We start from the raw sequence: 72,089 nt of genomic DNA, 5'->3' as shown, positions 1-72,089 counted from the left end.
AATAAGATAAAACCTATTAAACTTACAGTGTCCAACATTAAGTATATAAATCCACTCATACAGCAACGTTTATCCCCGGGCACTTGATACCCAATGAATATTTGTCCCCAAACACTGGGAATACAAGGGCTAAAAAAGATGCAAATCATTTCTTCATTTGTGAGAATTATACTCTACTTTCTGCTAGAATACAGAATTTATTCTAAATCTATGATTTATAATTATAAAATTGTGGGGGTTGTTACCTATATTATGTATAACATAAACTATATAGAAAACAAAAATTGCTGAGAAAGTAAAACAAGAGGGTTGAGTGGTCATGAAAGGGGTAGAAAACTTACTAGAAGGTTGAGTGGCCATGAAAGGGGTAGAAAAAGAAGCAGCCAGAGGAAGAAGAATGTGCAAAGACCCTGAGGCAGGAAACAGTGACAGGTTTGAGGGCTGAGAGCCTGGAGAACCAGAGGTGAAGAGACACAAGATGAGAGTGGAGAGATGGATCTTCTGGGCTGCCAGGCTCAATGTTCTCACCATCTCCGGCCCCCAAGGTTGTGTTTTAAACACCAGGCAGCTATTTCTTTACAAAAGTCTACTTCATCTCCAGCCTAGGTGTTAGTCTTGTGACTACTAACCCAGTTATTTATAAAATAAATAGAGGGAAGGGAAAAAGGGACTGTGTGGTATACCTAACATTCTTTATTTATTTCCTTCTCTTCCAATGTCGGCTGTCCAATGGGGACTGCCTCGGGGCCTTTGCCCATACTTCTTCCTCTGGCTGCTTCTTTATCTATCCCTTTCATGACCACTCAGCCTCTAGTAAGTCCCTCTTGTTTTACTATCTCAGCAATTTTTGTTTTCTATATAATGTGTGTTATATGTTCTCTGTGCCTTCCTGGAGATGTCCTTTAGTCCTGTGGCTTGACATGGCATTTATAAGCCAATGACTACAAGTTTATATCTCCAGCTCTGACTTTCCTGAATTCCAGATGCATATTTAACAGCATACTCTACCTGACCACCTTGGTGTCTAATAGGCATCTTGAATTTAACGTGACCAAAAGAGAGCCCTTCCTTTTTGTCCTGTTCTTCCCCTAGTCTTCCCTGTCTCTACATCTTTTGTTCAAATAAAAATGGTAAATATAATCCTTGATTCCTCCCTTTCTCCTTTCCTCCTGCATCTAATAAATCAAGTATTGCCCGTCAGCCAGGCACAGTGGTTCACGCCTATAATCCTAGCACTTTGAGAGGCTAAGGCAGGTGGACTGCTTGAGCTCAGGAGTTCAAGATCAGCCTGAGCAAGAGTGAGACACCATCTCTATGAAAAATAGAAAAGCTAGCTGGGCATTGTAGCAGGTATCTGTAATATCAGCAACTTGGGAGGCTGAGGCAAGAGGATCTCTTGAGCCCATGAGTTTGAGGTTGCTGTAAGCTATGACACCAGGGTATTCTACCCAGAGTAACAGAGTGAAACTCTGTCTCAACAACAACAAAAAAGTCTTGCTAGTCATACATCTAAAATATGTCCTGTACCTGCTATTTCTCTGCCTAAAGTCGTCTCCTAAGTGATCTACATATTTTCCCCAAAAAGAAATTGTTTATGGATTGTTATCTCCAATAATCTACTCACACACTAGACTTACTGAGGTCTTGAGAACATGAACATAAATCACATGATGTTACTACTCCCTTGCTTAAAAGCTCCACTGGCTTCCCACTGTCCACAGAACTTAACTCAAGTCCCTTACTCTGGACCATGAGACCCTATGCCCCCTGCCCCTTAGCTTCCCTCTGCCATCTCACTGCTGTTCCTCTTCTGCTATATGATATGGCTCAGCTCCAGCCACACTGTCTTCAAACCCTGTGAAAATTTCCACCTCACATCTTCATGTATCTTGTCCCCTTTGCTGAGCACATCTGGCTTTTTCTTATCCTTTAGGTCTTGCCTCCAACACTTCCCCCTCAGAGAAACTTTATCTAATTTCTTATTTTAAAGAAATTCCTCATTCCCCTAGTCATTCTCTGCCATAGCTCTGCCCAATAGAACTTCTCATGATGATGGAAATGTTCTCTCTAATTAGTACTTTTCCACACACATCTGACTATTGACCTCTTCGAAATGAGGCTGCTGTGACTGAAAAAGTAGATTTCTAATTTTATTTAATTTTAATTCATTTTAATTTAAATAGTCTCCTGTATTGGAGACTATTGGACATACAGCTCTATAGTATCGCCATATTTTATTCTATTTAGAATATTAATAACTATCTGAAATTATCATGTTTATTTCTTTCAAAAGTTTCATGAAGACAAGGGCCTAGTCTATCTAGAAAAAGTGGTAGACCCACAATAGTTATGCTATAGGTTATCTAATTCTGCATAACAAATTACTACAAATTTAGCAGCTTAAAATACCACTCATTCATTATCTCACAGTTTCGGTGGGTCAAGAATCTCAGCAGGGTGCTCTGCCTCAGTGTCTCCCTGGTCTGCAGTTGAGGTATTATCCAGGGCTGGGGTTTCATCTGAAAGCTCAGCTGGGGAAGGATCTGCTTCCAAGCTGATGTGGTTGTTGGAAGACATCAGTTCTTCAAGGGCTGTCAGAATAAATCCTCAGTTCCTAGCTGGCTGTTGGCTAGAAGCTGTCTTTAGTCCCTCACCACCCCAACATGGCATCTCATTTTACAGCAACTTGCATTATCAAGTGATGCAAACTAGGAAAACAATGGTAAGAGAATTCACGAGCAGGAGAGAAGTTATAACCCTGCACAAAGCAATCATGGAAGTACTATCTCATCATCTTTGTTGCATTCTATTGGTTAGAAACAAGTCACTAGGTCAGTTCATGCTCAGGGGAAGAAGATTACTCAAGGGCATGAATACCAGAAGGCAGAGATCATTAGGGCTGTTTTAGGTGGCTGGCTGCCACAGGTGGTAATTAAATATTTGCTGAGCGGATGAATGAGTAAATGGACAAAACACCCTACTCTACCCTGGCTGAGTAATCATGCCACTACAGCACCTTCACTCCTCCCTGTGGAAGGTAAAGTTTATTGTGTGAGAAATTATCGAAGAAAAAATAGAGCATCTTTCCTCAATGAAATCTGAAAAATTAAAAGGCCAGTGAATAAAATAAGTTCCTTAGTAAAGTTAGCAGAGCCTTACATGATACCTGTTAGGAGCACAGGTCTTGGAGCCAAAAATGCTGAAGTTCAAAACCCAATTCTGCATTTTTAGCAATTGTGTACTTACCTTCTCTGTGCCTCAGTTTGCTCATAAAACCGTTGTTAGGCTTTTAAAAGTTAATAATGTGGCAAAGATTTATTATCTGTGTACATACACAGCACAGAGGGAACACTCAAGAAGTGTTAGCTATTATTGTTACTATTAGCACAATGACAACTGAATTCTGTCTCAAAAATAAATTTTCTGCTTCTACTGCTGTTAATGTAATTCTTACAAGCTAATGATTATATCACCCTGGGTTCTCAGTTTTAGGCAAGAAAAACCAACTCCAGCTAATTTTAGCAAAAAATGGGAATCTTATGAAAAACATAGTGGGTGGCTCCCAGAGTCACCAGAAAACTAACAGGGTGCTGATACCAGCACCCAAAATCACAAGGCAGAACACCCATCTTCTTAGTTCCCACTGCCACCATCACCTCGGAACCTCAGAAGCTGTGGCCTGTTCTGCCAAAACCCTTAGTCCCAGAAGCTGCACACGGCCAACTCTCGCAAGGAACTAAATCTTCCACAGAATGCAATTTTCAATCTGTACATCACCAGCTCTTGGCAGTTCTCAGCTGAGTACAGCAGACGGATGAAGGCTAAGGCCCAGAGAGCTGCTAGATCAGCAAATATTTATTTGGCCTTTTCTTCTTCTATGGTTACAGACAAGCCTGCCTCTTTTCCAAGAGTCATTAGAAGGGGAATTTCCAAAACACAAGATGAGTGTTCCAAAACCAGGCAACCAAAATAATTTTAAAGGCAAATGTCCATCAGCATGGCCATTAACGATTTCTCCTTCATAAGCATGATTTTTTTAATCTGTGTATTAAAGATGCAGTAAGTTCCTGCAGAGAAGTTCTCTTGAAGACTTACATCTTTCTTGATATTCTTTTCTGGGTCCAAAAGGTAGTTTTGTAACCAGAATAAAATAATAGTCAAAATTCTAATGGCTTGACCAATTTATTTAGTATTATTCTTTTGCGGATGGATTTTCCTTCACCAGTAAACCATTAATTGCATAGTATATTTTTCCATTAAGCTGTCAGAAGCCTCTTTAAAAATTAAGTTCTCTCTATTCATGACCTCCGTAGAAGAGGCTGAAAAATCTTATAGCTTGTGGTATTTTATTTTTTCTAGGAGATAGTCATGAGAAGTTCTCACATACAGACACCAAACTGGGTGGCTCTGGGCCTTTGGATTGGCCAAGTTGAGGCTCCTCCACTCACTGGAGAAGAAGCTCCTGATACCAGGGTCAAGGGTAAAGTTCTTGAAAAGAATTGTGCTGTTTTACAAGCCTACCAACAGCTATGATGTAAAAGCAGGAGACTCAGGAAGTTTCTGCTTCGGGTAATATTCCACTGCCAGTATGTCAAGAATTTGGAATTTCTCCCCAAAGTCTTTTTTCCTTAAGACCATAATTTCCCCTCTTATTTTTCCCTGATGCTACACATCTGTAGAGGGTTGTTCAATAAGCATACATTTGACAAGTCAATTGCATTGGTTTGAAAAATACTTCACAATGTGACAGATAAAACTTTGAGATACAACCCTTGTGCCAGTAGGTGAACTTGAAGCATATGATCTTGTTGACTTAATTCAATTTGATTCATCTTAAACAATGGTTCTCAACCAGGGTGACTTTGCCCCTTGGGGGACATTTGGGAATGTCTGGAGATATTTCTGGCCAACACAACTGGGGATGAGGAGAGATAAGGACGAGGCACCTAATGTGTATGTAAGGCTAGGGCTGTTGCTCAACACCCTATAATGATAAATGTTCCAGAATGGCTTTCCATAAAAAGTTTTCCCACCCAAAATGTCAGTAATGCTGAGGATGAGAAACCCCAGTGGGAACATAGGCCATTTTCAGTTTTCCTTCCTCCTTCCAAAACTCTTTCCCTTCCTGACCTAATGACATTTTTTTTTTTTTTTTTTTTTTTGCGACAGAGACTCATTTTGTCATCCTTAGTAGAGTGTCATGGTGTCATAACTCACAGCAACCTCCAATTCTTGGGCTCGAGTGATTCTCTTGCCTCAGCCTCCCGAGTAGCTGGGACTACAGGTGCCCCCCACAACACCCAGCTATTTTTAGGGATAGGTTCTTACTCTTGCTCAGGCTGGTCTTGAATTCCTGAGCTCAAGCAATCCACCTGCCTCAGCCTCCCAGAGTACTAGGATTACAGGTGTGACCCACCACACCTGGCCTCGAGCTGCCAGGTCTTTAAAGCAGGATTCTTCTTGATTTCATCCTCAAAACTGTACTGTGGAAAATGAAGCCATGCCCTGACCTACTCTTTTAAAAATTCTGAAATAGGCTCTGCGTCTGTAGTGCAGTGGTTATGGCGCCAGCCATGTACACCAAAGTTGTCAGATTTGAACCCGGTCCCGGCCAGCTAACCAACAATGACAACTGCAACAAAAAAATAGCTGGACGTTGTGACAGGCACCTGTAGTCCCAGCTACTTGGGAGGCTGAGGCAAGAGAATTGCTTGAGCCCAAGAGTTTGAGGTTGCTGTGAGCTGTGACACCATGGCACTCTACTGAGGGCACTCTACTGAGGGCTCTGTCTGAAAAAATAAATTCTGAGATAATTTTACTCAACTGTGTGCATTGGAACCTGGAACTTTAACAAATTCAACTCCTATTCTCACCACACCATGCATGTTTGCCCCCAGCTTTTCTAAAAACTAGAGCTTTAAAGCCACAGTGGACACTCACCTCCTCTACCTAACATGTATGTGGCCTTGTAAAGTCATAGAATTTCTCCCTGCTTCATTTGCATATCTGCAAAATGACCTGGCCTCGGAACCAACTTCATAGGGTGGTTTGATGTGTGTCTGAAATAATGTAAAAGCATTGACAACCTATAAAATATTAAAGTGTTTGTTTTCACCATTATTCTTTTCCTCCCTACCTCCCATCTACACCCTCCTCCCCTGTGGCTAATATGCCTACACCTCCACGACAAAGATGTTACACAGCATGCCAGTCACAGTTCACTTTTAACTATAAATCAGCATATCTATAACACACATATTTATTACCCTTGCTCCTACTCACATAGTCAACGAATTCTCATAGTCACATATTTCAATGGCTAATGAAGGGGATATACTGCCATCGAACTCTCCCCAAATTTATCTGGGAAAAAAAATGGTTCAGAATTTTTACTATATATAGTGCCTAGGAATAAAAAAAAATGAATCATAAAATATATTTTCTCATAAGAACAACCTTTTGGTTTGTAGTTAAACAAACATTTGACATGGAATAGATCAAAGAAAAAAACAAACAAAAATGACAAACTTCTATCTATAACCTTTAAAATAGGAAGTATTACAAGGCATACATAATCAATATAAATTGTTGTACCAATTGATATTTTTGTTAGTTTTTTTTTTTTTAATTAATATGGGTCCACAATAGCTGTCTATCTTTGTAGGGTAGATAAGATGTTTTGATACAGGCATATGAGGTGAGTTAAATCTGGGTAATCCTTGTATCGATCACCTCAAGTATTTATCATTTCTTTGTGTTAGGAACATTTTGATTCTGTTCTTTTATTTTAAAGTATATCTTCACTTATTGTTGATTATAATCTTTTTGTTGTGCTATCAAATATTGTTCATTCTATATAGCAATCTATGTTGTTGTACCCATTAACCATCCCCATGTTTCTCCTCCACCCCAGCCTCTGGTAACCATCATTCTGCTTTCCATCACTTGTTTTATTATTTAGCTCCCACACATCAGTGAGAACATGTAAGATTTGTCTTTCTGTTTCTGGCTTATTTTATTTAACATAATGTTCTCCGGACCAGGCTCATGCCCGTAATCCTAGCACTCTAGGAAGCTGAGGCAGGCAGATCCCTCGAGATCAGGAGTTGAGACCAATCTGAGCAAGAGGGAGACCCCATCTCTACTAAAAATAAAAAAATTATCCAGGTGGTGTGGCAGGAGCCTGTAGTCCCAGCTGGTAAGTTTACTACCAACTATATGAACTTGGAAGGCCAAAGCAGGAGGATCACTTGAGCGCAGAAGTTTGAGGTCACCATAAACTAGGCTGATTCCACATGACTCTAGCCCAGGCAACGGAGTGACACTCTGTCTTAAAAACAAACAAACAAACAAAAAAAAAAAACCCATAGTATTCTCCAGTTTCAGCCACATTGCTGCAAATGGCAGGATTTTATTCCTTTGTGGCTATGTAATATACCATTTGTACGTATACCACAATTTCTTTATTCATTTATCCATTGATGGACACATAGGGCTATTCCAAATCTTGGCTATTGTGAACATTCCTGCAATAAACCTGAGAGTGCGAATATCTTTCTGATGCCCTGATTTCCCCTCCTTTAGAGTCATACGCAGTAGTGGTAGTGCTGAGTCATATGGTAGTTCTATTTTCAGTTTTTTGAGGAACCACTACACTGTTCTGCTTAGCAGTTGCACTAATTTACGTGCCCATCAACAGTGTAGGAAGGGTCCTATTTTCTCCACATCCTTGCCAGCATTCACTATTGCCTATCTTTTTGACAGAAGCCATTTTAACTGGGGTGAAATAATATCTCATTGTAGTTTTGATTTTCATTTCTCTCATGACTAATGATGATGAGCAGTTTGAGAAATGTCTGTTAAGATCCTATGCCCATCTAAAATCAGATTATTTGATTTTTTTCATAGTGAGTTGTTATACTTCCTTATATATCCTAATTATTAGTCCCTTGTCAGATGAGAAGTTTGCAAATATTTACTCCCATTCTGTAGGTTGTCACTTCCTTTGCTGATTATTTCCTTTGCTATGCTGAAGCTTTTTAGCTTGATATGAACCCATTTGTCCAGTTTTGCTTTGTTTGCATGTGCTTTGGGGATATTACTCAAGAAGTTATTACCCAGACCAATGTCCTGAAGTATTTCCCTCATTTTTTTTTTCAGTAGTTTCATAGTTTCAGGTCTTCGATTTAAGTCTTTACTCCATTTTGGTTTGAATTTGGTATATGTTTAGGGTTCTAATAGATTTTTGTGAAGTCTTTGGGCTTCTCTACATATAAGATCATATCATCTGCAAATAAGGATGATTTTACTTCTTCCTTTTCAATTTGGATGCCTTTTATTTTTTTCTCTCATCTGATTGCTCTAGTTAGAACTTCTAGTACTATGTTGAATAACAGCAGTGAAAATGCACACCCTTGACTTGTTCCAGATCTTAGAGGAAAAAGGCTTTCGATTTTTTCCCCATTGGGGATTATATTCACTGTAGATCTATCATATATGGCTTTTATCAAGTTAAGTTCTTTCCATACACAGTTTTTTGAGAGTTTTTATCATGAAGGGATATTGAATTTTATCAAATTGCTTTTCAATATCAACTGAAATAATTGTATGGTTTTTGTCCTTCATTCTGTTGATACGATGTATCACATTCATTGATTTGCATATGTTGAACCAACTTTGCATTCCTGAAATGAATCCCACTTGCTCATGATGAATAATCTCTTTAATGTGTAGTTGAATTCAGTTTGGTAGTTATTTTCTTGGGGATTTTTGCATCTATGTTCATCACAGATATTGGCCTATATTTTTCTTTTTTTGTTATGGTTTTGGTTTTGGCATCAGGGTGATACAGACCTTGTAGAATGACCTTGGGAGTATTCACTCCTCCTCAATTTTTTTGAATAGTTGAAGTAGGATTAGTATTAATTCTTCTTGATAGAATTCAGCAGTGAAGGCACAGGGTCCCAGGCTTTTCTTGATGGGACACCTTTTATTACTGCTTCTATCTTATTATATTTTTTCATTTATTGGCATAGAGTTGCTCATAGTATTCTCTAATGATACTTTGGATTTCTGCAGTATCAATTATATTGCCTCCTTTTTGATCAAGTGGGTTTTACCCCAGTGATACAAGTTTGGTTCAATACACATAAATTCACAAATGCAATAAATAAAAGCAAAAACAAAGATCACATGGTTCTCTCAATTGATGCAGAAAAGCATTTGACAAAATTCAACATCCTTTTATGACAATAACACTTAAGAAAATAGTCATAGGTGGGACATTTCTTAAACTGATAGGTGCCATTTACAGCAAACCCACAGACAATATCATATTGAATAAAGTAAAACTGAAAGAATTTCCACTTAGAACTGGAACCAGACAAGGATTCCAACTATCTCCAGTGCTATTCAACCAAGTCCTAGCCAATGCAATGAGGCAAGAGGATATCAAACTCACATTTTGTTGATGACATGATCTTAAACCTGGAAAACCTCAGAGACTCAACTGCAAAGCTCTTAGAAGTGATTGAGAAATATAGTAAGTCTCAGGATACAAAATCAATGTCCACAAATCAGTAGCCTTCTTATGTGCCAATAACAGTTAAACTGAGAATCAAATTTAAGACACAATACCCTTCACAGTAGCTCCAAAGAAAATGAAACACCTGGAACTATATCTAACAAAGTATGAGAAGGATCTCTATAAAGAGAACCTGAGAAAAGAAATATCAGAAGACATTAGTAAATGGACAAACATGCCATCCTCATGGCTGGAAAGAATCAACATCTCTGACTTTATGTTGAAGGGGGCAGTAGTCTCTCTTTCCTTCTTCTTTAGCCTGACTAAAGGGTGTGTCAATTTCATTTATTTCCAAAAATTGACTTGTTTTGTTTTTGTTTCATATTTTGACAGTGTCAGTTTCATTTATTTCTGCTCTGATCTTTATTCTTTCTTCTAGTAATTTTGGGTTTGATTTTCTCTGTTTTTTTAGTTCTTTAAGATGCATCATCAGATCTTTATTTGAATCTTTCCTATTTTTATGATGTAGGCACTTCTTGCTATAAACTTTCTTCTTATTACTGATTTTTCCATATCCCATAGGTTTTCACATGTTGTGTTTTCATTTTCATTTGCTTTGAGAAATTTTTTGATTTCCTTCTTAATCTCTCCATTCACCCACCGGTCATTCTGGAGCACATTGTTTCACTTCCATGTGTTTGTATGGCTTCCAATACTCCTCTTGCAATTGATTTCTATTTTTAGTCCATTGTGGTCAGAGAAAATACTTGGTATGATTTCCATTTTTTTTTAATTTTTAAGATGTGTTTTGTGGCTTAACATATGGCCTATCATGATCCACGAGCTGAGGAGAAGAATGTGTATTCTGTAGCCACTGTTCTGTCCACAGCGCATGTTAAGTCCAATGTTTCTTTGTTGATTTTCTGTCTGGATAATCTGTCCAATGCTGAAAGCAGTGTTAAGGTCCCCAGTGATTATTATATTGGAGTCTACATCTTTCTTTAGCTCTGATAATATTTGCTTTATGTATCTTGGTGCTCCAGTGTTGGGTGCATATATATTTAGAGTTGTTATATCTTTTTATTGAAATGACCCTTTCATCATTATGTAAGGACCTTTGTTTGTTTTTATAGTTTTTATCTTGAAATCTATTTTATCTGATAGAAATACAGCTAGTCCTGCTGCTATTTGGTTTTCATTTGTGTGGAATATATTGTCCTATTTTGTTATTTTCAGTCTATGTGTGTCTGTATAGGCAAAGTATGTCTTTTGCACACAACATATGCAAAAGTCACGCTCAACATGGCTCTTTTTTATTAATCCATTAAGTCACTCTATGCTTTTTGATTGGAGAGTTTAGTCCATTCACATTTGATGGTAATACTGATAAGGACTTACGACTGCCATGTTATTATTTGATTTCTGGTTATTTTGTGACCCTCTCTTTCTTACTTGCTTCTTGTCTTCCTTTGTTAAAAATTATTTTTTCTGGTAGCATTTGAATTTCTTGCTTTTTATTCTTTGTATATCTGTGACAGGTTTTTGGAAAATATTTTATAAGCAATTATTGTAAGGCCATGACAACTCCACTTATAAATAAATGAGCAAGGAGAAATCCAGCAGAAATTCTACCCTTTAACTCCCTTTTCCCCTTCCTTCTCCCCCTGATTTTTAACTTTTTTTGTTTTGTTTTTTTAACTTTTTTTTTATTTCTATTCATATCTTTTTATAAATAATCTTTCAAAAAGTTGTTATAGTTGTTTTTGATGCATTTGTCTTTCAGGTTTTCTACTCAAGATTTAAGTGTTTTGTGCACTGAAGTTACGCAATAGAGGATCTGTATTTGTACACTTACTGTTACAGTCAGCTGTATTCCCTCAGATGATTTCTTATTGTCCATGAACATTCTCTGCTTTCAGATTGAAGAACTTCTTTTTGCATTTCTTATAAGAAAACTCTGCTGTTGGTGAAATACCTTAGCTTTTGTTTGTCTGGAAGTTTTTATTTCTCCTTCATGTTTGGAGTATATCTGTGCAAGATATAATACTCCAGGGTTAAGGTTTTTTTCTCTTCAGCACTTTGAATATATCATGTCACTCTCTTCTAACCTATAAGGTTTCCACTGCCAGACAGATCAGAGCTCCATTACATGTCATTGTTTTCTTTTTTCTTGCTTTCCTTGGGACCTTTCCTTTATCTATGACCTCAAGGAGCTTGATTATTAAATCCTTTGAGGGAGTCTTATTGGATTAAATCTGCTTGGTGTTCCATGACCTTCTTGTACCTGAATATTGACATCTTTCTCTATGTTTGAAAAGTTTTTTGTTGTTATTTTTTTGAACAAATTTTCTACCCTAACCTCTTTCTCTACCTCCTCTTTAAGGCTAGTAATTCTTAGATTTGCTTTCTGAGACTACTTTCTAGATATTGTATGCATTCTTCATTCTTTTTTATTCTTTTTTCTCTTCTGACTATGTATTTTCAACTAGCCTATCTTCAAGCTCACTAATTCTTTCTTCTACTTGGTCAATTCTTCTGTCGATAGATTCTGATGTATCTCAGTTTGTTAATTTAATTCTTAAACTCTGGAATTTCTGAATTTTTTACTATTATTTTAATCTCTTCATTACATTTCTTTGATGGGCTTCTAAATTCCTTCTCTGTGTAGCCTTCACATTCATTGGCTTCTACAGGACAGCTATTGTGTTTTATTTGCAGTTTTGGCTGGGGCCGGATTTGAACTTGCCACCCCCAGTATGTGGGGCTGGTGCCCTACTCCTTGAGCCACAGGCACCACCCAAGGGGCAACTATTTTAAATTCTTTTTCTGAATGGTCACTTACCTACATCAACCCAAGAATGGTCACTGGAATCTTAGTTTGCCTGATGAGGTCAAGCTTTTCTGGGTATTCTTGCTCCTTATGGATGTTCACTGATGTCTGGGCATTAAAAAGTTAGATATTATGGGGGCAAGACATGATTGCAAGAGGGACTTTACCTAACAATTGCAATCAGTGTAACTTGGCTTATTGTACCCTCAATGAACCCCCAACAATAAACAAAAAAAAAGAATTTTAAAGCCAAAAAAAAAAAAAGTTAGATATTTATTTTAATCTTCGCAGTCTGGGTTTAGGAGATCCTGTCCTTCTTGAGAAAGCTTTCCAAGTATTCAAAGGGAATTGAGTGTTGTGACCTAAATCTTTGGTCACTGTGACCGTACCAGTATGTACCAGCATAGTAATGACTCTGGCAGACTCCTGGTGGCACCAGCTTAATGGACTTGGATAAGATATGGTAGAATTCTCTGGATTACCAACTAGTGGTGACTCACTCTCTGTGCTGGACTGCTGGAATTGGGGGAGGCATGACATAGACACTCTCTTGTGGCCAAAGAGTAAGTTCACACCTGAAGCCAGCCCAGTCTCACCCAAAGCTCATGGTAACTGATGCCTGGCTGCTGCTGATGTTTATTCAAAGACCAAGATCTCTTTAGTCAGAAAGTAGCAAATCCTGTCTGGACTGGTTCATTCCCTTCAGAGCAGCATGTTTCCTTTTGACCCAGAGTGGGTCCATAAAAGCCTCCCAGTAACTAAGCCTGGACTCAAGGGCCTCAGGAGTCTGCTTGGCACTTCACCGTACTGTGGCTGAGCTGGTACTCAAGTTGCAAAACAAAGTCCTCTGAACTTGTCCTTTTCCTTTCCCTAAGTGTTAGAGGACTCCCTGAGCCACACTGCCCACAGTTAGGAGTGGGGTTCACATAGACCTGGATTGGCTGCCACTGCCAGTATGCACTCGAAGTCCACTGGCTCTGAGGGAGCACACCTGCAGGAATTGTCCAAGGTCTGCAGCTTTCGTGGCCTGGCTGCCTTATGAATTTAGTCCAGGCCCCATACACCTTTCTGTCGGCTGGTCGTGGGGTTTTCTCTTCTTTTTCCCTAGATACATTTCTCTAAAACCAGCAAAAATATTCTATTTCTTTCCATCTACCTTAGAGGACCCTGCAACATTGAGACCCTTATTCATAGAGTACACTACAAGGTTTAAATATCTGAACCTTTCCCAGAGAACTCTAGCTCCCCATTGCTTTTATCCTCCAGGGTCCATTTCAGCAATTTCTGTCACCTATGGCAGCCTGAAACTTACCTTTGCTATTGTCTTTTTAGGAATGTAAAGCAACATATCAGAAACTAGTCATGTCTAGGATGCACCCTTTGGTAACGTCAAAAGTTAGCAGTAGTGGCTAACACCAGAATCCACATTGGTTGGCTAATAAAAGGCAAAATAGTATACTTTCCCTAGTTGATTGTATTTTGTCTGTAATAATATGTTTGTTTCTATAAACCAAAACAATAATAATAAATTATTCTCTAGTAAGAAATGATAAGTGTTCTAGGAGATAGCCTAAATATTTGATCATTATGCATGGTATGCATGTATCAAAATATCACATGCACCCCATAAATACATACAAATATTATGCATTAATTTAAAAATAATTTAAAGGACCATCAAAGTAAAATATAATTTAGAGAAAAGAAAAAAATGCAAATATCTCATGTCATGGGCATTCACAAATAAACTTCTGCAGTAAGTAAGTGTCTCCCCTCATCTCTGAACTAAACTGTTGGGTCAGAATTACTTATTATCTTCCTCAAATGGCTCATCTTCTTTCAGCTCAGCCTGTGACTCTGCTGCTGCCACCATGACCCAATCCTTGGTAGGGAGTTTCCGAGGGATTAGCAAATGTAAAAAAGTATACGGAAGAAAGTAAGAAATAAACCATAATCCCACAATTTGGAGAATACCATGATTAATATTTGATTCATTCTTGTATTTTCCTAAGTATACATGTATACAAATATACACTATACGTTTACATTTTTATGTTTTTCCTACCTCCAATTAAGAGTATATACCATAGGGCGGCGCCTGTGGCTCAGTCGGTAAGGTGCCGGCCCCATATACCGAGGGTGGCGGGTTCAAACCCAGCCCCGGCCAAACTGCAACCAAAAAATAGCCGGGCGTTGTGGCGGGCTCCTGTAGTCCCAGCTACTGGGGAGGCTGAGGCAAGAGAATCACTTAAGCCCAGGAGTTTGGAGGTTGCTGTGAGCTGTGTGATGCCACGGCACTCTACCAAGGGCCATAAAGTGAGACTCTGTCTCTACAAAAAAAAAAAAAGAGTATATACCATAGTTCACCAATTCTGCAGCGCACTTCCAGTGGTTGTTAATGGGAAGGTTTAAGTGGGGTTGTGTAAGGAAGAGATTAGGGATAGCAGTAAAGGGTATTTTCACTTTTTATGCTATAAACAATGATTGTTTTTTAATTTTTGAAAAGCAAGCATGCATTCACTTATTACTTTTGTAATATGGAAATAAAAAAAATGCAATCCCAGTTAAAACTGTCATGGTCATCTTTAGGTTTATTCTTTTTGTTGGCATTTTTAAGAAGAACTCAAAAGTATTTCATTTTGAAGGATATGAAGATCCTCTTTGCGTAGGGTAGACCCATGCAAAGGTGAGGAGACTGTTTCTTCAGGCATGACACTTGGTTAATTAAGGTTCCTAATTATGCTAACAGAATTCACCCAGAATAACTGCAACGAATAATCCCACAGGAAAAGAAAAAGAATAGAATATAGAGAGCAGTCATTGGTCTGTGGAACTTCTTGAATCTTGCTAGGCAAACATCGCAAGGATCCTCTCCACTAGAGTGGGGGATGTTCTTGGATCAGACCCCAATTTTGATCCATGGTGCCCCACCCCCCAGTGCATTGTTTTCTAGAATTCTTAGGTCCACCATGTAGAGGGGTTTTTCTTTTCCCCATTCCCTCCATCCTTAAGTGACTATTAGAGAAAATGTGTGCTTGCAGTTTGAGCAGCTTTCTCATATGACATCCAGCCAATATAAGGTTGAGGTCCCAAGGTCACTTCAAATCTATCTACAGTTTCCTTGAGCCCTAACTGATAAGTACCTCTCTGAAAAATTTAGTCAATTTTTGTATTTGATTCAAGTCAATTCTGTGTCATAGTCACAGCCACAATACTTTATGAGACACAACTTTCTGTTTTATTTCTTGCAGGTATCTTGACCCTATAAAGCTTTGTCCTGGGAAGGCCTGTTGCTCTCTAACTGAAAGCATTCACTCAGTGCCACTCGAATCTATGTAGAAATTTTAGTCATTGGTGTGACAGTCATACCTTTCATTTGATCTTTGCAGGTTTTCTTGTTCATCTTGGTTTTGTTTTTTAATGAATAAACATGAGAATCACTTGTATCTTCCAATTGTGCAACTCTTCAAATTTCTGGCTCCCTATAATCACTGTCATTCCCAAAGGCAGACTGGAAAATTATTTTCTGAGCTTATCTTTTCCTCTAGTATTTTATGTACCCAATAGTTATCAACACATGCCACCAGATTTCCATTTCTCCGTCTCTTCCACTAGAGCTACAAGTTTATAGACTACATTAACTGCTGTCCATGTTTCACCATACTACCACAGGACTTTTGCCAAATATTTCACTCCTTTGAGTGTGAATCACCATCCCTATGGCTTCTCACATCACTTCCTTTGTTGTGTACTACCTGGGCCCTCAGCCAATGCTATTTATTTAAAGTTTTTGTTCTAGTAACACCCCCATTCTGGCAATAAATATCTGTAATTAGTCAAGATTCGTTCAGTGTTTCTCCAGTAGTAAAAAGAAAAATCTCAGTGGCTTCAAACAATGAAAGTTTAATTCTTATTCATGCTACATATCCTTTACGAAATGGTGGGGAGCCTTGGTCATTATAGTCACTCGGGGACCCAATCTAGTCATGTAGCCACTATCTTGAATGTTGCTGGTTGCTATAGTAGAAGGAAAAAAGAGTTCTGAAGGGTCTTGCATTGGCAAGCCTGGAAGTGACTCATATTACTTCTGTTCATAACTAATAGGCCAAAATTAGTTACATGACATTACTAAACTACAAGGAAGCCAGGAAAGCAATTCTCTCCTGTGCCCAGAATGGCAGACAAAAGGAATTACTTGTTTAAATAACACCATAAATACATACCAAAAAAGATAGATAAATTTAAAGGATAATTAAAATATTTGTGATAAGTTCTATGAAGGGGAGGACTATGCTGTGTAATAGAAATAATTGAGGGACCTATTTAGCGTGGGTGGTCTGAAAGGCCTCTGTGAAGAGCTAACAGTATACTGAGACCTCAAAGGTTAGAAGAATATTTCAGATAGTAAATAACCAGTATAAAGGCCCTATAGTATGAAGAGCTTAGTTTTCCTGAAGCTTACAGAAGATAAGACATTTTGGAATCAAAGAAGCAATGTGGGTGGGAGTGTCATGACAGAGGAGATACAATCAAGGCTCAGATCACAGTCAGCCCTGAAGGCCATAGCAAACAATTAGGGAATCATTGAAAGGTCTTGGAACAAGAAGTACGTGTTGGATTTATGATTTAAAAAGTAACTCTAGGTGGGGAATTACCTGGAAATGAATAGGAGTCAAAATGGGAAGCCATCTCGGAAGTAGAAGGGCTCAGTGGTAAACATAACAAGAAGTAAACAAATTTAAGATATATTTTGAAGAACTTACTAACAGAATAAGAGAGAAAAGTTTGGAATGATTCCCATGCTTTTTGTTTTAGTGACAGTGTAGTTAGTGTTGTGATTTATAGAGACCAGGAATATAGGGGATACCTAGGTTTAGAATCTATAGAAGACCAGATCCCATTTTGGACATGTTAAGTTTGAGACATTGAAATGGGCAAGAAATTAAATATAAAAATGGATCCCACAGGAAAAGTCTGGGTTAAAGGCAAATCAAGAGCTCTCAGCATGATGTTATTAGATCATACAGGCAGGAGACTGGGTTGGAGAATAGATGGAGATACCAGGATTTGCCTCCCTGATATTTGTTCCTAGAAATATGTCATTGTTTACTACATAGATATTTGTAGTTCTGATTATCAGGAAGCAAACATAACGAATAAAATTCTAGGTAGCTGTTAACATGTAGAAGTTTTCTTTTGATTTAAAATCAATTTATTATTTCTAAATGAACACAAAAATATATATTTATATTTTTAGTGGTGCAGAAACAATCTAATCCCACCAGAATTACGCCAACTCTGCCAGCACTCGCCCTTTGCCCTAAGGGTTCTCTCCTGGATCCTCTGTCCTCTGTCTCAGCCCTGCCCACTCACCCCGGCTCCTCCCCTTCATCCCCACCCCAGCCGGCCTAGCCACTGCGCCTGCGCACCTGTGGCGCTCCAGCCTCGGACCGTAAGGGCGGGGTCCAAAGAGGGGAAGAGGAAGAGGAAGTTGGGGGAGGGTCCTAGCGGGGAGTGAACCGGAAGTGCAAACGGTCCTGCTTCTCGGCCAGGCGGAACCTTCTCTGTTGGGCCCAGTAGCCGCGAAAGAACTTTCTTTCTCCCGCCCGAACGGTTGCTGCGGCCAACTGCCTCGCCCGCCTGGCAGCCTAACCCGCCTTCTCTTCTCTCCGGCCCTGTGTCCTTCTCGCCCGGCGGTATCCGCTTGCTGCTCCCACCGCCTCCTCGTCTTCTACCCGGCCAACCGCCCTGCCCCGCAGTAGGGATGTGCGACAAGGAGTTCATGTGGGCCCTAAAAAACGGAGACTTGGATGAGGTGAAAGACTATGTGGCCAAGGTAAGCCGGGAAGAGTGGAGTAGGCGAGAGCACGGAGGTGGGATGGAGATAGGCTGAGAAAGCTGACCGGAGCTGGACGGGCGGGGGCGGGGTGGGCGGGAGGAGATATAGCCTGAATGGAAGTGGTATCCGGGGGAAAAGGGGTGTCTGGACTGAAAGAAGGGTCCAGGTAGCTTGATAGCGTTCTGTGTCAGGTAACTGCTCTGTTGATGCAGTCAGCTCTTCTTGCCTTCTTAACCCCCTGGGGGAGGGGAGAAGTCGTGTCTGGTTCTTTGAGAGTCTCCTCTGAACGCTAATCATGTTTTGACCCTCTTCTGCACAAGTTACTTAAATCTTTTCTCGAATGAGGTAATTCTCCATCTTGGGCTTCCCTGTTAATGAATGAAGTTACTAAGTAAATTAGGATCAGAGGAATGTTTGTTTTGACTTTGGGCCTGGTATGAATTTAAAGAATTCATTGACTGTGCAAGAGTACCAAAAATAGCAATAGTTAAAATCTGAAACTTGGTATCACTTCACTTAGCTTTGGGTGTGGCCTTTTTCCTCTTCTCTGCCACAACATACATATTTGTTTTAAGTGGTAAGGTTGTCAGCTGGCATCTGGGAGTGCTTAAGATGTCTGACTAGTTTTTAAACACGCATGTTAACTTTTGTTACGCCATCCTTCTCTTTGATTCCATCTGAAATGCTTACATGTGTAATAAATAGTAATGCAGTTTAGTCACAGTATATTTGGGGGTAAAGTTATAATGAAGAAAGCCAAACTCAAACCTAAGCACCCAAACTAAAACTGAACACACTTTGTGGCAAGTGAAAAACAACATTCTAAGTTAGCCTGCTTTTGGATCCTGAAACTGTGCCTTTTGTAATTATGAAATAACTTACATATGATTTTAATGTGGTGATAATGTAAAAAGATGTCTTCTAAAACAAAATTTAATTTTATAACATAACCACAGAGAGTATCTTGCCCACATTCTAAAACACTCATGGGTTTAGATTTTAATTTTTCAAAGGATATGACCACTGGTATGCTGCTGTGTTTTTGTTTCCGAGATCTGTGTTAGGAAGCAAGTAAGGAGAAGAAGAGTTTCTTAAAACTGAAAGATTGTGCAAGGCAAGCTGCTGGTTTTTATGGTTTTTACTCTATGTAATGGCATTATAATTTAGACTTGTTGGATGCAGCTTATCTGCTTCGTTTTTTTTTTTTTGCAGTGGATTTTTAGGAAAGGCTATCTTCTAGTCACTGCTTTCTGAGCTGGTAGCAAACTGAAACTCTGACTTTTACTGACTGTTTCAGTGTATTATTACAAGTAAAAAAATTGTAATACTCTATAGAGGTGAGTGGTCTTTTTGTGTTCTGGTTGAGGTGGAACCTAGGTTATTTGATAAATTTGGAATACAAAAAGTTGATAAATACTAACTAAATTTACAGATACAAATGTAACACAACTTATATAGTGTTTTCCTGATACATTATTTTATTTCATCTTCGTGAGTCTTGTGACGTAGGGTCTAATATTAGCCCATTTTACAAATTACTGAGACTCAGGGTACTTAAGAATCCAAAGTTAGAGAAAGATTAAATGGTGAAGCAAGAATTAAATTGAATTCAAACTGAAACCTTTTAATTGCTCCATGCAATCTCTCTAAATCTAAGATCTGATTGTGAAAGCATATAATTACCAAGATTTCTAGTAGGACAGTCCCAAGGTCCACATCCAGGCAGATAACTTGTGCACAAAGAATGCTCAATTACACAAAAATATTTATGTAGAAATATGTGCCAATAAAGTTGGATTGATTTATTTTCACATAGTTTTAAAATTAGGTGATTATGTTCCGTTTAATTTTTTTCCCCCTTGTTGCTACCATTCTGCCTATTCTTTGTAAACATAAAAAGCGTGCACAGAGGGAGGGTAGACATTCAAAGAAAGACAAAGGGAAATATTGAGAAGTGGTCTATCCAAACAAATTTGACTGTAATGTAATGTTACATACTATAGAGAAGTGAGCTTTTTCCTCTCTTAGTTTTTATTGAGTGAGGTGTGTTTCTTAAACTGTCTTTTACTTTGTTAATAAGAAATAGTAAAAATACAAACAAGAAAACTAGCACAGTAGTTTTTACTGACTGCGCGCCCTTATTGTACCTGTTCAGGCACTGAGGTTATTACATAGTTTCTTCCACTCAGCATGTATCCTGCTTATTCATTGACTCACTTTTTATCCACCAATTTATGAACACTTATTATTGCCTGAGTTTATGCAATGTGCATTTGTCTGAGTAGGTATATACAAAGAAAGTACTAAAGAAACATTTGGACTAGTTTGCATTCTCAGAGGTGAGAATCTTTTAAAAATATTTTTCTCAGTATTCACATGTACATTTCTCATATTGTTAATGTAAGACTGTACCTATAGGAGAAGCATTTTAGTATTTTTCCCTTTTTGAAGTTAATATTTTTAAAAATTAATAATTTTCCTACCTGCTTTTGAATTCTCTGTTGAAATTTAAAGTGTGTAGACAGCCATAAATTGTTGGTTTTAGGTGAGTTCTTAAACTCTTAAAGTCAATTCAGAGTCCCCAAAGCATTGAAAATTGTATGTTTCTAAGTGGAAAAGGCAATATATAGAGAAAATTTTACATTGTTACATTTATGTTCTCTATAATGTTAAAACGGTATCTCAAACAGTTTTAAAAGTCTTAGAATGCTGTATTTTGGGTTATTAACTGACCTAAGGACCACAGTTAGTTAATTCATCCATTTTTATTAGGCATCTTTCAGGTCTCTAGAATGTAGTAAAGAAGTTGGACACAATGGCCAAGAAACTTAAACATCCTCATTTAGCAGACACACGTGAAGAAAATTTTCAGACCTTTAAAGTAGTATGCAAATTACAAGTAGCATCTCATTTTAACAAAATGCAGTTGTCCAATTGGAAGAAGGCAAATGAAAGTCAAAAGTGCTATATATAGCACTATAGCAGCTATATATAGCAGATATTTGTAGCCCCATTTTGATTACTTCCTCTGGGTGACATGTATTTTTGCCTTTGTCTTCCATTTCTGCCTTTAGGTTAATTTCTCCCATTGTAGTTAATTCTAGCCTTACCTATGCTCCTGCAGACTGCTTAATGGATAGCTCTGCTCAGGCAGATTCCAAATTGAGCTATTTTCCTCTCAAAAACTGCTGTTATTTCCCCACCACCCCCAATCCAAGTACTAACCAGGCCTCACCTTGTTTAGCTTCCAAGATGGTTCAGAGTGGTATGACTGAAGTGTAGACTGTTACTGTTCTTACTGTCTCCGTTTTGACTAATGGCATCAGCATCATGGTCCAGCCATTCGCCCAAACCAGAAACTGGGTAATTTTACTAGATCTGAGGGTTATTAAGACTGCCCTCTATGTCTGCCTCATCTATTCTTTACTCTCCATTCTTATCACCACTACTGTAGATAAGTTGCTGCTTCTTTCCAGTCTAGACTATATTTTCCTTGACTCTAATCCCCCCCATCTCCTGGTCATTTGACACAGTTTAGGTGGGAGAGGGATCTCTGTAATGTGCACATAGCATGTTATCTTTTTCAGCCAACCTCCTGCACTGCCCTTAAAATCCCTTTTTGGTCCCTCATTAAAAGGCTAACTCTTCCTTTGTATGGCATACTAGGCCATTATGACCTCGTCCATCCTTGCCTTTCTAAACTTGCCTCTTGCAGGTCCTCTGTTCTAGACCCTGCCATGCTGTTTCTTTACATGTGCTCTTCTAGCTTCCTGACCACTTCTGCTCACCTCAATCCCTAACCCCTGACCTGCTGAACTCTCTTTATCTTCCTAGAGTAGATTTCAGCCTCTTCGAGAAGAACATTTTGACTTCCGATGGAGTACTGCTTCTTTTAATGTTTCACTTATCAAATTGCTATGATTTTGTACACATGTCTGTCTTCATTAGGGTCTGAGCTTTAGGAGAGTAAACACTATATCTTTTATCTTTATAGTATAGTGAGAGCCAAGAAATTTCATGGGCATATGTTCCTAGTAATGAATTCTTTTTATTCTTAACTATAATTTCAACATACTGTATTAGTTATATAATGATAGCCATTTGTAATTTGTAACAATTTGGAAACCATTAGGATAGCACTAAACGTCTCTGTAATTTAAATTGTTGGCTGTATCCATAAAAGAGACTGACAGCTAGCTTATGGAAACTTTTTTGTATTTATGGTCACACAGTAATCTTACCTTACAATTTATATTCCTAATTGTGATCCTATACAGTCTAGAAAAAGTTAAATTGTGTCTCTTTGCATTAGGAAGAAATAAAAATAACTAAATAATTGAGATTTATATTAAGAATGGTTTAAATAACACTTTAAACAGAGTTTTCATAAAACTATTTGAACATTGTTATTTGCTATACAGGTGTTATTTTATTAATCAACATTAAGCCTTGAGCATTGTTAATGATGTTATTCACATTTTGGAGATTTTAATGGCAACGATTAAATAACTTATCCAGGATCACAAAGTTCTTGAACAGCAAAGCTGAGATTTGACCCTAGTTCCTTGGATTCTGAAAGAACTTGAAAACTTCTTGCTATTTAACTACTTCAGCTTACTCTTGACCTTCATTACTAAGTAATGCCAGATAACTGAGGGGTGCTCGATTATTCAATATATAAGTGTTTAAAATAATTATAGCAGAATGGTAATTATCGGTTGAGAATACTGAGAGGTGAGCTTTGTGGTGGATTTTGAGGGTCCAGCACTCTTTTATAGGTAAGTGCTTATGAATCGTATTGATAAGTAGCGCCTTCTACTCTCCCATAAGGTCTGGTATAGGTACTCTCTTGTTTACATAGACTTATGTTTCGCTCCCTGTGAAATAGAAGCCTGGTCTCTAACTTCCCTTTCTCTGTGGTTTCCTTTCCCTCTCCAGCCCCCATTCTAATTACATCTGCCTTTGACACTCTAATAGGTTTGAAAAGCAACAATTGTGCACCACGTGAGAGGATAGGATCTCTTGAACCTGAGAAAGGTATCAACTCTAATCTTTAGAAATTGTAAGACTTATTGAGATCTCTTTTCACCTTCCTAATAAATTAGCCAATTTGAAAGAGGGTTTGATTCAATCTGTCTTGTACTTATTGGTTTTAGACTGCTTCCCTTTTCTTTTTTTAATTATCAATTTCTTTCCTACATAAAAATGTGTCATTATGTGTTGCCCTTTTGCTACAGCAGGGTTCATTACCCATTCAGAAAGCAAGTATCTGCCCTATAAGACATAAAAGCCTCAGTAGATACAAAAAGTTTAGTATAGATATTTTTCTTTCTAAATATGCTTTTAGTCTTCTTTCTTTAAATGCAAAATGAAGGAAGATCTTTTTTTATGTTGGAACATAGTGTTCAGTGTTATATCAATAGGCTATATAAAGTGTTTTGTTTGAGATTTTTAACATTTTCCTTTAATTAGTAGAAATAATAAAAGTTTAATTAAAGCTGATATAAATTATAATAATGTGGGCATATTATTTTAAAATATAAAGCTGTACCAATTAAACCAAAATGAAGTATCTCGTTGCCTAGGCCCCCTACCTAGGTGGTTTCATTCTTCAAAATATAAAATTTATTAGATATTCTTAAGATTCAGAAGTATAAAGGAAACAAAAAATGGCCTTAAATTCCACTTAGATTGCTTCCAGTAGCTTTATAAAAGGTAACATTAAATTCTAATGCAGTTTTAAAAATCCAACAGAATCGAAAGGTAAAGCCTTCCCTTCTCCAATCTCTGAACAGAATTAATTCTTATTAATAAGTTCATGTAAGGAAAACATTGGAAATTTGTTTCTTTCCTTACTTAAAAAAAGAAAACTTTTGCACTTTGCTTTTCACATTGAAATTTATTCATTCTCTCCTTTTTTAAGTGTTGCACACTATTCCATTTATGGAGATTTATTAATAATCCTCTATGATAAACATTTACGATTTATTTTTATAATTAAACATTACAGTGATGGTGTTTGTATGTATATCTTATCCTGATTCTAACTGTGCTAAACTAGTTTAATGATTTGCATCTTCACAATATGTTTTAGAGCAGGTTCCGGCCACTTTCCTTCTTATGTTTTGTTTAGAATTTTTGCAAATGGTTTCTTTAAAGTTTTTTTTTTTCTTTTTTCTGCAATCTCAGCAAAAATATGATGATTTGAGCCTATCTCACATTTAACCCTATCCCTTAATAAGCATTAACATTTGAGGGGTGGGATGCTGTGCTCATGGGATCTGAAGATCATAATACTTTAGCTTTTAATTCTTTATGAAGTATCTTAGAATAGGAAGATGTGGTGTAGTATGGGAATATGCAGTAAGTGCTTACAGGAGAAATTGTGTTTAGGTGAATCACAGCAGAATTGATGATTAATAGTTATTGCATCCAAGGCCACCTTGTAATAAGAAATATGGCTGAAAGCAATTTTTTTGCAACTCTATTTTTACTCTCTAAATGGTTCTGATAAAACCTGGAAACTTGAATTTTGTTTTCATTCCACAGAAAACAACAAGAGTAGAGAGGAGCTGTGATTACTGAAAATGTGAGGAAAAGAACCAAAATATAAAAAACTGACCCAAGAAATTGAAGGGCAAAGAGTCATATTTACCTTAAAGTTACAGAGCACTGGACAAGGATTAACACATACATGTATAAGTATAATCTTGAGCTTGGAGAAGAGTTTAAATTTTGCTACTTTTCCCTTATATAACATGTCAGAGAATATGTATGACGTATTTTAGAAAGATTTCTATTTGACATACAGTAAAATCTCTGTAAGTTGACCCAAGGGACTGTAACAAACTGGGCAACATACATAAGGAACTAGGCCTGCTGTACTAATCCGTACATGTAGTGCATGTCTGGTCTGTGAAAATTGGGTCAACTTAACGAGGTGATCAACTATGGAGGTTCTACAGTATATATGACATAGTGAACATTTTGATACTTAGGTCTAAACTCAGTATCTGAAAAATTTAGATTAAAAAAAAAGATTGTAGGTAATAAGCACTTAACCCATAGGTAGATGCTTATTACAGCACTGTCCTTTGGGAATTTGGAATTGTGTTATTGGTGGAACCATAGTTTGGAGGCTAAACATGTAGATACTTTGGAATTAAATCTTCCAGTTCTGGTCCTCTTACTATACTGATCACTTTGGGTAAGTTAGTTAACCACTCTCAACTTGAGTTTCTTCAATTGGTAAAAATTGAATGGTGATAATACTTACTTAATATATACATGTATAAACTATACCATTGTGCCTGCCAGATAGTGAGTGCCAGTGTTATTGTTATTACTAATCATAATTATTATAATTTTGCTTAGAAGTGAACTTACTTAAAGATCGTCTAGTCCAATTCCCTTTTTTTGTAGATGAAGAAAATTAATTGTTAAAGGACTTGACCAGGATCATACATCTAATTGGGATTATTAGTTAAATTCAGTTGTACTGAACCTGAACCAGTACTTTTTCCACTAAGCTATTATGTTTCCTAATGAAGTGCCTTATGTTAGCTGTTTTTTCAGATGGAATATTCTTTTTTTTACCCCACTCCATATGCCTGGTAAATTTCTACTTTGGGTGGGGGGTGTGTGACAGAGTCTCACTGTGTCACGCTCGGTTAGAGTGCTGTGGCATCACAGCTCACAGTAACCTCAAACTCTTGGGCTTAAGTGATTCTCTTGCCTCAGCCTCCCAAGTAGGTGGGACTACAGGCACCGGCCACAGCGTCCAGCTATTGGTTGTTGTTGTTGTTGTTGTCATTGTTTAGCAAGCCCAGGCCAGGTTCAAACCCACTAGTCCTGGTGTATGTGACTGGCACTGCCCAATTTCTACTAATTTTTTAAAGTGTGTTCATGTCTGTTTTGTTGTGCATAGCGTTCCCTGAATGCTTGTGTGGATTATCCCTCAGGAGTAATATCCAATCTAGAGTTTTCTTGTTATGTTTATACTCTATTATCGAGTCTCTTAAACATGAAGGCTTATGGGCTTCTGACTTGACTAACAAGTACTGAACTTGAAACAGTGGCTTTACCTCAAATCTTGGTCTGTGGGATATTTCTTTTAAGTTTATCCATGTAATTAGGGATATGTCTTTAAGTTTATCCACAGAGATCAGTGATTACCAATTAGATAATTGATTAGTGCCTTTCAAACCTGAGAACTCATAGGTCCATTCCTCCCAGAAAATATATTTCTGCACATCTTGATTTAGGATTCAGTGTTTATAGGGAGGCATTTGTTTTTTTGTGGGAGGTTATAGCATTTGAAGCCCTTTCTTGTGCTTGAGGAGTTCCCTACTATTCAGTATGAATCTTGGTGAAATGCAAGTCTGGGTGCCTACCACAACAAAAGCCATAAAGGACAAATAAATTGCTTTCCCCTGCACACATGGGAAATGAGCTCATAATCCAAACATGATTAATTGGATTTAATTGGTTGCTTCTGTCTGGAGCTGAACCAGAGACTCAGACATGGTAAAGGATGTAGTGGCAGCAATGAAACATCCAGTTTCCAAAAACAGCAGAACTAGTGAAGTAACAGCTATGGTATCTCTTCTATGCCCACGTGGTTCTTGTGACAGATTTTGATTTACAGACGTCCCCTTACTTACTCTGCTTCAATTGAAAAATTTTCAATTCTATGATGATGTGAAAGCAGTATGCATGCAGTCGAAATCATACTTTGAATTCTTTTGCCAGCCTAGTTCTCTGCAGTGCACAGGGAGCCGCGGGTCCCAGTCAGCTTTGAGATTATGATGGTAAACTACTTGTCTTCTGCAGCATACTATGTTGCAGGTATGATGGACGGTTACATGTGTTAAAGACGTTTTCAACTTAGGAAGTTCATTACGTGTAACCCCATTGTAAGTCAGGGAGCATTTGTCTTTCTTTTAAGCCTCCTTGCTTCTGCCCATTTACTGAGCTTTGGTCTTCAGTCCTTCCAGCAATTCTGGAACTGCTTTTAATATCTGTTTAATGTGTTGGCATTTCTGTTAGTCAGCCTGAACTGGTTTCTCTTGCTTAAAAATTAAGAACTCCATATTATTTTTTACCCTTGTTGTGCTAAGTGTAGGTTTGTTGAAGACAGAAATTATCTTTGTGTTCTCAATAATTAGCACATTGCTTATTATCTGCCGTACATGTTTAGTTAAATTTGTGTGGAATTGGTATTTGCAGAAACTAGCCCTTCCTTTATTTTGTCTTCAAAGTTTGTTTACCATATACTTCTTTGTAGCAGATGTTCTTAGTGTAAATGATGTTCTTTTGTTTCCTCTCTTCAAAATAGCTCTTAAGTTTTCCAACTCTTGTTGTTTAAAGCTCAATGAACTCTGTCCAGTTTTCCACACTGTTGTAGCAACAATGTGTTATTGTAGTGACAAATTGTATTAATATAACACCAACTTCTACTTGTAGCCTCTCATGACCATCATTTTAGAATTTCAATTAAGTATTTTTAAAACATACAGTTTTACAAAAGTAAAAAAAGTATTTGTGTTGTTGCTTTGTGAAAAAATAAGATTCACTGGTGCTTTTTCACCGGTATTAGTTAACATATTAAGACCTGTACTTAATGCTATGTTAGTTATAAAAATGTAAGAGCATGTGAACCCTCAAACCAGTAAGTTGAAAGCTTTCTAGTTGCAAACTAAGTCTTTAGGAAACATTCTGTGTTGTTTAGTATTTTGAAGTTCTCTGTACACAGTGATCACACTTTCACTTTGAATTTCAGTAGGCCTGGGTTTGGGTCCCAGTCTTACCATTTACTAACCTTAACCAGGTTATTTAATTTGATCAAATCTCACTGGGCTCAGTGGCTCACACTTACAGTCCCACTTATTCATCTTTGTGTTCCCAATAATATAGCACATTGCTTATAGCTCCTGAGGTTGAGGCAGGAGGATCAGTTGAGCTTATGAGTTTGAAGCTGAGAGTGAGCGAGGATCGTGCCAAAATATCTCAGCTTTCTCATCAGTAAATGGGGATTATAATGGTATCCAATTCATGTTCAGTTCAAGTTTTGAAAGATAGCAAATGTAAAATTCACAAAACAATGCTTAATACATTGTAACTCCATAGTAAGTATTTACTACTTGTGGTGTTACCTATGTAGATCTTTCCTATGAGGAGACTTGCAGAGACTAAAGCTTTATAGTGGAGATTGGCAAACTTTTTTGTCAAGGGCTACCTAGTAAATTTTTGAGACCTTGGCAGTCACACAGGCTGTATCATAAATATTTATCTCTGCCACAGATGATATGTAAACAAATGAGTATATCTGAGTTCCAATAAAACGTGATTTACCAAAACAGAGGTAGCAGGCTGAATTTGGCCCATAAGCCACAGATTGCTCACCCCTGCATAACACTGAAGTTACAATAGCTAGTTTGTCTAATAAACTTAAATTTCATTTCTTCTCAAGTTTTTGAAATCTAAAAATATTAAAATGTATGATAAAATACAAAACTTACTGGGATCAGCATTTCTAAAACAGATACATTAATAGTGGAAAGATGTTGAACTGGAAAAGCGAGGCATGGAAAGTCACATGTGGATAGCTAAAAGAGAACAAGAGGTTGAATGAAATTCCTTAAAAGAAAAAGCATAGAATCTCTAGTAAATTTGAACATTAAACAGGCGGCATAGAATTATTCTAAAACTGAGGAACCATTAATTGTAAATGTACAAACAGGAAACAATTTAGATCCTTAAAAGCTGAAAGGAGATTCCACAAAATCTTTTTAACTGTCACTGGTCATTCTTTACCAAAAATGTTCCGGAATTCTCTCTGTAGCCCTAGTGCCCATCCCATGACCTGGCTTAATTTCCAGCACCAGAAGTGAAAGAGAGGGCTAGTTAGCAGTTTTCAACAGTTCATTCATAATTCATTCAGCAAATATCATTCGAGCTCCTATAGTAGCAGTCACTAGGGATGAGTTTTCTTTGGTAGGTTCAGTGAAAGGGGGTTGCATTAAGTCAAATAGCACATAAGATAGTTGTATGGATTCTGAATACATTATTTTCCTTATTTAATAATGAAATATGGGTAAAACTTAGCAGCTATCCAATATGTTAAGTAAAGTCATATTTGGTTAAAATATAGAGAAAAATCAGCAATGTAGAACCACAAATTAAAGTGAAAGATAATAGGAGCAAAATGCCTTCTCTTTCAGTACTTTATTCCAGGTACAATTTATACAATAAATTAACAAACCCACATATTATTCAGTCTTTACAGCTACCCTGGTAGCCTTCTCCCCACTTTATGGTTAGGGAAATGGAAATTAAGTAACTTGCCCAAGATCCTCCTACACCTAGTAGGTGGAAGGACACGATTTGAACTCTGATTTTAAGAGTATTCCTACACCTTTCCTATCATTTTGTGTTGAAATATTTTAACTACAAATGATATACATATCTTGTAGATGAAAAAAATTAAAAATAGAGTATTACAGTAGATAAGCATTAAGATTGAACCAGGAAAAGATAGAAAGGAACATACAAGTTTAAGTAAACTGATAAATAGAAGTCGAAATTTTCAGAACTGAAAGAAGACCCAGGGTTGTGAGGATCCCCACACTAATATGCGAAATTAATAAACACAAATGAGGAACAAGAGGAACAAAATACATACTAGCTTAATTGTATCCAAAAAAATTTTAATCTGTAAACTGGATAGAATAATAATATTAAGAGGATAAAATCAACTTAGCTTTAGATTTCTTTCTGATAATACCAGAAAACAGTGAAACAGGCAGTTCTGACAGAATAAGAGTTATGAAAACAGTATGCTTTTTCAATTTGTCATTCAAGTGTAATGTCAACAGAAAACCAATCTTAAGAAAATTTGCGTTCTTCTTCCTACTCAGAAGATTTCTACAGGGTAGCTTACCCTCAAACTCTGGGTGTTAAATTTTTAACCTTCCCTGCCTCTTCCCCTCCTCTTGTCACCTCCTTTCTTTCCTTCCTCCCCTCTACTCTCCCTTCCCTCCCCATCATGGGCTTGTTTACAAATACAGTAGAACCTCCATAGTTGACCACCATCTTAATTTGATGTAATTTTCATAGACCAGATATGCACCACATGTACGTATTAGTATAGTAGCCCTAGTTCCCTACGTTGGCCACCTCTATATGCTGACCAGTTTATTACAGTCCCTTGGGAGGTCATCTTATAGAGGTTCTACCATATAGCTGTTTGGAGTATAAAACAATGGGTCAGAACACTAGGTAATTTTTCAGGCTACATAAAATTTCAGCAGGGAGCCATTAATTACTGTTATCTTACACATGGAGCTACCTTTTGATTATATCAGTCTTTTAATACCAGTCTTTTTTCCAAATTGAGGTACTACCATAATGTTTTAAATGGATTTCCTTAATTTTGATTATCTTTCTTTATATAAATGCATACATTTTTGTTAATTAAAATTTAAGTTTTATACCACAAGTAAAGTTTTTTAAAAATACTTCTCTATTTTCAATTAGACCGTGTCTGTGTGACTAACCCTTCCAAAGAAGAAAAGTAAAATACGTATTTTACTAAGTATAAATACACAGCTATATAAAACTGAAGTTTCCATAATATAAATGACTGTTCATTTGGGGAAAAAAATGCTTAAGTTAAAAGGTTCCAAGTAAATGTAATTTGAGGGTACAACTCTAAGGATGTCTATTAATAAGATTTATGATTATATATAAACATACACTCAGCTAAGTTTTAAAGTAAATGAGTTCAGACTGTTCACTGTTACCTGTAACCTGTTTTGTTCACGTAATAACATGGTCATCTTCTCACATCATCAATACAGAGCGTGAGTGAGTTACCTTCTCTGGACCTCAGTTTCCTTGTACAAGAATAGTTAATACTAACTTCAAAGTTTTTGTGACAGTTATGTGAATAAATGCTCGTACAGGACTTACAGTGTTGTCTGGCACATGGTAAGCATTCAAGGAGTGGAAGCTATTTTCATTTTATTTTAAATGATTCTGCATAGTTTTTCACAGGATATGCCATCATTTATTTAACAAGCTTCCCATTTGCAGCGTTTAGTTATGAACCTGTCACTTGATGAGACCAACAGAATCTGGTAGGTTTTTTTATTTCTCCATCTACCTTCTATTTTTTTATATGTAAATATATGTTATATATACTTGTTGTATTATATATTTTTTGCAGTTTTTGGCCGGGGCTGGATTTGAACCCGCCACCTCTGGCATATAAGGCTGGCACCCTACTCCTTTAAGCCAAAGGCGCCGCCCAACTGGCTTTACTTTTCATCGTTAATTCTTTTATACCAAAACTCTATATTCCTGTGTCCTAATTTTAAATAAATTTCTTTCATTTCACTAGACCAAGAGTTCTCAAGGTATCATGGGACTCTGGAGATACTTCAGAACTTTTCTAGAGGTCCATGATGTAAAAACCATGTTTATAGTAATACTAAAATGTATTTGCCCTTTTTGTTATGATAACACTTTCACTAATAAGCCTCAAGCAAAGGTGGGTAAACTGCTGCATGAATCAGGGCACTGGCACCAAACTCTACAACTAGTTGTTGTGAACTTTGACACTACTTATGTGTAGTCCAAAAAAAATGCCAGTTACATTATGAATGCCCTTAATGAAGTGCAGTTCTGTTAAATCCTGATTATGGGATATGCTCTCTTTACTATTCCATGTAAGATAATGGAAAGTGCTCGTACGGCAGTTCTACCATGTTGTTGGGTCCTGAACTAGCTGCTGCTGTTCTCATGGGACATCACTTTTATTTGAAAAAAAACAACTGAAAGTTTATACATTTGGTTATTTAGACTTGGATATTTGACATTTTCTTGAAAATGAATGGATTCTCAGTTTAAGGAAAAAGTTAATGCTTTTATTGCCAATGGCAAAAATTCAAGCTTTTGAAGAGAGAATTTGAATTTTGAAACATTGATATCTTCCTGTTTGATCTTGATCGTTTCCAGTGCTTAACGACTTTGACGAGATTTAGAAGTGCTATTAATGAATTTTTTTGATATTGTAAAAAGAAATTTGACAACATTTGGAAAATCTACATAACTTGATGAACCAGTATTTTCTAAGTGACTGATTCACGATATTACAAAATCATGCATGGATAAAAGATCCATTTAAATTGTAAGGCAGACTGATGGATTTTAATATAGCAATATGAAGTTCATTGATACAGTTTTCAGATTCTACATTGAAAATAACCTTTCATAAACTATTTGTTGAGATTAAGTATAGTATCAAGGAAAAATATTCCTAATTAATTGGAAAGACTATTAAAAATTACTTACTTTTTCAACTACTTTTTCAACTACTTTTACAATTATTTGTGGGAGTGAAATTTTCATCATGTATTTCAGCCCAAAAACCATGTATCAAAACAGATTGAATGTGGAAACAGATGTGAAAATCCAGTTTCCTTCTGTTAAAACAATCATCTAAAGGTTTGCAAAAGATTTAATACAGTGCTACCCTTCTCACTTTTTTTGAAAATAGTTATTTTTTATTTTTAATCTCATTTATGTTAATGTGTCTTTTTTATAATGTGTTTATTTTCATTATTTCTGAATTAATCAACATTTAGGTTTTCCACTTTTAATTTCTAATTTGATATATAACAATAGATATAACCTATGTAAACAAAAAGCTCCTTGGAATCCTGAGACCAAAGTTTTGGAGAACGTCTGCCCTAGAAGTCTTAATGTACTTCTCCTGACTTCCCCTACCCTTAAGGGAGCATGGGGATGTATTTTCTGATTTTCTGCAGCCTGAGACTGCCTTTGCATATGAATATTGACTTGCTGTTGGTGTGGAATGTACTTGAATCTTAACTTATTCTCTTCAAACTGTAGATCAGAGATTTTCAACCTTCTTCCTACCCCCGATATATTTAATAGGTTCTGCACACATCTTCCATTTGTGTTAGTGTTAATAACTCTCCTCAGAAGATTATGCATGATCCCCAAACCCTCTCCAATATCATTACTGTAGATAGATAGTTTGTAGTCCTCTGGAATTCAGTGATGTAGAGAGGTCAAAAATTTGAGAAAAGTCATTTCTTTTTGGCATCTATGTGTTTTTTGACTTCTTTATTTTTTCCCCCCTTTATCCTTATGAAACAAATTGTAAAACTATTAATTTGGGAGGGGAGAATCTACTGAAGTTTTGCCTGTAATACAGTGAGCTTCCATAATCTGCAGGCTTAGGTCTTTCTTGAGCTCAAAAAAGTTTGTTTTCTTAAGAATTACATATATTTACATTGTAGATCTGGGATACACTTACCAAGGTAGGAGCTGCTCAAATCAATCTGAATACAACCCAATCTGGGAATGCGTCCCCCTCTTAGAGCCAGCATTTCAGATTGAAGATAAGCTATTTCCAGCTGGAGTGGCTTTGAAAAGTCCACTCTAAAATGAAGTCATCTCTTGTTACCATCCTCTTCCCCAGTCTTCCTTCTGGGCCAAGTACCATCCGTGACTCCCTCAGGGGGCTTCCCTCTTAATTCTCCATGAGACTCTCAGCATGGTCTGGGTTATAGGGAGAGCTCTTCAGCTTGGGGGTAGATAGGTGCTCCAACTCATAGTGCCCGTTCTCAGAAGCCTTGTGAGTGAGTTTCTCCTCCATGCCCTCCTTCTGGCTCCTCTGATGCTCAATAATCCGCTGGAGTTGGTGCCCAGCATATTCTGGCTTGGTGGTTAGTGGGCCAGCTGGCACAGCTACACCAAGGGCATCAGACACCATGTAGGGGCACAGCCAGCCCACCAAGGGAGTGCTTCCGGGGCTGTAGTGGGTCTGCTTGTGGTGGAAGAGAAGTCCATCTACCTCAAAAGGGAAATCATAGAAAGCACCTTACACAGGCTTGCAGGGGTACAGGGGAAATTCTTTAGCCCCACAAATTTAAAGGGATTGAGTTTGGTTTTCTCTCCCAGTCCTTCTTCTTTTAGTAACTTTGAATGCATCCAATAGAATCAGAAATCAGTCTGGCAGTCATAAAAAGGGTGTCCCCGCCAGCACATCACATCCAGAACATAGTAGGTCTGGTTCACCTCACTGTAAATGCAATCCAGAATGGTGTAGTCTTTTGCTGTTGTTGAGTTTTGCCTGTTGCCTCCTGGCAGAAGAGAGGAAACGCTGTTGACACAGTAGCCATTCTTGGTGTAGGCACTGGTAGAGCCCCTGGATGCCACAATAAGGGCTCTTTTTCCAACAGGGCACACGACCACAATCCATTCCTGCCCCAAATCTGAAGGCACATCAATTAACCACTCGGAGAGCATCAGTTGATTAGCATAGCGTTTTGGTCACTTCTTGCCACCGTCAATGTCCATTTCTTCATCATCTTTCTTATCTTCTTCTTCACTCTCTATTCCTGTCCATTCATCTTCAGCCAGTCTTCTGGCATGGTTCACATAATCCAGCCGCTTGCATTTCTGCAGTTCCACTAACCAGCGGTGCCGCTCACTTTGCTCCAAGGAACTGTACTTGGATTTGTACTGGGACAGGCTGGGGTGTGGGGCAGCTGTGCTGTTCAGATCTTCAGACAGAAAAGCTACTAGCCAGGGGTCGGCTCAGCTCTTCCATCTTCCCTCAGTTACTGGGGAGTTTCTCTTTCCTCTCCGGATCTCAGTTTGACAATGGCAGAGACCTGGGTTAACTCCTAGTAAGTATAGTCCTCAAAAAAGTTTTTATAGCTTTCTGTTCCCGTTGTTCTAGTTATATATTATTTATAGGTTAAAACTTTATACTTTTTATACCAATCATCTTTTTTTTAATAAAAAACATTTTTGCTTCTTTGTTTATTACCTCTATATTCGGGGAGAATTTCTTAATCCTGCTCTCAGTTATTTACTTAATTCAAGTTTTCTGATTTTTGAGTAGTGTTTCCCAATTCTACTTACTTTGGCAAATTTTAGTTTTGCAGTTGCAGTTTTAATTTACCTGCTGTATTTCACTTTCTCAGCAGCTCCCCTTTTCTCTCAGCTTTCAGCTCAGTTTCTTTACTTTTAATGTCTACCTCTTCTCTTAAGACATCCTTTTTCGTAAGGAACATGTGTTTTGGATTTCATTTTGATTACTCCTGTGGATGTTTTTTAAAGTTAAGTTTCTTATATTAAATCATTTCAGAGGTATGTTTTTCCTTAGAATTCAGTATACTATTTCTTTTCCTCTGCTATATAATTAGTTTTTACACCCCATATTGGTTTTCTTCTGTTACTTCTCCTTTAAAGGAAAAATGCTATCCAGACTAAGGGTGTGCCAACAGTTAGGATGTGAGGCTTGCCCCTGTCCATATATGCAGGTATATATAACCTGCATATATACCAGAAGATTCCTAGTGCTTGTGGCTTTGTTAGCCTGATAGATCTTTTGTATTTTCTACTTAATAATTCTAAGACATATTTTCATTACATTGTTAAAAATATGAAATTATGAAGACTGGCAAAGAGAATCTTTTTTAAAAGAAAAAAAAAATGTTACACTCCTCCCAAGCTTTCCCTCTTCTTGGTAGCTTTACCAGACCCTTCCCAGGCTGAGCTGGGTCTCCTTTTCATTGTTCCCAAAGCAGACTCCATAGCCTGAATTGTAGCTTTATCACATGATACAATTTAATCACATGACATGAATGGTTTACTTGTTATCTGGCCTTTGTGACTACAAACTCCTTGGGAATGACTCCTTTTTCATCCCAATCTCAGATGTTTACCACACTGCCTGAACCTTTATAAGCTGTTAGTAAATGGCTTCTTAAATGATTAACCACATTGATATCATTTGGGAAATATTAGAAGAAAATCATCTGATATCTACAGAAGCATAACATAATAGAAGGAAAAGCAGCTTGGCATTGTGAAGAGGAAATTATACCAGATTAGTTTAATTTCATCCCTTTTCAGTAAGGCAAAAAGAAAGTGATAAACTTAGTTTATCTTGTTCTTAAGGAGAGCAGATATTCCCCTTGAATAATACCAACAAACTAGAAAAGTCTTCCTTTATTTGTAATACTGTTAAATAAGCAAATAACTGATTCAGTGATAGTTGGTATATATTGAACTCTAGGGAGTACAGTGAACAACATCCCTCATCGAAATTAGATCAGAGACACGTTCTATTTAATGTTTCTATTGATTTTCTGGTTTAAAAATAATTGATAACACTTTCACCAAATTTTCATGAGAATAATATTAGCAGGTCAATTCAGTGATGACTTTTACCATTTTATGTTCTTCAAATTCAGCTTAATCTAATTCTGCAGTTGACATTCTAACATCTTGACCCACTCATGTGTACGTTTTGGCAGCAAAGCCAAGCACAGGCAATGATGGTTAGTGTTTACACAAAGTACATAAACAACTCATAAGTACCTTTTGCCCCAGTCACCATGGCCAATTGGTCAGAATTGTTTTCTATTTTGTGACCTGATTTCAGAGATAGTAAAAGCAGAAAAAACATAAGTTTTGAAATCAGTGAAATGTGGTATTGTTACGTTCTATAATATAAAACAAGAAAGGACCTTGGTGTTACAGGGTGTTTGGCGTTAATCTACGTGTCCAAAATTAGGAGAATATTTAGGTAAACTGTGGTACGTCATAGAACAAGAACCAGTAAACAGTGAATTTTCCAGCATTCAGAGCAGGAATGGACTGATCAGCAAGGTCCCAAATTGCCTTTCATTAGAGATATTCAGTTGCAGGTTGGGCATATGCTAGCAAGGATTAAAACACAGAATGGGTGGTTGAATTAGGTTACCTTCAGAGTCCCTGTCAACATGGAGATTATTATGTAACTCTTGGAGACTCTAACCATGTTTTCAAAATACCTCTCATGAAGTGGTAGTTTTGGTAAGTAACAGGTTACACAGTGTGACAAAGCTGATATAATTGGACTGCTGTGCAGAAGTCACCCACAGAAATTACAGGCAATGTATAAATTAGGCATTGTTCTTTCGTCATCCTTTCTTTAATGGTAGTTTTCATTCAAGTAAATAACAAGTAACCTGATTGAATAAAAGTAAATGTAGTAAGAGACTTAATAACAGGACGTTAGGATTAAAAGGAAAGAATTATATAGCAAGAATATCAGGAAAAAATGGCATCAGGTAGAAGTATTTATACACAAAGTAGATCTTGCAAAGTTAAGTAGAATTTCAGTATTCTAGGACCTGAGTGGAAGTGGGGTGACTGTGCTAAAGAAAGTCAACAACATGAGGTTTCCTAGAAGTGGAGAGCACTGATGTGTCACCAGCAATGCATGAGAGTAAAAAGGTCAGAATGATAAATTGGTGTTGACTTAAAGGTGATTTGAGTGTCACAATGAGGATTTTCTATTTAACAAAAAGGAGCAGTTGCAGTTATCTTAGTGAGGAATGGCATGTTCTGTGTTACTCTTTAGGAATGTTGATTTACATTTGTTGAATTGCTGATGATAAGATTGGGCAGAAAGCTATTTGAGAACTATTGAGGCTTCTAATATTATTTTTGTGTCATTTGGGATTTGAGGCCTCTAATATTATTAATAATGATGACTGACATTTATCAAGTACTAACTATATTAAGCCCCTTACATATATTTCACTGAAGCCTTAAATCAACACTGTGTGGTGAATAATTGCCTCTTAGCACCTTCTGGATTTCCACTTGGCCTTTGGTGATTCATACACCATAATTCCTCCTGCTACCATCTGTTATGTACTCGTGTGTGCATACACACACTTTCCAAATCAACGGACACCTCATTGAATACAGTTATTTCTTAATTTAGAATTTTATAATATGCTAGCGTAGAAACACAACAACTTCTTAAGGTTTAAAAGTAGCATATTAGGTGTTGTGGTAGCAATAAAAGAAATATAGCAGATAAAGTTTCTAACCCCTAAAGACCTTTAAAATCCACTTAGTACTATAAATATTAATGTGTGAAAAGTTAACATACAGTAAAAATATATTGTCAGTAAATTAAGTTACCAAGCATTTCCTTCATAGAGGTTCCTGGGGAGTTTATACTGTACTTAAGATACCCGGGTAAATGGCATGCATTTATATTTACCTGTTTTTTAACTAGAAAGGCAGCAAGTTCTTTGAGAGTCAGAATGGGGCTTTCCTATTTTATCCCAAGTAAGTAGCATAGTACCTAACTATTGTAGGCTCAGTAAATGATTGTTGAATTAAATTTGATTATAAATAGTGTGTCTTTCTAATAACAGTACCATGTTTTTTCATCTTTTTAAATGCATGCCACCTGTTAGTAGAATAACTCAAAAATAATAGCAGATTTAAAAGAAAAAAACTTTCGACTTTAAAATATGTGATTTTCTTTTACTTTGTTCATGTTATAGTAAATCTGCTTCTTGATCCTGTTTATACAGAAAGTTATATAGAAAGTGTATACAGTAACAGCCATTTTTAACACGCAAAATCTTAAGCTACTTTATTTTCATAGCCAGATGTGGGGCATAACTTATTTTCTAAAATGTAAGAGAGGGGAAAGAAATTGCGTATTGGTTTCTTTCACCTGTGAAAGAGCACAAGAAGCTGCCTGTGAAAGACTTAAGAAATATCTACTGCAACCACAGGTTTTTACAGTGAGGAAAACTAAGGTTCACCAAGCTTGTTACTGCCCCGATGTGGTTAGTAGCAGAGGGAACCAGAGCCTCAAGTTCTGTTTAGTGTTCTTTTCCATAGTTTAAATCTGCCTCTCTTCATAAAGAACTGAAGTAGGAAGTGAAAGGTGAGATTTAGACAGCTAGGGAACACACTCTATTGGAGGAAGGGGTTCTTAACTTCAGGGATCATGTCCCCCTTTGAGAATCTGATGAAGAGTGATATGAAGTCTTCGTCTAGAACAGGGGTCCTCAAACTGCGGCCCATGGGCCAAATGTCTTGTCTTGTCTTTTTACTTCAAAATAAGATATGTGCTGTGTACATAGGAATTTGTTCATAGTTTTTTCTTTTAAACTATAGTCCGGCCCTCCAACGGTCTGAGGGACAGTGAACTGGCCCCCTCTTTAAAAAGCTTGAGGACGCCTGCTCTAGACTGTTACGCACAGAAGAATGTGTAGACTTGTGAAAGTCTACTTATAGATTGCCTGGTGGTCTGTGGATCTCAGGGGAAAGGTACAGAATCAGTAATTATCATACTATATTTCTGGCATTAGAAATAGATGAGACTGAATTAGATTTTTAGAGTATTATGCTTTAAATTAGGATGGTCAGCTGTCTTCCAGGCAGTTACTGTAAGCCATAGCATAAATGTGGCCTGAGTTTCCTAAAGCATCAGTTGGGAGGGAGGAAGGGGGAATAGCAGCTATAGATTTGGGGTTGTGATTTTTATATTAAAACAAATGCCATGCATTTTACATATGTACATATATATGCATATCCCTGCAGACATTTGTATGAACTTGAAAGATAAAGTACTACTTTGAGAAAATTGTGTGTGGCTATTCAGGATTCTACCTTCGGACTCAGGGAAGCATGTATTTTTCTCCTCTGCCATTTGGAGAAGAACTTGAGGCTCTGGTTACCTCAAGAATGTACACAGGTACATTTTATATTTTTGTGACCGAGTTAGACAAACACTCACATACATATGTATATATAAATACATATTTTGTCAAATTAGTGCATCAAAGAAGAATAAAGTTCTTGTGGGCAGAAAGCCACAATTCTGCTTGTATACCCCTGGTGTGCCTAGCAGGAGGCTAAGAATATGGTTTCTCAGTAGATACTAGTTGATGTATTTATATTAAAGATAAAACTAAACTGTTAATACCAATAAGCTTATATTTAAATAAGAGAATTTATTAGGATAACTGAGGCCCTTGGTTATTTAAAGGGGTAGTGCTTTTGACATGAAGCATGATTGGCTTTCCCAAATGCCAATAATAACATTTAATTTCTAAAAAGTTGAAAAACTGGCTGAATAAAGTGGCTCATACCTGTAATCCTACCACAGTGGGAAACCAAGGTAGGAGGATCCCTTGAGGCCAGAAATTCAAGACCAGCCTGACGAAATTACAAGACTTCGCCTCTACAACAACAACAACAACAAAAAAAAAATTGGCTGGATATGATGGCACATGCTTCTAGTCTTAGCTACAGAGGGTTGCTTCAGCCCAGGAGTTTGAGGTTGTGAGCTGTCACGACACCACTGCACTGTAACCCAGGTGACAAAACAAGATCTAATCTCAAAATAAAGTTGAAAAGCTGTCCAGTTTTCAGCCCTAATATGCCATGTGTCTTAATTTAATATTGTTATAAAGAAGTACTTGAGGCTGAGTAATTTATTTTAAAAAATTTATTTGGCTTGTGATTCTGATATCTAGAAAAGTTTGCATCTGGGAGGGGCTTACACTACTTCCACTCATGGCAAGTGAAGGGGCCCCAGCTGTACAGAGAAAACAGAAGCAAAGGGGAGGCTGCTAGGAGCACTCACACCCTCTCCTAGGGAATCCTGAGGGATCCACCCTTATGACCCAGACATGTCTCATTAGCCCCCACCTCCAACATTGGGATCAGGAGGCTTGAGGGGGACAGACATCCAACTGTATACAGCACCATGCTTTTGCATGGAATGAATGGTAGAACTCAGCAACTTACTGATGTCAATTAGTTGTGTTTTATCACTTTTTTTTTAACTCCTAAGAATTCAGGTTAGGACAAGGAGGACACAGAGAAGCTAGCCTCGAGTTATCAGAATGTAGAGTCATCTTAAAACCTTTCTTGGGTTCCATTTGATTTGGAATTCCACGTAGACTCCTTTCCACCATTCTAAACTCTCCTCTTACTCTCAGAGGTATCTAAATTTATGCAGTCTAAACCATTTTAGGGTCACTACAGTGGTCCTTGACAGAGTGTGTGTATTTAAGTTAAACTACCTACCAAAAGATATTATGAAGTAGTAGTATTTCATATGTAGATTATGTATATACATTACATATATGTGTTACATATATTATGTATCTGGAATATACCATATTCAGAAAAAATAATAGCTTCAACTTAAAAGAAAAATATGGTAAAAGACAATTTTCATATACCAAAATCTATGTTGTACATGGAATAATTGACAGGCTTCATGTTGCAATGAAAGGAGGAAAGGGTTTTAAAAAGAGAGTAAGAATTAAGCTGGTTAAATTATTCATACTAAAAGGGAAAGGATGAAGGTAGTCAAGTCTGGATGTGACGACAGGCATTGCCGATTTCAGAGTTACAGTTGTCAGCCTCTTGTACCTCAGATGGATATGGTGAGTAGAAGCAGAGCTATCTGTGACCTGCCTGGTTACGTACATGTACATCATAGTGAGAATGTTCTTGCTGCTAAACTCTGATAATCAGTGATACTCTGCATAGTTGGTTTTTAATAACACACGTAAACTTTGGCCATAAGGAAATATTATTCCCCAGAAGTTCTACTATCAATATATTTCTATATAGATACTACTCTGAGACTGTATAATTTATCAACAGTTTGAATTCTGCATAATGACAATGTAAAATCACAACCAAGATCCCCAAAATACATTTTAAACATCTGATTAGAAAGGATGAATCAGGAGAGGAAACAGTAGTAGAGAGGTAGGAAGAAAACTGTGAGAGTGCAGTGTCACTGAAGCCAAAGAGAGAGTGTTAAAAAAGGAAGAAGTGGTCAGAGTGCACTGTTGGGAAGTCATTAAGACAGGGACTAAGAGATGACCTTTGAATTTGCAGCATGGATGTCCTTGGCTTCAGCAAAAGTGGTTATTGTATAGTGTAGAAAGTGAAAACATGCTAAGATTGTCATATAAGAGACCTATTAAGATGATTTTGCCTCTCTTCCATCCCCAGAATTTGGAAGATGAAAGTTTTTTTTCCTCTATCGTGGGTAATCTTTAGTTCTCAAGATCTTTAGACTCTTTAGAATCTTTAGACTCAAGACTACAGAGTAAGTGTCTTACTTTCTCTCGGGTGATGTCACTGATGCTGGAAGGTAGGAAGAAAGGGGAGAGACACAGCACTGTCTTCCTTCCCTATTTCACCCCTCCTTTGGAAGCTACCACTTGTCAGGACTGCTGCAAACCTGGTAAAATTGTCATTCAAACCCCCCAGACCATGCCATCTGCAGATAAAGACAGATTTACTTTTTGGTGTTCAAAAGGGATGCCCTTCAGTTCTTTTCTTACCTCTTTACACTGGTTAGAATGTCAGTACAACACTGAGGAGATGTGGTAAAAACAGACATCCTTATCTTCTTGTTCCTGATCTTAGGAGGAAAGCATTTACTTTCTCACCAATAAGTATGGTCTTAGATGTAGATTTTTGTAGCTGTCCCTTATTAGGCTAAGTAAGTTCTTTCTTGTCCTAGTTTTTAAAATTTTAAGAGGAATAGATGTTGGGTTTTATCAGATGTTGCTCATCTTTAGATAACCATATAGTTTCTTTTTTTTTATTTTTTTCAAATGGTAAATTATATTAACTTGCTTTTCAGATACTAAACCAACTTTGTGTTCCTGGGATAAACCCCACTTGGTCATGATATATGTAGTATTATCCTTTTATGTAATGTTAAATTCAGTTTACTAAATTACTGTTTAGAATTTTTCTGTATTCATAAGGATTATTGGCCAGTAGTTTTCTTTTCTTGTAATATCACTGCCCTGTTCTAGAGTCAGGGTAATGCCAACCTCATAGAATGAGGTGGGATACCTTCTCATTTATTCCGTTTTCTGGAAGAATAGGTAGAATTGGTATTATTTCTTCTTTAAATGTTGGTAGAATTTATTAGTGGTCCCAACTGGAGCCTGGAGGTTTCTCTAGGACAAAGTAATCTGTAGAGTCTGATACTGGCACTGTGCGTCTTCATTCTTGTTCCCTGGTCACTCTTGCTAGAGGTTTATCAATGATCTTGATCTCAAAGAATCAACTTTTGATTTCTCTATTTTTCTGTTTTCTATCTGATTTCTGCTCTGATCTTTATTTTTTTCTTCCTACTTACCTTGGATTTAATTTGCTTTGTTCTAGTTTCTTTCGATAGAAGTGCAAAGATTATTATTTGAAGTCCTTCTACTTTCCCAATGCAGACGTTTAACTGCTGTGAGTTTCTCCATAAGTACTGCTTTGCTGAGGCCCTGAAGATGTGGAATTTTTGTGTTAGTCACACAAAGCATTTCCAGTGTCATCTTTATTTTGTCTGCTAAAATAAGAATTGTAATGTAAAGATCTGAAAGGATAAAGGAGAAAGTTTAAACTCACAACTTCATTTCATTTTGTACTAGTACATGGGAGGATGTGATGTTTCTATTCAGGGAAATATCTTTGACAAATCCATCTTACCTATTACTTACTGCAAATATTTATTTGCTTTGAATAAATAGCACTTAAAGTCCTGACCAGTTAATATTAATAATCAAAAGGAAATAATAGTAGATGGAAAAATAGTTTTATTTGTAAATCTTTAAGCAGTATCTCTCTTTCCCTGAAAGCCTTACATTTACAGTTGTGAATAAAGACTAAGGCAGTGTACCAATTCCGTTTACTATTTAAATTTGTCTTTATAAAGTACATTAAATCATATCTTGAATTATTTGTATTTTAGTCATTAAACAGAAATATGCCCTTGTTTTATCATCTAGTAATTCGGAGAAGGAAAATGATTTATTTTAAAACTCTTGATTCCTCAAAGAAACCATATATTTGAAATGCATATCTGGGCTGGAACTTGAGAATACTGTATAATTTAGTGCCCTGACTTAATGCTCCAGTGGCACCTTTGATTACTGTGGTAGGCAGGTGATATCAGCCCTTAGAATGCTTGCAATTAAGTAATTGGTTCAGTTCGGTGAGTATATCTATTATGTACATAGATATAATAGCTAATCATATTTCTATTAATATTAGCTTATGTGTTATTTAAGTGCTTTACATGGATCATCTAATTTAATTCCCACAATTCCATGAGAAGTAGGTACTGTTATCTCTGTTTTACAGTTAAGAAAACTCATACACATAAAGTAATTTGCCCAAGGTCTAAGGGTGATGGAGCTCATGCTCTTAACCTCTGCAATATACTGCCGTGTAGGAGGATATAAAGAAGAAAACATACAAGGAGAGCATTTCACTCTCAAGGAATTTGTGATCCATTGGGAAAGAAGGCACACGTGAAAAGTTGGAAGGGCACTACATACAGTATTTAAATACCGACTGATTCCTGTGATTTTAAGAGAGTAAATCTTGATTGGTTAAGACTTGGAGAACCTATAGTATCCAAATTAATGGGAAGGAGGGCAAAAACAAACCTAAGTAAAAAGCATATATGTTTTTGAAAGAACAGTTAGTAAATAGCTATGAAATGATAGAGCTCTAAACATCTTGATTTAGTGATTTGATGAGTTGACCAACCTATGCTAAGTGAATGAGGTAAGTGTTGAGAGAAGAAAAAAAAAAAACCTCTTTGAGACATTTTGCTACTCTGTAAAATCTGAACTCTCCTAAGAGGGAAGGGGCAAATAAACGAAAAGCAGCATGGTGGTTTAGAAAAGAGAATGAGTTTAGATCTCTACTCTGTTACTAACTGAACCAAGTTGGAAAGTGATTTCACCTCTTTGAACTTCAGACCTTTCATATATTAAATGGGGAGCTTCTCTTAGCATGGTTTGAAGATCAGCAATAATATATATAGCACAGTGCCAAACATGTTGTAGCTGGTCACTAGAAAAAGTGGTTATAGTTGTTATTGTTTGAGTCTCAGTTAATTTTCAATGAGAGAAGCTACCTTTTGAGGCCTTAAGTTTATTTTCTGACACTACACTACACTTAATTCATAATTAAGGTTGTCTTTTTCTCCTGATACATATTTGTGTAGCCCTGTGTTTCTGATTTTTATAGCATTTATATTTTGAAATTATACATTTGCATATGTGATTATTGTATTTAATATCTGCCCACACTGGATGATCAGCTCCATGCAGAAGGGAGACCTCTGTCTCCCCATGGCCTAGCGTAGTGCCTGCTGTACGATAGGGCTTTAGTAAATGTTGGATGAACTTAATAAATTCTTAATAACTGATACTGAAATTAGCTTGTGATAATGATGGCTATGTACATCAAAGTAGGAATGCTTTCTTTAACAAATTTGATACATGTCATATGAACTGCATAAAATCTCAGTTCTTAAACTCACCAGTCTTTTGTGGTCACGTACTGACATTATGCTGTTTGAACTCCTTAGAAATGAAGCACAGTAATACATTTCATTACCTTTATCATTATTATGTGTTGTTTCCAACTTGACTAATCATGACTTGAACTACTGTCATACCCTATGTTAATTGTTGTGCAGAGTTTCATTTCACGTTTTTGGCTATTTATTTCACTTTGTGAGAAATGTAATTGTTTCACAAAATTCTTACATGGTTTTAAGAGTAAAAATACCAGATGCCTCATTTCCCTTTTTCAGTCTTCGTCAGTGCAAATACTGTGTTTATTTGGCTTCTCTTAACTAGGGAGAAGACGTCAACCGGACACTAGAAGGTGGAAGGAAGCCTCTTCATTATGCAGCAGATTGTGGGCAGCTTGAAATCCTGGAGTTTCTGCTGCTGAAGGGAGCAGATATTAATGTATGTAGAGAATGTTGTCATTCTGGAAGAAATTTCTGTTTTATGCTTTGGGTGGTTGTTTTCTGTAGATTACAAAATGGTTATAAAAACGTCATTTTAAATAAGAATATGATCTGAAATTATACCATATTTCCTGTAACTTTGAAATATATAGTTGGGATTTTTTAAAAATAAGCCAAAAACTGACTTTTTAATGCTGATAAAACCAAGGGTTAAGGTGTTTCTTCCTTGGCTGTTGCTTTCAAGTTCTAAAGCATGGGGAGTTAGTGCTGTCTGTAGGTAGCAATGACTATCATGTCACAGAGCACAGGACTTTGCAGTCATAGGTTGGACAAAGGTCACTGGGCAAGTGGTCAGACAAGAATAGTCATCTCCTGCCTCTAGCCTCTTGTAGCTTCTGCATTTTAGAGTTTTAGAAAAATGTCCATGTAATCATGACAGAGAGTGAGATGAACTTTTCACATTTCAGGGAACCATATCACCTGGCCCAGTTGTGTGACAGTCTTCTTTTACTTCCTCATCAGCTATATTCTACCCCTCTCTTCCCTTACTGGACCACATTGGCATTTCCACAGTGGTGGGGAATTGAGGTTCAGGGAGGCTAAATAACTAATCCCTCAGTAAGTGGCAGAGGCAGGATTTGAGCAGAGGTCAAAGCTCTCTCCCTCTCCCTTAGTATACTGACTCACAAGGACAGACGCTGCTATAGGCTTAGGCCTCTGGTGGCTCACTAAGAGACTAGGAATTTGCCTCTGTGGAGTGATTTTGTGTAGAAAGGCAAGTATGTAAACAATGATTTTAATATATTTATAAGAGTTTTCTAATTAGGTCTAGAAAGAAGGAAGAAGGGAAAAGTGAATACACTTACCTCTTTATTCATTATTTCGTAGGCTCCAGATAAACATCATATTACCCCTCTTCTGTCTGCTGTCTATGAGGGTCATGTTTCCTGTGTGAAATTGCTTCTGTCAAAGGTGAGGTCAATTGCTGATTTTTACTGCTTTTTCCACTGCTATATAAGCTAAGTATTTGCTTGTTGATTTATTTGAATTTTGTGTGGTAGCAGGAACAGAAAACCAACAGCAGTATCCAAACTTGAAGTCTTGAATGGCATTATTCAAAATAGCCAGTCCACAAACTATTACCAGTTCATGATGAGTAAGGAGCTTGGGCAGAAATCAGCAGTCTCCTTTTTATGAAAAAAGGTTAGCTGAAGTAAGCATCATATTATACTTAGTGATACAGAAAATGCTTTGTGGACAAGTAACAGTTTGCCAGAACCCAACTGCCATCAGGTTCACACAATACACTTTGAATACCACTGGTTTACAAATTGTAAGCTTCATTTCTTGTAGGACATACTGAGCAAAATTATTTAAGGTAGTTTGCATAAGTAAAGGTTCTCCAAGGCATCTGTGTTCTTGATGTAATGGAGATGGTGGTAAACAGGAGTTTTCCAATATATGTTGTCTTTAACAGTTATAAGCCCTTAGATGAAGTTCAAAATCCTGCCTCAGAATTGATGAGTTAGTTGCAGCCATTCTAGCCATACTAGATGGAGCTTTGCAAATGCTGGAAAGCCAGAGATTTTCATAAAATGAGGCAACCAGAATTAATTCCAAGCTTGTCATCATGACCATACTCTGGCAAGAGCTGTTCATAATACGTTATTTGGGAATTTAAGACAAGCCCTGCTCTTTAAAAGAAGCAAGGAAGAACTAGAAATTAAATGAATAAATGTACATGGAGCATCTGGCTGCAGGGCCTGACACAGAAGCACTCAGTAAATAGGAGCTTTTATCAGAGCGAAGGCTAGAGAGGATTTTATACTTCTTGGGGTCAGCTTCAATAAGCTACAGAGAATATTGCGAAAGAAGATAGCATATTTATCTCTTAACAACTTTATTGACAAGTTTTTAAAGATACGGTTTTGAAGGTAGTTAATTCAGCTCCTCTAAAACTAAGGTCTTTTTTCACCCTTAGATTTATGTTAACCACAGTTACTGGATTTCTTTAAGTATGTTTTTTGTTGTTTTAGTTTTTGGTCAACAGTAATCTTTAGATACTTCACGCCATATTGATGTGAATGGTGCCGTTCTCAAAAAGCCAAAATAAATGGAAATACTGCTTTTTGCCATCGTGGTGCCAGCATCTGTGATAAGGTGTGCTCACAGAAATGTCTAGTCGCTGCTGTCCATTGCTACCCATACCTATGAAAAGATAACAGAGTACTTTTGAAAACCACTAGATAATTTCATCTCAGGAGAAATATTTTTGCTTACTTTACCAAAAACTGGTTGCCACAGGCTACAGGTACTGATTTGCAGTTCATGGACTTTTTATATAATTCCCATATTGTATTAGTTCAGACTCTTTGTAGTGTTAAGTAACTAAACCCAGCTCAGACCGACTTAAATAGTAGAAAAATTTGACTGACTCTCTTACACATGTAACTACAGTTGAGGCACAGCTTTACCTGGGGCTTTTCTTTTTGTCCGTCTCTCTCCTCTCTTCCTCGGTGTCCACTTCATTACCCTGGCTTCACCTGTCTGCTGGCTCAGTGTGTAGTGAAATAAATGAATGGTTCCTTCCTTACCCTGTCTCTCCCCTTTTCCCTGACCTTTTCTACCTAGTCAAGAGTTTTGTTCTCTAAAAATAAAAACCTCCCTGGGATGGATCTTTTTTTTAGCTTAGGGCTCTGGTCATTTACTAAAGTGAGCTGTCCAGACATGCTCTTTTCATTTTAGCCATACCTCAAACTATAGCGCAAACAATTTTTGTTTCTGATAGGTCTCTGTTTCCTCCTAGAAAAAACAAAACAAGATACAATTATTTTTATACTAAGGAGAGACCAAACCATTGTTCTGTATACCAAACCACTGTACTGTATTCCTCCTTGTGACTCTTCGGGTCATTGAAACCTAGTAGTTACAAGTTTCCATTATTAAAGAATCTTCTACATTAATTGAGTTCCTGAAAAGCTGGCTTAATTTGTTGTACAATGGACCCTCATATGTTATCCCAGAACAATCTCTGTGGGTATGTACTGTTTTACTAAATTATTAAATGTGAATTGAGTTGTCTTACGTTTAACTAGTTTGTTTCTTTTCCTTTGTCCATATTGTTCTTGTATTTGTGTCTGACCTTTGGTTTCTGTAGCCAAATAAGTGATATTCAGAAATGGCTATATTGATGGCAGAATAGTTAAAACCATGTAAAGCTGTTATTTGTTTTATATGAAAGAAAGCAATTTTTCTTTTTACCTTTTTGAAAACAGCATGGTAAATTTTAGTTCTGCTTTTTCAAAATTAATTACTACAATTTTATTTTTCATAAGCTTCTTCAGTAGCTTTGTTAGCCAGAATTTTTAAAGAAATTGATTATGTAGCTGGGCGTTGTGGCGGGCGCCTGTAGTCCCAGCTGCTCGGGAGGCTGAGGCAAGAGAATCGCTTAAGCCCAGGAGTTGGAGGTTGCTGTGAGCTGTGTGAGGCCACGGCACTCTACCGAGGTCCATAAAGTGAGACTCTGTCTCTACAAAAAAAAAAAAAAAAGAAATTGATTATGCTCTTTCAAAAAAATCTGTAATTGCTAAAATAAGACTATTCAGTGCATCTTTTAAAAGTTACAATCAATATTTAAGTCTAATTTGTTCTACCTGTTTTCAACAGTAGAATTCTTATAGATTATTGTGAATTCATTTTAGAGGACTTAGTTTAAGAACTCCAGATTTCTTGCCATTTCTAATACATTATCCAGCTGGTTTATTGTTAGCATAGGAAAAATGTCAGGATAAATAAACAGGAATTGAGAAAGTCAGTAGGATCTCAACTAATGGAGTAAAAATTATAAAAACAAAGAAATATTTTTAGAGTATTCTTAGATGATAGGCTGTATTATTTATAATTTACTATCAACCCAAATACAGGTACTTAAGTATTATTATCTCCATTTTATTGGTAAAGAAACCATTTGTCTCAGGGAGGTGGAACTGCCTGAAGGGCAGATAGAATGTAATGGACTCAAGATTTGTTCCAAATGTGTGATTCAGCAGCTTTTATTTTTTTCTACTACATAAAATTTCCTTTCAGAATTACCATTAGGACAGTTATGAGAAATGGAATGTGCACATATCTGCACACACAGTAAAAAGATGTGTCCTTATTTTTAACTGGTAAGCTGGTAAATGAGGGAAAATGCAGAGATCAACAGATGTGAGGTTTTTATTTCAAGGTTAAGGTCTGAGCACAGACCCTAAAGGGTTGTGATACCACCCTTTTATCCCTAGGGACAGAAAAGATGTTTTTTAAAGTGAAGGAATCATAACCTGCTTTCGGTTTGATAGATAAAACATTATAAGGAATCCTTGAAAGACAGAAATCAGGCAGAGTAGGGTAAAGATGAAAACATTTCCACATATGAGCAAGACTATTTTGGCAAAAGGGTAGGAGCTGATCCCATTTTAACCCAGAGGTACCTAGTACTCCTGAGCAACAGTGATAAGTTAGATGTGCTTCAGGAAGAAGCAATCCCAAAACAAAAGACAGAGATGCAAGAAGTCATAAGCAAGAAATTAAATAACTAAACAAATCATTGAAATGCAAAACAAAAGCTGAATTAAAAAAAAAAGCTAGAGCCAAATAATTGGTAAATAATAACACACGAGAAGGAAGGGGGGTGATCAAAAAACTCCTAGAACTTAGACCAAATCCGGAGCAGGTGAGAAACCTTGGTAAACTGGCCAGAAGAGACAAGGGAGAGGAGGCTGATTATGCAAGCTTAAGAGGCATCGTGGGAGATTCAGCAGCAGCAGAGGAGTGAGAGTATGAAAAAGAAGACTGCGGGGAGCCTGGGAAACATCTTGACAGAGAGGTGGCAACTGACCAGCACGGCAGTCAGTAAAATGGCCACACCCAACACATGTCAGCCTGTTTTTACCAAAATAGGAACTGGCAAATTGCAATCATGTCATTTAGGATGTAGTTATCTCAGTGGAATAAGGTCCCCTTTTTTGCCCTAAAATATCTTAACCAGGAAACTTTTGGAATAAAAGAGAAACTAAAACATGGCATAAAAATATGCTCTAATGCAAAGGTTGGCAGACTTTTTCTTAAATATTAGGTATGCTTTTGCAGGTCACTGTCATAAAAACTTGGCCATTGTAGCTCTAAAACTGCCATAGAGATTCTTTAACTATCAAGCGTGGTTGCATTCCAGTAAAACTTTATTTACAACAACAAGCGTTAGGGCCATGGTTTGCCGACCCCTACTCTATCTCATAAATGTGGAATTTATAGGGCACATCATTTTAAAACCCTAACCCACAGTGGTAATATGATACTTCCTAAGTGCTACAAGTTGATGGTATATCATTGTACAGCAGAACCTCTGTAAGTTACCAAAGGGTTGTCAACAGTACAGAATTAGGCCTACTGTAATGATAAATACATATAGTGCACATCTGGTCTATGAAAATTGGGTAAACTTGAGGTGGTGGTCATTGTAAGGAGGCAGTCAAATGTGGAAGTTCTACTGTATATGCTTTTATTAGACTGTGTTAGCACTTATTGAAGTTATGTTAATTAATGTAGCCAAATAAGCTTTTAGGACAGTGATCTGAGGATTTTTTATTGTTTGGTACTATACAAGTCTTTCTGATTAAAATCTCAAATATCTGAAGAGTAACAGTGTTATATGAATACAGTATTTAGAAGATGGTTAAACATGAAATACTATTCTTGACATATATTAGTTGATATACTTTCATTAAGTCCAAAAATTCATTTACAGTAGTTCCCCACTCATAGTTTTGCTTTTTGTGGTTTCAGTGATCCGTGTGGTCAACCATAATCTGAAAGTGGCTGAGTAAGGTTATTATACAATAACATTTTTTTCTGAGACCACATTCATAAACTTTCATTATGGCATATTGTTATGATTGTTTTACTTTATTATTATTGTTAATCTCTTACTTTGCCTAATTTATAAATTAAACTGTATCATAGGAACATATGTATAGGAAAAAACATAGTACAGTCCTGTGTTGCATAATAATATTTAAAACAGCGGCAGACTACATGTATAGCGATAGTCTCCCAAGATTATAATGAAGCTGAAAAGGATTTGGTAGCCATTGGAAAGTTGTGGCACAACATATTACTCAGTGTTTGTGGCAATGCTAGTGTAAACAAACCTACTGTGGTGCTAGTTGTATAAAAGTGCTAGGATAGCATAAACAATTATTTACAGTATGTAATACTTGGTAATAAAATAAATATGTTATTGGCTTATGAATTTACTGTGCTTTTTATCATTATTTTAGAGTGTGTTCCTTCTACTTATTTGGGGGGGCGAAAACAGTAAATGTGAAACAGCTTCAGCCAGGTCCTTGAGGAGGCGTTCCAGAAGGAGGCACTGTTAACACAGAATATGACAGCTCCACATGTTACTGCCCCAGTGACCTTCCAGAGAGCCGAGATGAAGAGTTGAAAGACAGTAATGCTGATGATCCTGACCCTGTGCAGGCCTAGGCAAATGTGTGTTCATGCATGTGTTAGTTTTTAACAAAAAAGTTCCAAAAGTAAAAAAATTTAAAAATAGAAAAAAGCTAATAGAATAACGATATAAAGAAAGGAAATATTTTGTTTGGTACAATAATATAGTGTTTTTTTAACTAAGTGTTATTCAAAGGAAAAAATTATAGTACGCCAAGGTTAATTTATTACTAAAGAAAGAAAACCTTTTTAAAATAAATTTAGTGTGGCTGAAGCATACAGTGTTTATAAAATCTACAGTAGGGTGCAGTCATGTCCTAGGCCTTTGCATTCACTCACCACTCACTCACTGACTCACCCAGAGTAACTTCCAATCTTGTAAGCTCCAGTCATGGTAAGTGCCCCAAACAGGTATACCACTTTTATCTTTTATACCACATTTTTACTATACCTTTTCTGTGTTTAGATACATCAGTCCTACCATGTGCTATTAATACAGCTGCTTACAGTGTTCAGTACAGTAACATGCTATACAGATTGGTAGCCCAGGAACAATAGACTATATCATACAGCCTATGTCTGTAGTAGGGCAAACCATACAGGTTTGTGTAAGCACACTCTACAATGTTCACACCATGAAAAAAATCCCCTAATGACTCGTTTCCCTGAATGTGTTCCTGTCATTAAGCACTGCATGGCTGTATATATAGGGTTCAGTACTATCTGCAATTTCAGGCGTCTACTGGGGATCTTGGAACATATCCCCCACAGTTAGGGGTGGACTACTGTATTTTTCAGTTGCATATAATTTGATTTGTTAATCCAGTTTTGCTGTCATAAAACCAATTCACAATTCTCTTAGGAAAAATTTTTTGTACCACTAATACGCTATCATGTACATTTTTATAGTGTCAGTGTTACACAGGTTGGCCATAAAGTTAGTGTGCAGTTTAAAATAGTGTGTAATTTAAATTTGCGCACAAGTAATATATTTATCCTAAATATTTAGGATTTATTTTTTTCAACCTTTTGACAGTGTTATCTTTGCTGTAATTTAGAACTTAGATTCTAAGATTCCAGGTACTTACTGTGTGTTCAAACTCCATCCTTATAGGGTATACCTGCTATTAAAAATGACTCAACCGCCTATAGGAATAAACAGAAAAGGCTAACCCCAGCATAAGAGAATCAAAATTCCATGAATTGAGGACTTAATTAAAATTTTGAAACTTTGTAATTACTGTTTTATTCTTAGATTACAAAGTAAACTGACAGCATACTTAATTTGTTAGGACTGTCTTACATCACTAGTGATATTTAGCATACTAAACAATATCTGAGAAGAGGAAATCCAAAAGAAACTGTTTTTTTGTTTGTTTGTTTCTCTGCTTCACACCATATCATTCTTTCTAAGAATGTCTTCTTAGAAAGTCTAACTCTACAAATATATACGTGTGTGTGATTATTGTGCTGCACTACTTTTAACTGTGTTCTATTTATGAAAAGGAAGTCAAAGTGCCTAATGTTTTACTTACAATTGCTTATAGAGAGTAAAAAATAACCAAAAATCAGTTGTTAGAAAATATAGAAAACCATCTTTTCTGATAACACTGATGTTTTTGATAAATGTGTTTTCTATGTTTTTGGTTTTTAATCAAGGTGGCAGTTATTAAAACTTGAAAACCCCTCTCAAGTATGAGCACTGTTGAGTCCTCAGGGGAAATGACTGTGATATGGAATTTGCTACTTGAATTAAGCATTAAATGTTTTCATTTGTATTCCCACTAGCAGGGCAAACGTGTTCCCTTTTCTCCACATCCATGCCAACATCTATGGTTTTGGGATTTTCTGATGTGGGCAAATCTTACTGGAGTTAGATGATATCTCAAAGTAGTTTTGATTTGCATTTCTCTGATGATTAAGGATGATGAGCATTTTGTCGTGTGTCTATAGGCCGTGTGCCTGTCTTCTTCAGAGAAGTTTCTCTTCAAGTTCCTTGCCCACACTGAGACGGGATCACTTGTTCTTTTCTTACTAATACGTTTGAGTTCTCTGTGGATTCTGGTTATTAAATCTTTGTCCGAGACATAACCTGCAAATATCTTCTCCCATTCTGAGGGCTGTCTGCTTACTTTACGTACTGAATGTGTACATATTCTTGGCTGTGCAAAATCTTTTTATTTTTTTTATTTTTTATTTTTTAACTTCATGGACATTTATTTCTCACAGTTCTGGAGGCTGGGAAGTCTAAGACCAGGGTATCAGTTCTTGGTGCAGATTCTCCTGGTTCACAGACGAGAGGGAGGAAAAGAGAGAGACAGAGAGAAATATCTCTCCTGTTATCTTCTTATAAGAGCATAATCCCATCATAACCTAATTACCTCCCAAGAGTCCAGTTTCCAATACCATCACCTCCTGAATTTTGGAGGAAAACAAACATTCAAGCCATAGCATCTTCCCCCTGTGCCTTTTTTTTTTTATGGTTAAAATGGGTTTATTTATTTTTCTTTATTATTAAATCATAGCTGTGTACATTGATATGATCATGGGGCATCATTCACTAGCTTCACAGACCGTTTGATCAGATCCCCGTAATGTATTTTTGGTGTTGCTTCAATTGCCCTTTGGATCCTCCTCATAAAATATTCTCCCAGGCCAATTTCTTCAAGTGTTTTCCCTGCACTCTCTTCTTTTTAGTTTCATGTCTTAAGTTTAAATCTTTTATCCAGTGAGAGTTTATCTTTGTTAATGGTGAAAGGTGTGGGTCCAGTTTCAGTCTTCTACAGGTTGCCAGCCAGTTCACCCAGCACCATTTGTTAAATTAAATAAGGGGTCTTTTCCCCATTGAATGTTCTTGATTGGCTTATCAAAGATCAAATGATGATAAGTAGCTGGGTTCATCTCTTGGTTCTCTATTCTGTTCCATACATCTACTTCTCTGTTTCTGTGCCAGTACCATGTTGTTTTGATCACTATTGATTTGTAGTATAGTCTGAGGTCTGGTAGCGTGATTCCTTCTGATTTGTTTTTATTTCTGAGTAATGTCTTGGCTATTCAAGGTTTTTTCTGATTCCATATAAAACAAAGTATTATTTTTTCAAGGTCTTTAAAATATGACAGTGGTGCTTTAATAGAGATTGCATTAAAATTGTATATTGCTTTGGATAGTATGGACATTTTAACAATGTTGATTCTTCTCAGCCATGAGCATGGTATGTTTTTCCATTTGTTGATATCTTCAGCTATTTCTTTTCTCAGAGTTCCATAGTTCTCTTTACAGAGATCTTTCACGTCCTTTGTTACATAAACTCCCAAATATTTCATCTTCTTTGGCACTACTGTGAACAGAATAGAGTCCTTGACTGTTTTTTCAGCTTGACTGTTGTGGTATATATGAAGGGTACAGATTTGTGAGTATTGATTTTGTAACCTGAGACGCTGCTGTATTCTTTGATCACTTCTAAGAGTTTTGTAGTTGAATCCCTGGGTTTTTCTAGGGGAATCATATCATCAGCAAAGACTGAAAGTTTGGTCTCCTCTGTTCCTATTTGGATATGCTTGACTGCCTTTTGTTGCCTGATTGCAATGGCTAAGACTTCCATTACAATGTTAAAAAGCAGTGGAGACAGTGCACAACCTTGCCTGGTTCCTGATCTGAGTGGAAATGACTTCAAGTTAACTCCATTGAATATGATATTGGCTGTGGGTTTGCTGTAGATGGCCTCTATCAGTTTAAGAAATGTCCCTTCTATGGGCGGCGCCTGTGGCTCAAAGGAGTAGGGCGCCAACCCCATAGACTGGAGGTGGCGGGTTCAAACCGGGCCCTGGCCAAAAACTGCAAAAAAAAAAAGAAATGTCCCTTCTATACCTATTTCTTGTAAGTGTTCAGATCATAAAAGGATGATGGATATTATCCTTTTGGAAAAAATGTTTGGAGATCACTTAGGGATCTAAAAATAGACCTACCATTTAATCCTGCAATTCCTCTACTAGGTATATATCCAGAAAACAAAATATCACTTTATAACAAAGATATTTGCACCAGAATGTTTATTGCAGCCCACTTGATAATTGCTGAGTCATGGAAGAAGCCCAAGTGCCCATCGACTCATGATTGGATTAATAAATTGTGGTATAGGTATACCATGGAATATTATGCAGGTAAAGATGGAGACTTTACCTCTTTTATGTTTACATGGGTGGAGCTGGAATATATTCTTCTTAGCAAAGGATCTCAAGAATGGAAGAAAAAGTATCCACTGTACTCAATCCTACTATGAAACCAATTTATAAGCACCCACACTTCCGTATTACAGCCCAAAATGAAGGGGAAAGAAGAGAGGAAGGGGAGGGGAGGGGGAAGGATGGGTGGAGAGAGGGTAGTTGGTGGAACCACACCTAAAGTGCATTTTACAAAGGTACGTGTTAAATCTACTAAGTGTGGAATATAAATGTCTTAACACAATAACTAAGAAAAGGTGGTGAAGGCTATGTTAACCAGTTTGATGAAAATATTTCAAATTGTATATAAAACCAGCACATTGTACTCCATAATTACATTAATGTACACAGCTACGATTTAATAAAAAAAAATAAAAAGAAAAAGAATTAAATGTTTAAGATAGAAGTGCTGGGAGTTGGCCATTCTCAGCATAAGCAAGTGCACTTGCAGGTAGAAGCAACATTTGTTACTCCATTTACTGCACTGCTTAAAATAACATCTAGGTAGCAATCACATGGCCTCAGGCATACAGGTACGGTCATCCGGAACCACTAAAATTCTGTTGTATATCATATGGGCAAATCTGGTTTCAAAAAATTTAATGCTGTGATTCTCAAAGACAATTGTCTTACCTTAAAAAGAAACTGCATTATAAAGGGCCTACCGGAATGAAAGAGTCATAAAATTTACCCCATAAATAACTAGAGAACCAGAACAGAAAATGTTGAACCCTGGCATGGTTGTGTTAGGTTTCACAACTCTTTACACACGTGTGCCTGTTGTGAGTTCATTGTTCTTAACCATGTAGGTCTTTTAGACTAGCGCACATCATTATTTTCTAAGTATAATTTCTGTTAGTGACAGAATCTGTGGTGCCACGCACCCCCCCTTCCAAATTCAGTTCTCACTTCTTATTAGCTCTATGGCTTTGAGCAAGTTCCTTGATATCTCAGCCTAAGTTTTCTCTTCTCTGAAGTGGGCTGGTACTTAGTACCTTGAGTTGGTAAGAGGATAAAATAGTTCACAGCTAAATGACACTTCCCACATGGAAGTCCTATTATGAGTGTTTTGTGTATACTGCATATTAGCTTATCTGATCATCACAGTAATCCCATGTAGTAGGTATGATTTTTATCCCTCGTTTTATCACTGGGGAAACTAAGGCACAGAGCAATTAGGAAATTTGCCCACCTGGTAAAAAGGGGAGTTGGAATCCAAAAACCAGTCAGTAACCAGAGCCTGTGTCTGTAACCACAACATTTTACTTCTTGTCAGTACAGCCAAGGAGTTATTAAATGAGATGATGTGTAGAGGCCTCTGTGACAGTGCCCAGCACATCAGAAATTCCCTGCAAGTACTAAGACCTGTTAGGATTGATGTACTTTTCAGAAAAGGGAACATTTACTACAGGATAAAGGGTTTATAGAAAAAAAGGAAAAAAGTGCTATGAAAATAACTTCAAGTGTAGGCAAACTTTTTCAGCTGAAACTTATGGTGTGCCTAATTAACATAACAGCATAATATCTGAATGTCCTTGAAGAGGAGTGATTTGGAAGTTCAGTTCTTTATTCCACCCTCCACAATGAATTCTTCTCTGAAATCTTGAAATGATCTTTTTATTCTTGTCTAACTATGATTATGAAAGATAAAATCATATGTTAAATCATATTTTTACTAGGGGTAACATAAGAACAAATTCAGGCCTCTCATATGAAAATGAACTATAGTCACTGTGTCCAAATAAGGAATTAAATGAAATATGAAATATGTCTCATTTCTTATCTATATATGTGGATCTCGTTTTTTTGTCATATGAATAAGTTGGTCTGGCTACTTAGAAAACTTTGAAGTACACATCTCTTTAGAGTTTGCTGAGATTGAAAGAATTGAATTTTTAAAACAGTAAAAGAGGTCAGGCGCGAGGTCGATGCTAGGGTTCATTGTGTTGTCCCCGCCACGTCGTTAGCTCATTGTTTGAGGCAAAGTGGTGCAGGCAGAATTGTCTAAGAAAACCTGTACGGCCTGATGTATAACTTAATAACCAATGAATCACTTGACATCTGAACTGAGCAGGATTAACGGTATTCATACCTCAGGATTATACTGAGAATCAAAGAATGTAATGGTTTGTCTCTATTTTTAGTATTTGCCACAGCAATCTATTTACATGTGTGATCCTCTGTCCCAGATGTTGTGAAACAGCGAGAACTAGTCTCTCCTTATCCTTCATGTCCTACAATACTGGTAAACAAACATTTTCTGTCAAGGGCCAGGTAGTGAATATCTGGGCGCCGCCTGCCATGCAGTCGCTTCGTGCCGCCTCCACCGTGCGGTCTCTGTAGCTTCTTATCTCTGCCATCATACACAGAAGCAGCCGTAACCACATGTAAGTGGATGGACTGGGGCGTCTTCTAGTTTTTATTTACCAAAACTACATCTGGCACTGAATAGAACTCAGTAAATATTTGTTGAATCACTTTATGAATTGAGTGTGAAAATGTTCTGTAGCTTCAGAATGCACCACAGTAACACATCGCATTTGTGCCATTCCACAATCTTGTAAAATGTTACTAATCTGGTTTTCTTGACCTATTTGTACATGTTAAGAACTAATAGTATACAGTGGAATTAGGCTATCTGAAATAAGGAGCAGATAAAAGTGACAAGTAAGTAGGTTCAGATTCTTGTTGTTTCATGCTTGTATATCTTATCTTTCCAGCTATGTTGTAAACTATTCATGGGCAGAGATAGCAGGACTTGAAATTTTTTTAAATATGCCCCCTGTTCTAAAACATATTATCAAGTAATACTTGATTATCCAAAAGTGTGGTTTCTGATGATCAATAAATTATTTGCAATGCCTTAAAACTTTTACTTCTAGTCTTTAATATGGCCATAGCAAGTTTTTCTTCCTTCAGAAAACTTTCTCCCTGAATCATGTTCTAAATATAGGCAAATGAACCTAGTCTCTGTTCTAATCAGATGTCAGAACCAAAGGGTCTTCAATATTAAAATTACCTGAAAATAAGTAAATATTTTATACAGTGTGTGAGTGGGCAACCTCTTCATAAGGTAATAGGTTCTTGATCTATTCACTATATGTTGTCTTTAATGAATAATACTATAATCATTTTGTTGAGTCCCTTAGTTCTTGTTGGTGTCAATTAATTTCGTAAGTTTTTGATTGTCTCTTACTTGCCCTGTTCAACGCCTTGAGAATGCAAAGACTAAAAAGCCTGGTTGCTTCCATGGCCATCTTCAGTAAAGGGAGACAAAGACTGAAACAAGCAGTGCATTAAGCACTGTGGTTGCTGTGACAGCAGCTACATGTAACACATTAGGACCTGAGGGAAGAAGAAGGCACATATGGTCTCGGGAGGCAAGCGGGAGGTTGTAGTATGAATGAGGATGTCATTATACCTCTGGGTACTGTAACTGTAACCTCACAAAGCAGTGGACACTTGAGCCAAACCTTAGAAACTTAGTGTCTAAGAGTTTAATAGGGAATTAGAATACCCTTTCAAGCAGAAGCAACAATAAGAAAAGTCACAAGGACAAGAAAGAGAGATCCTGATACGTTCCAGTATGGCAGGTTGTGCAGCATAGCTATGCTGTAGAGTAGAAAGGATTTAGCAATAAGTGTGACAACAGAAGTACAAGTGGTGAACAGATTATGCCTTTGTGTCCTGTAATCAATATTTATATTCATTCTCTTTTGTGAGGATACCATTAAAGACTTTTAGATAGGCAAATAAAGTCTGATCAGACTTGCATTTTAGAAGGATCATCAGACAGGTGTGGAATAGTGATGTAAGAAGTAAAAAAAAAAGTAGTCTATGCAATCAGGATGTTTATGTGAATGTCCTGCACTAAGAAAGTAGTGATAGCATTGAAGAAGCAAGGACAGATGGGACATGTTAAGAAGGAGAGAGTCTAAAGGCTTGAAAAGCAAACAGGAACTACATAGTGTCTCCACAGTTCCTGGAAGGGGACAGTGTTCTTCCCCATAACAGTACTGAGAAAGGAACGGGTTGGTAAGGAAAGATTATAGATTCATTTTAAGAGAGGTAGAATTTGAGGTATTTGCAGCCCTTCAAGTGGGTTAAGTCTCAAAACCAGTCCTCAGGATGTGGGTAAAGGCTGAGCGTGGATGAAGATGATTAGAGACAGTTGTGAAGAATGCCGAAGGCCAGAACCAATGTAAAAAGGACAGGCAGAAAGAGAGTAAAGGAGTTGGTGCAGGAGGAAGGAGAAGCAGACTAACCAGACAGGAGCATGTGGAGTAAGTCTTGAGAGCGAGGCTCTAATGGGTTAGGATATGACTGTCATCAGCGTTCAGATGCCATATTTTTTTTTCAGATGCTAATTGAACCTGGCACGTAGAGGACATTGGTGACTTATTCCAAAGCATTTTCAGAACAGTATAGGGCAGGTGCAAATTGTCTGCCATGTCTATTTTTAGTTCTTCCTTTTCAGAGAACTCCAGGTTGTAGTTATATACATGACAGCCTAAGCTAGTCCTTGTCTCTCAGCTTCCCTTGCAGTGAGCATGGCTCTGTGTCTAAAGTTAAGCTGATGGGATATGCACAAATGATGTGTGTCACTTCTAAATCATTGCCTAAAATGTGAAGCTCTTGCTGTGGACTTTTCCCCCAGCAAGCAGTCTGGACGCAGATGCAGAGCCAAGCCAGCTCCAGCCATATAGCTGAGGAGAGGACCCACAGGTCCCAGGTCCTTAGATGAGCATACAGGGCAGAGCTGGTCTGTTCCATGTGAAAGTAATAAACTTCATTTGTCCATTGTGTTTTAGGTTCTCTTTGTTGTAGCATTTTACCCTAAGAGTAACAAATAGGTTGCAAAGTTTGTAACCTTAGGGAGCACTCAGGCTACTGCTGTGGATGTGATTTCCTCATTCTCTTATTTGTGAGTGTGGGGACATTGGAACAACAGAGAGAAAATCATATTAAGCGTCTGGGTGCCACAGTGTGCAATGTTTACTTAGAAATAATTGAAACATAGTTCACTTATTTTAACTCTTAAGAATCGATCAGTAAGGGCGGCGCCCTGTGGCTCAGTCAGTAAGGCGCCGGCCCCATATACCGAGGGTGGCGGGTTCAAGCCCGGCCCCGGCCAAACTGCAACCAAAAAATAGCCGGGCGTTGTGGCGGGTGCCTGTAGTCCCAGCTACTCGGGAGGCTGAGGCAAGAGAATCGCCTTAAGCCCAGGAGTTGGAGGTTGCTATGAGCTGTGTGAGGCCACGGCACTCTACCGAGGGCCATAAAGGGAGACTCTGTCTCTACAAAAAAAAAAAAAGAATCGATCAGTAAAAAAAAAGAATCAATCAGTAAGCAAAACACTTTTTCCAGACTAGAATATAAAAGTTAATCTTGGCAAAATAGAAAAGCTAGCAAGTTCAGAGTTGGAGGGAGTGATTTGAATGTAGAGGAAGAATCTTGATGAAATTATTTTTTGAGATACCACCATACCACCAAAACTGATGGAACAAAAAACATAGGTCTAAATAAATATTTAAATTTATAAAAAACAAAATAGCATTTTACATATTAGAAATTGGAAGGGCCTAAGAAAGGGAGTTGGTGGTGAGCTAAAGCCTCATCTGTCTAGCAGGAAGCCAAAAATGACATCTAAAGTTAATAACTCAAGTAACAGCATCAGTATATTGTTTAAAGATTTGGACATAATGACCAGAACTAAAAACAAACAATTAAAAAAGATTTCTTCAAGGAAGGAATAGGACCTTCAAGGAAGGAATAGGACCAACTATACTTAAGTTCTCTAGGAACTGCATCAAGTTCCAAAAGAAAAAATCTTTTTCATTTAATATTCTTATCCATATTGACAAGACTAATTCATCTTTTTTAAAAGAATTGTTTTCACTTTATGAAATCTATTCTAAAGTATTTTTTGATGCTATTACAAATGGAATTGTTTTCTTAATTTCATTTTTGAATTGTGAACCTTTTATGAAATTTCTCTTTGTCTCTAGTAATATTTATCTTAAAGTTTCTTTTGTGTGATATAAAAATAGTTAACTCTGTTTCTTTTATAATTATTTTGAAACAAAATACATATGTAAATATATTTAAAACCAAAGAATAGAAGGAATTGTTAACAGTAGTTATATCTACCCTGTTTCCCCGAAAATAAGACCTACTGACAGGAAAGATAAGACGTCCCCTGAAAATAAGACCTAGCACATCTTTGGGAGCAAAACTTAATATAAGACACGGTCTTATTTTCAGGGAAACAAGGTAGCTTATAAAATTATGAGTTTTCTGTTACATATTGGTATTATAATTAGAAAAGTTACATAAATTTTTAAAATATTTTATGAACTAAATATTTTTGGTTGCAAATAGCAGAATTTGACTCCAAGTAAAAAAGCAATTTTTAAAAAAGATACTGGACTAGTCACAGAATCAGCAGGAAAGCCAGGAGACCAGCCTGAGAAGAAACCAGAGCTGGGACAACCACAGGGCTCTGCATAGCAGGAACTTCTCAGCTGTTCCTTCTGAGTTGTGCCACAGGAATCAGTGAGCTCTAACTTCTTTTATTCTCTTTCTTTTGATCGTTCCAATCCAGATTCAAAATCCTAGGGAGAGTTCCTGCTTAGGTTAAATAAATCTTTGGCACTTGCTAAGGGGAGTACATGGTACCTTGATGTATATAGTCGTAGGACTTCCACAGTAGGGAACAAATGATTACCCAGGATGGAATTAGGGTCTTGTCATCCAAAGAAGGGAAACAAACTCTGGTAGCTAAAAAGCAACAGATAATTCACTGTAGTATGTAATTTTTGTTAATGTAAAATGACAGTTTACACTGCTGGTAATAGAAAACAGCAGCCATCAAAATGAAATAAGAAATCATTTGTTTTGAATGCAGTAATCCCATTTGTCACTTAACCTGTATTGCAAGACCCACCACAGTGAATTAAAGTTCTCACTGATGTTCTTCCACTTGACTCTTGAGTTCCATGTCTTCCATGAAGCAGGTAAATTCAGTTATGGAATGAGGAAATGGAGACTTTTATAGTGACACTGAGGAGGACACTAATAGTTTAATACTTCCTAGAGTGTTTGTCAGCCACTCATAGTTGACCTAATCAGTCTGTATTTACTTATGAAGACTCAGCTCAAGCATTGCCCTGTCCAAGGAGATGTGCACCCTTCCACCTGCCTCCCACAGCCCACTCTAACTTGGGGGCCACTCCTCTGTGCGTGGTGCGGGTACTGTGCTCATCACAAGTGTTGTATTGGTTGATTTGTCTCCCATACCAGCCAGACTGGTATGACTCTCTGTCTTGTTTTTCTTTGATTCTCTTGTCCCTTACTTAGTAACCGCGTGTAAAGCATTTAGTAAATTTGTTGGTGAAAGGATTTGGCAGAGAAAGTGGGTAAGGCATTTATTCCACACAGAGCCCTGCATGTGTCAAGACATGACACACAGTGTGTTCAGGAACTAGTGAGGAATTCTGTGGGTTTAGAGCCTGGAAAGATGAACAGGAGAGGAGACTGGTACATTTGACCAGTGTTTAATGCTCAAGGACCATTTTTGCCGAGTTTAGACAGTTCTGTAGGCCTGAGCAACTAGCAGCAGAGTAAGATTTTATGGTGGTGTGACTAAATGCTGCCTGGGGCCAGAGCTAGCGAAAAGGACCTTCAGACAGTAGAATATTCTTGTCCCTGAGGGTTAAAAGGGTCAGAACTGGTTTGGTAGCACATTCATCCACATGCAGCCGGCACTTCTAGATGCTGGGATACAGTGAAGGTAGCGCAGTCAAGACTCACTCATCCTTAGAACTTCATTCTAGAAAGGGCAGAGAAATAAAACAACATAGAGACACAAAAGTACATATGCAGATTCTCAAAACTGAAACGCCATGTTGTAAATCAAATGTACCAGGACAGCACTCTGCAAACTAAGCATTAAGAGCAATCTGGTGTCTGCGCCAAAGGTGGGTTTCTCTAGAAAAGCGGTGTCCTACCTTTTTTTTTTTCCTGCACCACACATTGGAAAAATAGAGTTGTCTTGGGCCACAAATTAAATACACATGTAAAAGCTCTGTGCATACTTTTATATCTGACAACACAGCAAGCCAAAAAAATCCTCACAAGGTCAGGATGAGGCCCATGGGCTACAGGTTGGACACCCTTGCTCAGGAGCGTCACAGGGAACCTACTTACAGCCTACATCCCAGGCATTTACTGCGTATTTTTTTACAAGTAACGTGTATTACAGCTTTTTACATGTATACTGTACATGTTCTTGATGTGAATAATACTGTGTACTCTACTAAAGAACAGGAATACTTCTTCAGCAAAAGTGATTTACTTTCTCCCATCTCGTACTACAAATGGGGATGTTATCTTTTTTTTTTTTTTTTTCAGCTTTTGGCCGGGGCTGGGTTTGAACCCACCACCTCTGGTATATGGGGCCAGCACCCTACTCCTTTGAGGCACAGATGCCACCTAGGATGTTAATCTTACAAAGCTTATAATTAATTGGGTAAATGTATGATAGCATAAATAAAAACTAATCATTACCTCTGTTAATTTTGTAGCTGAAAATTTCTAGTGCCTGAAAAATAATGTGGCATTTTTACAATTTAAATTCATAAACTTGGCAACATTTTTATTTGTTTATTTGTTTTTTTGTAACAGAATGGACTCTGTTGATGAAGGGATTTTTCCATTCTCAGTGTAAACATTAGCCTGCACTGTGCAGGCTGGTCTTACATTCTCTTCTCCCGCTGCGGGCTTGTGTAATGATGAGGGCCCTTTCCTGTCTTTTCCAGGGTGCTGATAAGACTGTGAAAGGTCCAGATGGACTGACCGCCTTTGAAGCCACTGACAACCAGGCAATCAAAGCTCTTCTCCAGTGATGGGTGGATGGACTGGTAACTCGGGAAGAAGGACTCTCCTGTGGCCTCACACTGCTGCCTGTTTGTCTGTCACTCTCTATCTGCCAGCTTCTTCAGCTAAATACTTTAAGAGGGGTGAGGGGAGAGAGAAATTCATAACAAATCAGACTACCAGAAAAATACCAATATTTTGGAGGAGAGGGGAAAAAGCATGATCAGGCTTTTACTGGGATTCCTGATCAAGTCAGTCTCTTTTCTATTTCTTATAAAATATACAGCTTATACCCAAGGGAGAGCAAAGACAAAATATACCAATAACGTGTGACCTTTTCAGCTCCCTAGCTAATTTATTAATTAGATTGTATTGAAGGTCTGATCCTACAAAGGCCAACTCTACATATTTGGTAGCCCTAACTGTGCAAGCAGTAGTGGTTACTGCGAAGTAAACTTAGGGTGCTGAGTTAAGCAATCAGCTCTAGCCTTTCTGCCTTAAGAATGCACTCTACTGGGGAGCTCCTGGCATAGTTAAGAGCGCTGCCTGTGGTTGGTGACCAAATCTTTCCTCAGTGACTTTAAGCTTTATGTGAAAGCTTAGTTAAGGCGAGGAGGGGCACACTCCTAAATTGCTGGGTGGCCGAACCTTGGATTTTCTCTCCCCTTTCACATGGATTTTATGTCTCTTTAGATAAAACTGACTAGTTTTATTTATAAAATCTTAAATTTTGGAAGTCTAAAGGAGAAATCATTCCAGTATGCATATTTTTTTCTCCTATAGATTCAGACATTTATATAGCATTGAAACACTTTCAAACTCCTGCTGGTAGTAAAAGGGGATTTAAAAATAGAATCATAGCCATAAGCCGGTTAGTACCATATAAAGAGAGCAGTTGTTGTAGTACCTATGAATTGTCTTTATTTTCTATGTGAATGGATAGATCTCAGTTATGTTGGAAGAATCAAGGAACATTCTTTGCAATCTCTCTCTCAGACCCATTTCAGATGCTGATTACTTACTGCACCAAAGCTATCACTGGGGCGAGATTTACTATTTGGACAAATTTAGCCTCATTCCTTTTAAAATATGCTTGTTACCTGGTTTCCCTGAGTTGTTGATGTGCTTCTGCTGAACATTTGCCAACCCACCTGCATAATGTATTTTTGTTTCTTGTATAAATCATGTATTGCATAAAGTGTGACAACTCCAAAATATACTCTGTATTCTTAGAATACAGTGCCCTAAAATGGTGTGTTTATGACCTACAAAAAATATCTAGATACTTCTCCAAATGTTTAATTCATGAGCCGTACAACTAACTAAAATATAATTTTAAATTTGATAAAATACTAAGATTTCTTTGACTTGCCATCCATATAAGTTTACTAAAAGTATTTGGAATTTTTTTTAGCCAAGTCATACAATAATTGAATGTACCTCAAATTTTTTAAGACGGGAAGGGGTAGTTTAGGGACTGGTATTCAGATTGTGGATAACAAAGAATTAATGATGGTTTTTAAAGGCAATGTAGCATTCTACAGCAGGGTTAAATGATGATCACGAACAGTCACCCTAGCTAATAACAAGTTTTATCAATCAGTTGCTGACTGGTTAGTGGGGGGGGGGTGTGGGGGGGGGGGCGGGTGGGGATGTGTGTGTGTCTGCCCTTGAACCCTTTTTTATCCTGTAGGCTTTTTCACTTATCACTAAGCCTGACCCTGTAATTTTCCTTCGTCCAAGAAAACAATCACAAAGTGGTGGTTTAAATACTTTGTTATATCTGGCTAATTCTGCTGTCTTAATGCAGCTTGTTAGAGTTGGGTTAAAAGTCAGTAATCAGTACTTTACTACATCACTGAACCAAAATACAGACATCCTCATTGAAAACGGAGGGCACTCTATCAGTCTGTCACCAACATCATAGAGCAACAGGGTGTTTTGATATCTTTGTTTTCACCTCTTGGCATAATGCTATTTAAAAGGATTGAATGTTTCCCTTGACACCGTTTTTCACTGTTACTTTCAAAGTGTTTTGTTGTAGTCGGCTATGGCAGAGAGTGCATTGTCCTACCATTCCTAAACCTGGTCTGCATTCTGCAGTCGTCGTGGTATAGAAAACATGTTGAGTCTTTGTACAGTTTATCCTGGTGTTCCTTGTAACGCAGTAGAGGCTGTTTCGCTTTCCCTCTTCTTTCTCAGCCATTTTGTAAACCCCATAATTATGAAGCGATTGCTTGAAAAAATAACATGTAAACATAGATAGAATAGACTGACCAAGATGGTTTATAATTTCTTTTTTTAACTAGGTTATTTATAATGTATTTCTGAACCACTTGGCAGAAAAATTTACAACACTTAATGTTCATATTTTGAGTAAAAGAAGCTAAAACTATGTCTGCTTTTTGGTACTACATGCATTAGCAAAAGATTAAATAAGTTTTGTTCTCCACTGAAGTAATATTTAACATCTCAAAAACCTTGCATGTTCTGTAGTTTTGTATTAAACCAGGCATTTCATATGCACTATATCAAGTAAAAACAGGTGGTTTACCTGTTTAAAGTAGTGTACTAATAAATTCTCCCTTGCAGCTTCAGACTGGTACCTAGAAGACTCCCTAGTTCAAACGCACCTAAAGCTCCCACGTGGTTCTCTGTGTAGCTCACCTTTCTACACCCAGCTGGGCATGGAGGAGAGATAATAGGTGCAGTGTATAGAAGCTGCAAACAAGGGAGCCCTTTAGTCATTAATTTCTTTCCCCAATAATGAGTTTGAAATGTACATGTACCTATTTGATTTTTTTTTTCTAAAACTTCAGCTGAGCTTCTGTTTTCTTCCATGAAATACTGTATGCTCAATTGTGTGTAGAAGAAGCTGGTGAGAGTGCCCTCCTACATAAATAAGCAATTGCAGTGTTTTGCATGCAAAATTTAAGACTTAAATTGTCCTGATTATATTTTGCAAATGGAGAAACAATCATATCTTTCTAAGCAGTAATGGAGGAAGACTAGTACTTTGTGCATTTTGATATATCTGAGTTCATTTTTCCACAATGTCATATTTTGGACACAGTTGGGTTTCTCATAAGTATCCTAGTTCATGTACATCCGAATGCTAAATAATACTGTGTTTAAGTTTTGTGTTGCAAGAACAAATGGAATAAACTTGAATTGTGCTACAGCAAATGTGTCAGCCGTGTTTCTTACCCTCAGCTGTGAGCACCTTCCTTTTTCATTCTTCTCTGTAACTGTACCAGAACCTTGACTGACTCAAACTTTTGATTAGCCTGGATTAATTTTCCCCACATCCAGAAGAAAAAGTAAGTGGGAAAAAAAAGAACATATCAAAAATGTGATTGAAATAAACCAGAGTAGTCATTGGAAGGTTCTACTTTTGTAGCAGCCTCCTGACACACATCGTTTTACTGTGACCTATAACTGTTCAGAAACCCTCCTGGCTGACTGGGAGCAGGGTATGGCCAGCACATCCTCAAACCGCAGGATGCTCAGAGGAGAAAACAGTCGTGGTCAACCTCTCATCCCTTCATTGCTTGTGTGAGTTGCTATTCATTTCTGGAGATCTACATTTTCTAAACTTATCTAACCACAAACACTTCTTAGAGTATACTTTCCAGAATGAATGAGTATTTTTGAACTTCAAAACTGAACAGAATTATATGTGAATTAGTTTGATTCTGTTGTAAACTTATCACCAGAAGACTATTGTGTAGTTTACTTTTGAAATGGTCCATTCATGATAGAAAAAATACCTGCAGATGCTGAGATGCAACAAAAGACATGTCCCGGAACATCCATAGTGCTAAGCAGAAAGTGGGCAGCAGCAGCGCATGTGAGGGGCTGTAGGTGGACGTGCACACAGAAAGCGTTTCAAGTGAAGTCTATAAAGAAAGTGTTTAAATCTGGTTAAATATGTTTTGAAGAGAACAGAACACCTTTACACAGTAATTGAGCAGACCAGTGTGTATGGACAGAAGGCTCACATGTGGAGGGAAAAAAGAAGCTTAAAGTAAAATTCTTTTGCAACTAGAGAACAGGTACCACAGAACTTTCACACAACACACTGTATCAGCCTGCTGTGAGATTTTTATTTTTCCTACTTCTGGGAGATCAGGGATTCTGAAAATGTGCTCCCTACACTAGCAGCAGCATCTTAAAATGGACTTAAGGGAAATAAATGCAAATTTTTGGACCTCAGCCAAGACCTTTTGTATCAAACTCTGATGCTGGGCCCAGCAGTCTGTTGTAATAAGGTGATCCTGATGGACGCTGAAGTTTGAGGACCACTATAAAGACCCTAAGGAGAGAAAGGAACAGTTAAAAACGGGGTGGGGCCTTGGTGTGTGTCACACTTTATGGGGGCAAGACATGATTGCAAGGGGGACTTTACCTAACAATTGCAATCAGTGTAACCTGGCTTATTGTACCCTCAATGAATCCCCAACAATAAAAAAAAAAAAAAAGCCTACAAACTGGTTGTCATCAGGCAGGGTTTCCTAGAGAAGTAAGTGGTAGCCTTTAACATACGAAGCACTAAAGCTCTGGCCGAGTTTTAACGTTCTGGCTGCCTAAGAAATTCTTAAGAGAAGTTTCAAAAGTATGGATTTCTTCTGGGCCAAAGAAGTCACGGGCCCTGCAGTGGATGGACCACTGGCTTCGTGACAGCAGGCTTGGTGCAGATACTCTGGACAGACTGGTGCTCTTTCCCCCCTGTTTTTCTTTATGGAGCTCACCCTCACCCTCTTCATCTAGCTATTTCCTGTTTCACATCAGTTATCTTCCATAGACACTAGCCAAATCATCACACATCAGCCATGGATATTTTCCCTCAAAGGTTTTACTCCACCAAAATGTAATTACTGATTGAAAAGAGAATTTAAAAGCAGCTTTGGTAGCACCTGACCCACGATGGACATGGACTATACATGATCTGAACTACTGGTGTCAAGTGTTTACAGTAAAATGAGAGCAGCTTTGATTCAGTAAATCCTGTCCTCCACTAAAACAGCTATTAGAATTAGGAGGCTGAGTGGAGGAAATGCTGACCATGAGGTCAAATGCAGGTCACTGTGAGCCACTGTGGCATATACTAAAGCACAGCAGTAAATGGTGCAGCACAACAAAGAATCTTCTGGCCACCCAGCAACTTCTGTGCATTCAGAAGCTACAGCATGGGATGGTCTGATTTCCACTGTTTGGTTGAAACAGTGGATCACATGTTTGACAACGTTCATAGGAACAGCATCTTGTTGCACAGAGGAAAATGATACACAGGAAATTCCTGACCACGAGATGCTGGATTTGAGGATATTACTAGATAACTAAACATTTCTTAAAAGCTGTATTTTCTTAGAGTTTACTAACAAATCTGAACTGCTGTGAGATTTTTATTTTTCCTACTTCTCTTAGTGTTCTCTTCCTGACTTGTAATATGTTTATGTCCATCCCCTGCGGCAGACTACCGAATCTTGTGATTTGCTAGTCACATTTTAGTAGGCTTGAAAGCATTCAGATATAAACCAATTTATGTTAAATTTTGTAATTAAAAGTTCTTGAAATTATACCACAACATTATAACCCTGGAAACTCAGTTGCATGAGGCCTGACAATTAAGTCTGTGGACTCCTGATGAAGAAAGTGCTACCTGCCTCGTTGCTGAATATCACCACAGTCACCTTTGAAGGACTCCCCTGGGGAAGCTGTGCACTGGCAACAGTGCCTAGTCCACCCTTTAAAGCAATTTTGGGACTCTGTCTGGAATGCCCAACAGAACTGTCGTCACAAGAGGTCTGACAAGTTTGCAAACTTGCCACTGCATGCTTGCATTACACAAATAACTGGTAAGGTTTCATAACCTTGGGATATCAGTGCCTCACAGTGGTGTCTGTGTCCACGTGTTGACAGTGTCTTTCTGAATGGCGTTTATTATTATTACATTTTTTCTGTGCCATACGGTGACAGCTCTGATGCTCATTCCAGAAAAAGAGTTCCAAAGTTACTCTAAAGGGAGGACTAGGTGCTGGCATCAGGGCAGAGCTTCTCAAGGGCAGCACTTCAAAGGTGACCTTAGTGATATCCAGCAATGAAGTATCTAGCACTTTCTCTAGGATGAGTTCGTCAATTTAATTGTTAGACCTTATATCCCCATTCATATCAAAAGTTATTTAGGGCAGTTAGATTTTACAACATTTTGATGTTTAGTTTCACTATTTTAACTGAGCAATTACTATAATCCTGGGATCATTTGAAGTATTCTATGTGAACTGACTCATTTGATCTTCATAATGGACCTATGAGGTGGTAAGATTGTCGTACCTATTTTCAGAGGAAGAAACTAACAGAGAAGTCAATTGATTTGCCTGTAGTCACACAGCTAGTTAATGGTAGAGCCAGGCAGTCTGGCTCTGAGCTTATGTGTTTTACACCTTCTGTTGCCTCTCAGTTCTTACTCAACTCATATTTTTTATAAACACAGCTTTTTCTAAGACTCTTAGAAAGGTACTTAGTAAACATTTTATGGATTTATTTATTATTTTAAGTAGCTACTTGAAAAATCTATGTAACATGCCTTCATCAGTCTTTTCTTGTGATAGATGAAAAGACATTTGATTTTGAAGTTTGAGAAGTAGCAGTTTTT

General features: G+C 37.3%; 1 protein-coding gene and 1 pseudogene across 1 annotated transcript; one reads left to right on the top strand and one right to left on the bottom strand.

The window, feature by feature from the left end:
* Positions 1-17,784: 17,784 nt before the first annotated feature.
* Positions 17,785-68,615, top strand: MTPN (myotrophin). Its single transcript, XM_053608844.1, has 4 exons — positions 17,785-18,189; positions 45,732-45,845; positions 46,736-46,819; positions 65,377-68,615. The coding sequence occupies exons 1-4, from the start codon at positions 18,118-18,120 to the stop codon at positions 65,461-65,463; spliced, it is 357 nt and encodes a 118-aa protein (XP_053464819.1). The 5' UTR covers positions 17,785-18,117; the 3' UTR covers positions 65,464-68,615.
* On the bottom strand, positions 33,755-34,837 carry LOC128598457 (snurportin-1-like; annotated as a pseudogene).
* Positions 68,616-72,089: the final 3,474 nt, after the last annotated feature.

The sequence above is a fragment of the Nycticebus coucang genome, chromosome 11 (genome assembly GCF_027406575.1).
Source record: "Nycticebus coucang isolate mNycCou1 chromosome 11, mNycCou1.pri, whole genome shotgun sequence".
Lineage (NCBI taxonomy): Eukaryota > Metazoa > Chordata > Mammalia > Primates > Lorisidae > Nycticebus > Nycticebus coucang.
The sequence above is the reverse complement of the archived record's forward strand: the minus strand, read 5'-3'. Positions and strand labels throughout refer to the sequence as shown.

Coding starts and splice junctions, on each gene's coding strand:
- MTPN (XM_053608844.1), top strand. CDS start 18,118: ATGTGCGACAAGGAGTTCATGTGGGCCCTAAAAAACGGAGACTTGGAT. Junction 45,846..46,735: donor TGAAGGGAGCAGATATTAAT/GTATGTAGAGAA, acceptor ATTATTTCGTAG/GCTCCAGATAAACATCATAT. Junction 46,820..65,376: donor TGAAATTGCTTCTGTCAAAG/GTGAGGTCAATT, acceptor TGTCTTTTCCAG/GGTGCTGATAAGACTGTGAA.